The sequence below is a fragment of the Mustela nivalis genome (genome assembly GCF_964662115.1).
Source record: "Mustela nivalis genome assembly, contig: HAP1_SCAFFOLD_1520, whole genome shotgun sequence".
NCBI lineage: Eukaryota > Metazoa > Chordata > Mammalia > Carnivora > Mustelidae > Mustela > Mustela nivalis.
In genome coordinates this window covers 5851-77789 of record NW_028135144.1, presented here as the reverse complement: position 1 = coordinate 77789, position 71939 = coordinate 5851, and the positions used below count along the sequence as shown (strand labels likewise).

At 45.5% G+C, this 71939-nt stretch overlaps 1 protein-coding gene and 1 long non-coding RNA gene across 2 annotated transcripts; both read right to left on the bottom strand.

Annotated features, from left to right (window-relative positions):
- Positions 1 to 30817: 30817 nt before the first annotated feature.
- Positions 30818 to 34610, bottom strand: LOC309857897 (spermatogenesis-associated protein 31A6-like; the record flags this gene model as incomplete). The annotated part of the gene is made up of 2 exons (XM_082750620.1): positions 34554 to 34610; positions 30818 to 34313 (listed from the first exon to the last, which is right to left on the bottom strand). Exon 2 carries the CDS (start codon positions 34232 to 34234, stop codon positions 30818 to 30820), a length of 3417 nt encoding a protein of 1138 aa, XP_082606746.1. The 5' UTR covers positions 34235 to 34313; positions 34554 to 34610.
- Positions 34611 to 35313: 703 nt separating this feature from the next.
- LOC309857896 lies at positions 35314 to 43331 on the bottom strand. Its single transcript, XR_014307957.1, has 3 exons — positions 43180 to 43331; positions 36097 to 36195; positions 35314 to 35643 (listed from the first exon to the last, which is right to left on the bottom strand). It is a non-coding gene; the product is annotated as an uncharacterized lncRNA (long non-coding RNA).
- Between the last annotated feature and the right edge of the window lie 28608 nt (positions 43332 to 71939).

Sequence of the window (71939 nt, the reverse complement as noted above, 5' to 3'; positions counted from 1 at the left end):
TCAAAACTGACTTCTGACTCCAGGTAAGGACCAGTTTTGTGGGACTGCGTCCGCAGCCTGGAGGATCTGATGCCATCTCCAGGTAGATGCTGTCAGAACAGAGTTACTTGCTTGGTGTTGCGGGGGGCCACACATCAGAACTAGGGTCAGCGTCTGAGTCCGGAGCCCCTCAATGAGCCACCCTAGGGACCAGGGGTCCTGGAAGCTGCAGAAGCTGCTGTGTGCCCCTCCCCTACACTTAGGGAACACACAACAGCATGAGTCAAAAAGGCTCACCCTAATGACAACCCAGTTCAGCCTTCAGGAGTCCCAGATGGCAGTCACTTGGAGAGAAATTGAAAAGAAGCAGCTGCTGTTTTGACTGGACTGACCCAAACATCCTCCCATGATTTCACACTTTTCATAGAGCAGCAAAGAAGGTGGGGCTCCCACGCTCGCTTCTGCCCCCATCCCAGTTATTCTGAAGCCTTGCAATGAGGAAAAGCCCTGATTTGCCCTGGAGGTGGTCACACCATCCCCTGCTGGGAGTCTGATACACGTGACCTCTCGAATTTGCTCTATAAACCACCTTTCCTGAGCTGGAAACCACAACAGGAGCAGAAGGGCTCCTGGGAAGTGGAAGCAAGGTCATCCCATCTGTTGGGGGGGGGGGAGATTCAGGGGTGTGGGCAAGGACAATGGTGCTCACTGCTGTCCTCTGGGACAGATCTGAGGAGAGGACATGGAACCGGAGGAGGAAAGCAGAGATGCTCCTATGCTCAGAGTGGGGACAGAGGGGCAAGGCCAGCCCTGCGAAGACAGGTTCTCAGGAGAGAGGACTGAGAGGCAGGTGGACTTCTGCCCCATAAGCACTGCAGGCTCACTGCCCTGGAGCTGGTGTCTCCCTGCTGACACTTGCCATGCCCAAAGGGACAAGAAGTCTCACAGAAATATGCTTCTTCCGTGACTCTTCAAAGACTCCCTGTGTGTCCTGATGAAGGCGGGTGTCCCACCTCGCCTTCCAGGGAGGGCCCAACACACAGCTCCCAACATAGGACAGATGAGACTGACAGCAATTTCTCAGTCATATATGCTGACCGTGGAGGGAAGTGAGGCACACCTGGGCCTGGGATCAGCAGACCTGCTAGGCCGGGGGACCCTGCCTGGGGGACAAAGTGGGCGGAGCATGTGGCTAGGCCATCTGGGCCTCTCCCACTATACCCCAATGTCAAGGCTGCACGTAATAGAGATTCCACTGTTAAGCATCACAGCACCTTGGCTCCAGCAGGGGAAAGGCAGAGGCTGGCAACGTGGTTCAGAAGCAGAGTGTCTCTCCAGATTAGGATTGACTCCCAGGTCGAGCCCTCATCTGGGCTAGCCTTTTTCTGCCTTCCACAGGGGCCGTGCTGATTTCAGCTATAGGAGACGGCTCATGTTTAGGATCCCTGGTCTCTCTACAACTTCTGTTTGAGGAATCGATTCCCTTCACCCTCCCGGATTCACTTGGCTTCTGTCCCCGTAACTAACTAGCCCACTTTTGCCCCTATACCTTTAACCCCAGCCACCATCTCAGGGGACCCTGTCCCCTGCCCCTTCTCATTTTCCAGCTGTGGAGCTGTCTATCCACTGCTCAGAAGTCCTATTCCCTGCAAAGCAGCCCCTTGGATTGCAAAACCAACCCTTATCCCGTCCTGCCCACTCCCCATGGACATTGATTTGGACACAAGATTGCCCTTTTGGGAACCACATCTGAGGCCAGGACATCCCATCACTGATCCCCACCCCCTCCCAGCAGCTATCTTTGCCTGCCCCACAGCCCTAGTCAACCACTGCTCTGCTTTCCAGGCTGTAACTTAGATTGATCTTTTCTAGAATTTCCTGTAAATGGAATCACAGTATACACGCTTGTGTCTGGCTTCTTTGGCTCATAAAACGTGTCTGAGAAATCCCCGTGCTTCTGCACACATTGGTTCGACACTTCTGTTGCTGGGTGGCCTTGCACTGTGTGGACAGACTATGCTCTGCACCCACTCACCAGCTGATGGACAGCTGCCCTGCTTCTTGCTTTGACGAGGACGATTAAAGCTGCTATGAACATCGTGTGCAAAGCTCTGTGCAGACGCGCGTTTGCGTGTCTTAGACAAATACCTGAGTGTGAACGCTGAATTGTAAGATAGTTGTGTGTTTATTTCTAAAGGAATTGGCCAACCCTTAAGGTTTATGAAGATTGTGAAGAAAACCTTGCAGAAATGGGGAAAGTACTACAGAAATGATGTCAAGGACGTATCATCAAGTCAAGCCTGGGTGGAAGCAGGGAGGGCTTCCCAGAGGAGGTGGCATTTGTGCAGAGGCTCAAAGCATGAGCAGGAGTTTGTCAGAAGAACAGGGTTGCTGAAAAGGGCCTATTGCGATGTGCAAAGAATAGTGTCCGAGGCTGGTCTGAGTTGCTACTAGCAGTTTCCAGAATAGAACACTCTCATGGTGGTTTCATGATGGACACTGAGTCAGTACCCATTTTTTAATTAAAATGACTCAAAATGTGTTGTTTATATTAACCTAAAAGCGAGGGAGTCCCAGGAGAGCAAAATGAGATCCAATGAGAAGCATAACACACTAACAACAGATCTTTATTTGATGGAAGCTGACTCCCAGGAGGGCAGAAGGGGAGGGATCTCGGCAGAGCTCTCCTGCACCCAAGGCTTCCTCTCCTTCTCACGCTAGGGCCCCAGCAGAAATCCTGCCTGTCAAGCTTCTCAGCTACAAACCTCTGAGTTATGGCCACTGTGCTGAATTATCTCTCTCAAATAAATAAATAAAATCTTTTTTAAAAAAAAGAATGATTTCTTTAGAAGGTAATCAGCTCACTTTAGGGTACAGGTTGAAAGGGCGCCTCCTCCTACTTCCCCGCTATCTTGTCTCCCCAATGGATAAAAGACCTCAAGGTGAGACAGGAATCCATCAGAATCCTAGAGGAGAACATAGGCAGTAATCTCTTCGATATCAGCCACAGCAACTTCTTTCAAGATATGTCTCCAAAGGCAAAGGAAACAAAAGCGAAAATAAACTTTTGGGACTTCATCAAAATCAAAAGCTTCTGCACAGCAAACACACAGAATGGAGCAAAGGCCTTTCGAATTCTGTATCACAGCAAAGCAATATAAACACACCAGAACCTTCAAAAGCATTCTGACATGCAATGTTGTATTTTCTGACAGTCTACATTATCAATTTTGTAAGCAGCCAGTATCTAAACATAAAAAAAGAAATTTAAACTATGTTGCTACTTTTCTAGTTACTAAGAAAAAGAGAAATATACATAGAAAGATCAAAGGTTCTTTCATGACAAAAGAGGTCATTGCTTTCCCCCTTGTAAATACTACAGTAAGAACTATGTATTTATGTGTCTAGGTGTATGCATGTGTGCTCTTTTAGATAGTGATGCATTTTCCTTTTATATACTACACATGGAATTTGAAACTGAAAATATGTGAAAGAAAAATGAATAAACCCTCAAAAAAGAGGAAAATGCAGAATAACACTACCAGGATAATTTATCTTCACAATTTTTGTCCTGAATATTTTGATCGTATTTAGTGCTTTGAAACCTTAAATGGATGTATATTCAAAAACGTCCACTTCCACAGAACTTTTCCATTTGATTTTTTGTATTAAGCAGTAAAAGTCTCTGGGTGCCCGGCTGGCTGAATCAGATGAGTGTGCGACTCTTGATCTTAGGGTTATGAGTTCAAGCTCCACATTGTGTGCAGAGTTTACTTTAAAAAAAAAAAAACAACTTTTAAAATAATGAAAAGTCTCTGCAGAAGGGCAGTGTGCTCTGCGCTGTACATCACCTCCACCTAGTAGCCATGTGGCTTCATTACATAGCAGCCCAAAATGAACTTCACCACCTTAAAGATAAGAGGTTTTTTAAAAAAATCATTCACAACCTGCATTGCCTGGGTGGCTCAGTAGGTTAAGTGTCTGACTTGATCTCGGCTCAGGTCTTGATCCCAGGGTTACGAGTTTGAGCTCTGTGGAGCCTACTTTAAAAAATGTTATAAGTTGTAACAACCATTAAATCAAACATGTAATTCATAGGCACAGACTCAGAACCAGGATATTTACATGTGTAGCACACATCAAATACATTTTAACATTTTGTGATGTAAGAATCTTTATATTCCTGAACAGGCTAAAATGTTCCTTTTCCTGAGGTTAAATGATGACAGGTTTTTAAAAGAGTATTAACTAGATTACACAGAAAAGTATGAAATAGCTCTTAACCACTAACATATAACAAAGCAAAAAGAAGAAATGTAAGCTGATTTATCTGTGCAAAGTAATTTCACCCAGTGATTTACGATCTTCTACCATTTGGATGTCTCACCTGCCATGAAGCATGGCAGATGCTGTGCACATCTCTGGCCATGCCAAATGTGACTTTGCTGAACACACAGTGAATTCCTGCCTGCTCAGGCTGCCCTGTTTCATGTTCCTGTGGTGTGGCTGTGTCCCGCCAATTTCAAGAGAGCCGAAGCAGCCACCACCGCTATTCCTTCAAGTATGGGAAATAAAACCACAATTGTGTCACAGTCAAGAAAACATAGCTAAAAGGAGATCTTAAAAAGCTAAATTATTAGGTCCAAGATGATGTTATTAGACCTTCAATCCTCACTGCCTCCTGTGTCTTCACAGGCATGGGCTGCCAGCATTCTTCATATGGCTTAGCATTTCAAAAAGCCTGTTTGCAAGTCCTACCTGCTCCACAGGAGACCAGCTCTCAGAGGCAGTGCACCAGGTTCCCCTCAAGTCCACACTGGATGCAGAAATGATTTCTGGCTTAGGAGTCTCAGGGTCCAGCCACAGGTCCAACCAGGCAAGCACACGCTGGATAGTTCATGAAGGGTAGTCTTATCTTTCCTTTTCTTTTTTTTTTTTTTAAGATCTTATTTACTTATTTGATAGAGAGCTAGAGCAATGACCACCTGGGTGGAGGGAGGCAAAGGGAGAAGGAGAGGCTGGTTGCCTACTCGGTGGAACCCAATCCCAAGAACATAACTGGAGCCAAAGGCAGGTCTTCGTGGACTGAGCTAACCAAGGGCCCGAGAGAGTGATCTCTTGAGCATGAGCGGAGCTGGAAAGAGAGCAAGGGAGACTCTGTGCCCAGACAACACGGGAGGTCAAGCACAGAATCCTCTCCAGCACAGAGACGGAGAAGCCAATGCATCAGTAGAGCACAGGGCATGACAGCGGTCACTTCTACAGAGAAAAGAAAGCCTGGTTCAGGGAGCGCCAGTGGGAGTCAGAAAGGGCAGCAACGGGTGCTGAAAAGCCTGCAGCTAGAGCCGCTGTGGGCAATGATCCTCAGCAGGGAAGGAAGGGCGAGTTGGTTTTCTGGGGAAAGGAGTGCTACGGAGCGGTCAAGATGGAGACCAACTCTCAGAAGAGGTTTCCTGGGGCAGGAAGCTGGCCCGAGGTTGAGGGCCGGGTGGGGCCCAGAAGAGGGTAGGGTCGGGTCATGTCTGACATCCTGGATCCCGGCGAGAACGCTAACTTCGGCCCGGGTTGATTTAAACATAACCAACAAGGCAGTTCGCCCATTTCTCTCGTTCCCGCGCCCCTGCCTTGAGGCCCACACACACCCCAGCTGTTCCCTGCTCCAGAGCTGTTCTCGGCTGTGGCGGTGGTGCTGGAGGTCGGGCCAAGCTTCGCGCATGCAGAAGTGCACTCGGACAGCATCTGCGTCTGTCCCTGGCAGACTGCGGTTACTCGGCGTCATGGCGGCAGCCCCGTCCGTGCGGTCACTCCGTCTTCTTCACAGTCGGCTGATATATCAGTGTCGTGCGTGTGCATGTGTCACATCTCCTCCCACAAGCGCCCCCCAGCGCGCACCAAGCTGTCCCGTCTGGGCTGTCCTGAGCAGCGAGGACAACGGCGCCGTCCACTTGGGGTGCAGGGCAGGACCTGACGCGGCTGCTTCCTCACCTCGTGCGGACCCCCAGCGCTGCTCCCTGCCGTCCAGCCGCACTCCGACTGCATGTCCGCGAGGGTGCACAGTGGCCAGTGTTCTGTCGCGCCCGCGGGCCCGCGTGGCTCCCCGGTGTCCGCTCGCATGTCCACACGGTGTCCCGCGGGGGTTCCGGCGGTGGCCGCACCGCGGTGTCTGGCGGAGGGACAGATCAGGCCTCAGAGCCGCCCTCCCGGACCCGCAGCGGGTCTGCGCTCCCAGGACACACAGCACCAGAGCCCACCAACAGCCTGGCAGGAACAAAGCGTCTTCTCCACACCAACGCCCTCACGTGTCCGCTGCTCGACCCCGCAGGCGGCGCCCTCCGCCACGCTCTGAACCAGCGGCTCCCCGGCCGCGCCGCCCACAGACGAGCGCCACCTTGGCTGCAAACAGTTGCCCACGCCCCCCATGTTTTCCTTCGGTGTCCCCACACCCCCGCAGCACCGGCTTCGTCGCCCCGCAAGAGAAGGCGCCTTGCTCCCACCGCACCTCAACCGCCTAGCAGAGGGGACATGTGAGAGCCGCGATATGTGTCCCCGCGGGTCCCCACGAGCGTGGGGGGGGGGGCAGTGGGCCTGGCCATGCCCCGCGTGGGGTGCTGCCCCCCCCCCCAGCCTGCCTTCCAGGAGCCTCTCCTCTGGCCCATGGGGCAGATACCCGGCGGCGTCGGACCGTGAGGAGCGGTAAGCTACCGGCTGCGGGGTCGAGGTGCTGGACAGGCTACGGGGGTGGAGCACGTGCAGCCTGCCTGCTCGGTGGCCAGGACCGCGGGCCTCGTCCCCTGTGAGCGCGGAAGTCCTGGGCGGCGTTGGACAGCGCGAGTGCCGGACCTCTCGGTGTCCGCCCGCAGGACGGTGGCTGCCTGGTTCCTTCTGCGTGTTGGGCGCTCCTGCCGTCCCCTCTCCCAGGTGTCCTGGTAACCCCGACGTGTGCCTCCTAATGCTCCAGCGCCTTGAGACCCAGCCCCCCACACCCCGAGCGCCCAGCCGCGACCTCCTGGCCGCTGCCCTTGCGGGCTCTCCGGCTCTCAGACCCAGCCCCTTGCCAGCGCTCCGGACCCACCGAGCCGCAGCCTCCCCGGCTGTCAAGGCTGAAACCTGGGCTTATTCCCCCTGACCCCAATCCAGACGGTGCTTTTGTCTTTGGTCTTCTTAAAGCCCACGCCTTTCTTACCTCATGTGTGCCCCATGCTCCGCGGTCCGGCTCTGGAACCACCGCGCAGTCTCTTCACACTGTGTTGTTGGTGACAGTCCTCCGTGAGCGCGCCCCACGCTTTCTGTCCCGCACGGCGAGCTCCAGACCCTGCTGCAGGGCACGTGGGACCCTGGGCTGGTTCCTCACAAACACGGCTCACGTCTTTGCCGCCACACAAACACAGTTTGCAGAACGAGCCGTGGTGCCTCACGCACCAGTCTCAGTGTTTCACCGGCCACATGATTCACATCTTGGGCCAGATTCTTCTTTGTTGCAGGGCCCGGACTGGTGCTCTGCAGGGCGTTTGACAGCCTGCATGTGCTCAGGTTGCTTGATTCCTGGTTTAGTCCATTTTGTATCTGTCTAAGGCGTGAGGTAGGGATCCGTGCTTATGGATTTTTCCAGATGGCTGCTAGTTGCTACAGTATCATTTACTGAGCAGTGTTACGCAGGGAACAGCATTAAAATGGATGAAAAACAAACACCTGCTTGGCAATCTGAAGGATACCAGTGTTTTTCAAGTTTCAGTCATGAGGTCTTATGGGTGACTTGTCTTAATAATGGGTTGTCTTACATAGGAGGAAAGTAGTCTTTCCCCTTATTGTTTGTTCATCCAGATTAAGTTTTAAACTTCTACTTATGCCTTATTTCAGAATTTGTGTCAGAGATAATCAATCTGGGATTTCCTTTACTTTTGAGAATTTGGAGGGCTTTTTAAAAGCACTTATCCCACATGACCTTAAAAGATGAACATGTTAAGCCCTCCTTTCTAAGCCTCTAACCTTACATTCTCAAGTTATGAAGTACATTCAGATAGAGAAGGAAATAATACAAGAGGCATAAAAATTACAAATGAAGATAAATTATCAGTGTATGTTCTTGGAGAACCATAGAAAATCTCCTGGGAAATAATTTTGAAAAAAATAACTCAGCAATATACCTTCTTAGGAAAATAATTTCCAAAATTAATTAATTTCTCTTTGTACCTATAAGTAATTAGTTAAATGATGAAGGAGCCATGGACTTCATTTAGAATAGAATCACAAACAATAAAATTGATAAGAAATGCTCAAAAAGTACTTAAAACACCATTAAGGAGCATCACAGAAAAGTGGGATTAATCCTTGTCCTTGGGTATTAGGACTTGATAGTGTAATGATGTATGATGTATGCTCATCCTTAACTAACCCTGAAATGAAATAAAATAAAATGAAGACTGTCTTTTTTTCCCCCTCTCTTTCTCTCTTCATTCCTTCCTTTCGATCAATTTTATTTATTTGACAGAAAGAGAGAGACAGTGAGAGAGACAACACAGGCATGGGGAGTGGTAGAGGGAGAAGCAGGCTTCCCGCTGAGCAGGGAGGCTGATGTGGGCCTTGATCCCAGGACCCTGGGATCATGACCTGAGCTGAAAGCAGACACTGAACCACTGAGCCACCCAGGCCCCCCTAATATGAAGTCTTTCTAACTTACATTTTAAAATGTTTGCATGCAGAAGTAGCCACAGCAATTGGTAAAAAGAATATTATTAAAGGGAATTATTCCTATTAAGTTAGTAAAATGCCTTATGAAGCTTAAACGTAGCTGTTTGAAACTACTTAATATTAATATTGTTTATATTAGCATAATAATGCAAGATTAGTGCAGAAACATAATAGGGTTCGTTAAATATATTTACAGAATTAGCAAAAAATAAATGTGGCATTTCAAATTAGTGATGAAAAATGGATTATTCAATAAGTGATACTGGGACAACCTGGAAAAAAATAATGTTGGATCCCTATTTTACATCTTAAATAGATACAATTTAAAATAAGTCAGCCACAGAGAAAGGACTAGATGCAATTAGAAAATGTTTTGTGTGGCTTATTGGAAAGAGCATGCTAAGGAAAATGGGAAAACCAAATGCTACAAAAAATAAAAAAGATTGATAAATCAGAATAATTAAAAATGATGTGGGGAAAAAAATTGCTGTGAGAAAACACCAAAGATAAATTGAGGAAAATTTAAATATATATGACAAAGGAAGTTCTCTTTATTTATAAAGCATTCTTGTAAATAAATGGGTAAGATTTTAAAAATGGGTAAAGATACGGATGCCTGGGTGGCTCAGTTGGTTAAGCATCTTTCTTCAGCTCTGGTCATGACCCCAGGGTCCTGGGATCAAGTCCCACACTGGGTTCCTTTCTCAGCAGTGAGCCTGCCTCTCCCTTTGCCTGCTCTGCCTATTGTGCCTGCTGCTCTCTGTTCTTCGGCGCTTTCTCTCTCTCTGACAAATAAATAAATATTCTTGAAAAAAAATGGGTAAAGATAGAAATAGGCTGTAAATAAAATGAAAGCGAGAGTTTTATAAATATATGAAAAGTTTTTCACTCTCACAAACCCTTGGAGGACAATTTCCATAAAATTAAGTAAAGGGGTTCCCAAACACCTGCTTTTAGCTCTGAAGATGACAGGAAGGAGCAGGACCTTAAGTCCCTTCGGTACACTGTCTAAACAGAGTAGAAACTCCACTCCTAGGAATGAATCCCACAGGGACACGTGAGCTGCACAGATTACTCCTGTGAGGACAGTGCTCATGTCATCACAGTCATGGTCTGGTTCTCTGCCGCTGGCGAGTGCAGAGATAAAGCATGCTAAAGTGCAGTATTTCATAGAATGCCTTCCTTTGAAAAGAGAGAAGTGAATCTATTTATTGATAACAAGACTTAGGAAACAGTATTTCAAAGTGAGGAGAAGCAGTACACACACTGTGCTCCCATCCGAAGTCCCTGAGATGAACATGCACATATGCATGCATGTGTGCACACGCATTAATTCTGGAAAGACACACAACAAATTAGTAATAGCATTTCTCACTCTGTGGAAGGGGCTGGGGGCTAAAAATACACAATAATTGTTATTTTTTTTAACTTTTTATTTTTTATAAACATATATTTTTATCCCCAGGGGTACAGGTCTGTGAATCACCAGGTTTACACACTTCACAGCACTCACCAAAGCACATACCCTCCCCAATGTCCATAATCCCACCCCCTTCTCCCAAACCCCCTCCCCCCAGCAACCCTCAGTTTGTTTTGTGAGATTAAGAGTCACTTATGGTTTGTCTCCCTCCCAATCCCATCTTCTTTCATTTATTCTTCTCCTGCCCACTTAAGCCTCCATGTTGCATCACCACTTCCTCATATCAGGGAGATCATATGATAGTTGTCTTTCTCTGCTTGACTTATTTCGCTAAGCATGATACGCTCTAGTTCCATCCATGTTGTCGCAAATGGCAAGATTTCATTTCTTTTGATGGCTGCATAGTATTCCATTGTGTATATATACCACATCTTCTTGATCCATTCATCTGTGGATGGACATCTAGGTTCTTTCCATAGTTTGGCTATTGTGGACATTGCTGCTATAAACATTCAGATAAAGGACTAGTGTCCGGAATCTATAAAGAACTTAGCAAACTCAACACCCAAAGAACAAATAATCCAATCAAGAAATGGGCAGAGGACATGAACAGACATTTCTGCAAAGAAGACATCCAGATGGCCAACAGACACATGAAAAAGTGCTCCATATCACTCGGCATCAGGGAAATACAAATCAAAACCACAATGAGATATCACCTCACGCCAGTCAGAATGGCTAAAATCAACAAGTCAGGAAATGACAGATGCTGGCGAGGATGTGGAGAAAGGGGAACCCTCCTACACTGTTGGTGGGAATGCAAGCTGGTGCAGCCACTCTGGAAATAATTGTTATTTTTAAACTACATGTATATATTGCTGTTTGGTTAAGTACTGGTTTGAAAGGATTTAAAAAACAAAATAAAAAACGGTTCATTTTTATTGTGGTAAAAAGCACATAACGTTAAATTTACTATTTTAATGGGTTTTACGTGTTTAAGTATAATTACTGAAGATAATTATATTAAGTTAATATATTAAGTATATTCATGGTGTTGAGCAACACATCTCTAGAAGTTTCTCATCTTGTAAAATGGAAGGAGGTCTGAACACACTGAACACCAAGTTCCCCTTCCTCCTCTCCCCAGCATTTAGAAACCACATTTCAGCAACTGTGTCTAGGACTTTGACTGCTTCAGGTGCTTTGTGTAAGTGGTATCCTATAGCATAAATTTAGCTGTGGCTGGCTTGCTTCACTCAGCATAAGGTCTTTGATGGGACAGGACCTCTTTCCTTGTAATGGCTGCATAATATTCCATTGTCTTGAGACACCATCTTTTCTTTATCTGTTGTGATGATCTGAATGTTTGTGTCCCACCTGAAGTCATTGCTCTAACCCCAACCCCCAGTGGTGATGATGGTATTAGCAGGTGGAACCTTTGGGAGGTGCTTAGGTCATGGGTTCAGAATCCTCTAGAACCAGACGGTGCCTTTTCAAAGAGGCTCAGGCACATGCCTACACTCTTCTGCCCTGTGAGGACGCAGTGAACGTGTGTGGCCCAGAAAAGGATCCTCACTGGTCATGTTGGCACACCAACCCCAGATTTCCAGCCTCTAGAACTGTGAGCGGTAATTTTCTGTCGTTTAGAAGGCACCCAGTCTTCATTGTTTTGTTCTACCTGCCTGAATGGATTGAGATATCCCTTCATCCATCAAAGGCCCCTTAAGTAGATTCTACATCTTGGTTAATATGAATAATACTGCATTGAACATGGGTGTGCACCTGTCTCTTGGAGATCCTGCTTTGAAGTTTCTTGGACGTATCCCGGGAAGTGTAATTGCTGGATATGTTTATTCTATTTTAAGTTTTTGAGGAAGCTCCAAAATCTTTTCCTCAAGGGCTGCACCATTTTGCATTCCCACCAACAGTACACAGGGGTTCTAATTTCTCATCTACACAGTGTGTTTCTATGGTTCTCTTACCCATAGGCTTTGTAAGGACAGGTAATCCCCAGTGAACCTGAGTGGCCCCACATGTCCTTGCCAGGTATTCTAGGAGCGCAAGACCCTGGAGGCCATTATCAGGGTGTATCAGAATAGCAACCCTGAGAGCTGAGGGGCTGCCTCCCCAGACCCAGTCCAGGTTTGCTTCTGCTCACTCTACATGGATCTCCCCAAGCTCTGTGCTCTTGTCCTCTAAAGCAGTAGGAGCCTTTGCATCTCTGTGGTTCTCAAAAAGGCCTGATGAGTTGGCCCCATATTCATGAAGCCACATCTTCTCTGTTGGGGGAATGGCTTCCAAAACGCTGTCATTCCTGGTTTTTTTTTTTTTTCCAGGATGGTTGTGACTTCCATGATGCCAGTCTTTCCCTGATGGCAATTGGAAACTTCCAGTTCCTGACTTCTCTCTTTCATAATGCTCTGTGCTGGCCTTTCTCCCCAGATTACACCCTTGACATAAATTGTGTCGATTCTAAGATCTACAGGCTAATGGCTACAAGTCATATCATTCATGCTCTTTTTATTACACATAAAAAAATAAAAATATGCTCGCTATTTATTTGAGATAGTCAGCTGAAATGAGGATTTAGGCTTGAGTGTCCTTCATGTAAATAGAATCTTAAGTCATCTGTTACTATATTTCTAATATAGGCTTTTTGATGATACAGACAAGAATAAATACTACTCCAATTTAAGAAAAACTTCTTTAGGTGACTTTCATCTTGCACATAAAAGGGCAAGATGCCTCTAGAATTATGGTACAGAGGCCTGTGTGTATGGAGATGAGCGTGTCTCTCTGTCCCATTCCTGTCTGCCGGCTGAGCTCCACACTGGAGACACCAGATCTCCTGCCAGTCATAGTCCCTGTGATGCTGTGCTATGCTCAGAACTCTTTTTACTTTCTTATTGGCATAATCTTGTTCCTTCTGCCCTTGAGGATAAATCAGTTAAAAACTATCAAAAGAGTCCAGTTTTGAAAAAGAATCCAAGGTCAGACCCTTTTTCCAGGAGGAGAAAGGCAGGCAGCAGATGCCCCCGAACTTTGCCTCGTGTCACATCTGTGACCGAGAGAGAAGTTTAAAATCCTCCCCATTTGATGTGCATTAGGCAAAGGCACTTAATCATTCAAACCCAAGTGGCTTATCTTCCTTTCAGAGTTTTGATCACTGTACTAATTCAGTAGCCTTCTTTTTAAAAGAAGAGAAAATTTGCAGGACCACAGAAAGATACACCCCCACCCCCGCCCCCACCCCCAGGGAGCTGGGCACATTCTGCAGTAAGAGCTTTATTACTGGAAGTTCCCACTGAAGGAAGATTCAAACCCAGCACCAGTTCCTATTTCCTGGGAGGAAACTTGAGGGTTAGAAAAATGTCTCAAATGGAAGGCAAAGTTAATGTGGTAGTGCTTTTTTCTGTATGCCCCCAAATAATAAGTAAAATGCTCAGTGCATTCATCACCTTGTTGAATATTTTCTACCCTTAAATTCAATAAATTCATTAATTGATTATTAAGGAGGCACACAGTGAGCTCCTGGCTCTCTTGGAAAACCTGCCTCTCAGACACTCCTGGGCAACTTGAGGTGGGAAGGAATTAAGTCTATCCCTGTAAGATATTTCTAGGCATTGTTACTAAGTACCTTGGGCTTAAAACAACAGAAATTTATGCTTGCACGACTCTGGAGGCTAGAAATACAAACTCAAATATGTTGTCAGGGACATACTTCACCCAGAGGGTCTAGGGGAGAACCTTCCATGTCCTCCTTTTTTTAAAATTTATTTTTTATTTATTTTCAGCATAACAGTATTCATTATTTTTGCACTACACCCAGTGCTTCCATGTCCTTCTAATAGTTTGATGTTGTTGGTGATTCTTGGGGCCCCTGGCTTGTAGATGGATCACTGGGATGTCTGCCTCTGTCATCACAAGGCATCTTCCATGTGTCTTCTTGTTGTCTCCCCTCTACTCTCATCTGTCTTACAAACCATCCAGTCATACTGGATTAGGGCCCATCCCAGTGACCGTAACTTGACTGTTGCAAAGACCAGATAACAAACGAGGTCACATTCACAGGTCCCAGTACTGGGATTCCAACACATCCCAACATGACAATGGCCAGGAAGGACAAAGGCAGCTGTAGTCAAATGATAGCTATGCCCTTCCAGTCCATGAACAGGAGAAGAATTAGGCACAAACAAGTCGGCTGCAAGAGAAAGGGAGCAGAGGACAACAGTCAAAAAGACTGCTTCACCAAGCAACTCCTCAGTCTCACTTTTATTAGATAGAAACAATAACCAACAAAAGAGTTGATGAAGGTCAAACATTAGTCACATGTCTTGTGGACAAACAAGAAGGAGGGTAAAGTTTATAGTTAAACAAGCACATTCAAAGGACACATCTAACTAACAACAGGTGCTATTTTGAGGAGAAAGGAGAGACAATGGAAAAGGGAAGCAGGCAGTGGTCAGCCCTGAGCAGGCCGGGCATTCCCAGCTGCTTGCTTCCAGGAAGCTGGTGGCGTTCTGCTGCTGAGCTGCCCCAGCTGCTCAGCTTCAAGGTCTTATATCGTCCTTTCCCCCAAAGACCTGTTGCCGGTATATGTATTTCTTAAGGCCGTATCTAAATGTGCTTGGTAACTACTAAAATCATCCAGGGGTTATAGTTTAAGTAATACATTGTTCTGAGGGGCAGTTGCAGAGATAGACTTTCTCATTTTGGCTGTTGTGAGCATTTTTTATAAGGGAGGAAGAGCAATAATCTGGAATTCATAGGAAATTGAAGAAAAATGCTTTTTTTTCTTAAAGATTTATTTATTTATTTGACAGAGAGAGATTACAAGCAGGCAGAGAGGCAGGCAGAGAGAGAGGAGGAAGCAGGCTCCCTGCTGAGCAGAGAGCCCGATGCGGGACTCGATCCCAGGACCCTGAGATCATGACCTGAGCCGAAGGCAGTGGCTTAACCCACTGAGCCACCCAGGCTCCCGAAGAAAAATGCTTTTGAAGAATGTGGGAAGATGAGCAAAGAGCACCCCAAGTGCAACATGCAGTGGGACCGAGAGAAGGAAGTGGGTGTGTGAGCCAAGATGATGCCCGGGGCTTGGCATCCAACATTTAGTGAGCATTTACTATGAGCCAGACGTGGTTTCAAGCATTCCAGGTGCTTTATGTCATTTGGTCTTGTTCAGCAGGTGTCTTCAAATTGCAGAATGAGAAACTGAAGCTCCGAGTTGCACAATGGTCAGTTTCAGTGCTACCCTAGAATAGTGTTAGGTAAGATCAACATAGTTGTTTATTTTCCTTTTCGCTCTTGTTCTTGTTGCCTGATTTGAGATCCATTCCTGGCCCATGCAGAAGAGAGCCTTACAGAATAGGGGGAGGAGGCATGAGAGGATGGCCATGCCCTTGGGGAGGTAGAGGCAGATCTAGGTCCCCCAAGGTTTGGGTTCTGCAAGTGAAGGTGCACCCAAGGACAGTGGTCAGGAGATGTCTGGGCACTTGCTGCTCTTGAGATCCTCTGTGGCATTACAGAATGATGTGTTTTGGCTGCTGTCCAAGCTCCTCCTGGGCTCGGTCCATAGAGCTCTGCCATCTTATTCAGAGTTCCCCCATGGTGCCGCTGCTGATGGTTTCTCTCTGGTGGGAGTGAAATGCAGAGCAGCCAAGGCAGTTACTTCCAGGTTGGGGTGCCAGCAAAGAGAGATTCTCAGCATTGGGAAAATGCATCACCTGCCTCATCCTGGGCTGGGGACTTGCTCAGCATCTCAGGGCATCTTGGTTCAGGTAAATACAAGGCAGTGAAGATGGGCATCCTAGACTTGCGTCTGGCCTGGACACGGTGTCTCTGAGTTCACTTCCCTCTCTGCCTTTCTGGCTTTCATATCCTTTCTCTCTGAAGCAGCTGTCTTAGGAGATCTTCCTATCCAGCCCTTATACCTCTTGTTCTCTGGATCACTCCAAACCTGGAGCCTGATCCTGAGGAACCACTGTAGGTCAGGAATGAATCAGAAGGGTAGGGGACACAGGGGAGAGGCAGATGGAAGTTCCCAGCTCCAGCACCTCGTGCAGAGACTCAGACGCCTGCCACTTGACTGCCAGTCTCCCTGCAGCTCCTTGGGCAGGGGGCTGGACAGCACCCCAGAGCCAAGGCTCTCCATTCAGCCATTTCATGTCATTTTCAACTCTCATTTTAAGTTTCTCCTTCACACGTTGCAGCTGAATGTGCTTCGGTTTTGCTTTCTGCTTCTTACACCTGATTTTAGCATTGTGACTCCCAAGTTATACTTTTTTTTAAATTAGACTAGACATTTTATGTTTGCCAAAGGCAGATTTTGTTACCTCAATCCTGCTTAGCCTATTGAGCAGCCTCTGGAGATGACCCTCTCCTGCTTCGCAGTCCCCAAGAAGCCCAGTGGGGACAGGCTCACAACCTTCTGGGAGAGGGTGCTACCTGTTCTTGGGGTGGGGTGGGGGAGTTTCAGTGAGACCTGACTGCTCAGCTGTATGCCCTGCCCCTGTGCAAATCATAAGGGGGTGAGAGGGGAAGCCTCTGCCTTTATCCTAATGGAGTCATGGATTGTTAACTTCCTGTGTTTCACTGTTCTGTTTGGATTAATGAGTCAGAGTTTATTACCCTGAAGATAAAAGTTGTTGGTGGTAGCTACATCTAGGTTAAGAGACTGGGCATTCTGAGTGCCTGGGGGGCTCAGGTGGTGAAGCATCTGCCTTTAGCTCAGTAATGATCCTGGGGTCCTGGGATCGAGCCCCGCCTCGGGCTCCCTACTCAGTGGGGCGGCTGCTTCTCACTCTCTCCTGTCCCAGCTTATGTGCTCTCAGTGTATGCACATGCATTCTCTCTTTCTCAAATATATTAATAAAGCCTTAAAAAAACAAAAACAAAAAGAAACACCAGAGTGAGGCATTTGGGGGCCCTCACTGTGTGAAGTTGGTGGTGGGTATATTCCCACTGTGTTAGAACAGGTGAGAAATTGTGCCAAGCATCCTGCCACTCTGTGACTCCAAACGAGGCATGATGGCAGGTGAGTCCCATGTCACTGCCATGATGTTGGTAGTGAGCATGGTGGCTGACTAACAAGGTGACCAGGAGATCTGCACTGAGAGGTGGGGTTGGGTGGGGTTCCCCATCACCCCAGGGAGTGTAGGTGAGGAATTGGGTTTCTCACTGCATTACAAATCAGGCTGGGTTTCCTTCACGTTAATGGAAGTGCACTTCTTGTTTAAATATTTCTTATTGTGGTAAAACAGACATAACATAGAAGTTAGCTTTGTAACTATTTTTAAGTAGATGGGTCAATGGCATTAGCATTTTCACATTGTGGTCTCTCCAGAATCCTTGCCATCTTGCCGAACTGAAACTCACTGCCCTCTAGATACTAATTCCCCATCCCTCCCTTTCTCCAGACCCTGGCAACTGCCTTTCCACTTTCTGTATCCATGAATTTGACTCATCTGGGCACCTCATCTAAGTGGCGTCATACCATTTTGGTCCTTCCGTGACAGGTGGATCTAATGTAGCATAATGTCCTCTAGGTCGATCAGTGCTGGGGCGTGTGTCTAATTCTGAAGAATGTTTTACAATATATATATGCCAGTTCTGCTCATCTCCTCTCCTGGGGGATCTGTGGACTTTTCCACCTTTTGGCTGTAGTGAATAAAGTTGCTGTGAATTTGGGTGAACAAATATCTTTGACACCTTGCTTTCAGTTCTTTTGGGTGTATTCCTACAAGTGCAATTCCTGGATTCTGTGACAATTCTATTTTTAAGTTTTTGAGGAACTGTCTGCTTTGCTGTGTTACATACCAGCAGTGCACCGCAGCTGCAACTCATGCTCATCAACACATCTTATTTAAAAAAAAAATAGTGAAAGGTTGGGAAGTGGTGTCTCACTGTAGTTTTGATTTGCATTTCCCTGATGACTTCTGATGTTGAGCATCTTTTCATGTGTTCTTTGGGCATTTGTATGTTTTCTTTGGATAAATATCTATTGAAGTACTTTGTGCATTTTAAAATCAAGGTGTTTCAGTTTTTGTTTGCTGGGATGTACAACGTTCTTTATATATTATGGATATGAACCCCTAATCAGATAGAGAATTTGCAGATATTTTCTGTCATTCATGGGTTGCCATTTCACTCTGTTGATGGCATTCTTTGAAGCACAAAAGTTTTAAATGTTGATGGATTTGAATTTATCTATTTTATCTTATGTTGTCTGTGCTTTTAGTGTCCTATCCAAGAAATCATCATCAAATTTAATGTGATAAAGCTTTTGTCCGGTTTTTCTTCCTGAAGAGTTTTTATAGCCCTAGGTCTTGTGCTGAGAACTTTAATTCATTTTGAATTAATTTTTGTATGCTGTATAAGGTGAATGTCCATTTTTATTCCTTTGCATACTGTTATCCGATTCTCCTAACCTCGGTTGTTGGAAAACCGTCCTTTCCCTGTTGTGTAATCCTGGCACCCATGTTGAAAATTATTTGTAGATCCCTTTGCAAAGCATTAACATCTTAAAAATATCAAGGTTTCCAAAACATGAACATGGTATAGCCTTCCAGTTATAAATTTACAAATTTCATTTCTTTCAGCAGCATTTCATAGTTTCCAGTGTACAGCTCTACTACCTCTTGGTTAAGATTATTCCAATGTATTCTATTCTTTTTGATGCTGTTACACATGAAATTGTTTTCTTAGTCTCCTTTTTAAATTATTCATTGCTGGGGTATTGAATTGCAACAGATTTCTGTATGTTGATTTTGGTCAACTATCATTGATTAATTCTAAAAGTGTTGTTGTTTCCCTGGAATCTTCAGGGTTTTCTACATATAAGATAATGCCATCTGCAAACAGAGATAATTTTACTTATTTCTTTCCAATTTGGATTCCCTTTCATGGCTAAGGGTTCTGGCTTGTACTTTCCAGTATTATGTTTAGTAGAATTGACAAAAATCTGGCATCCCTGAATTGTTCCTGATCTTAGTGGAAAAAACTTGTAACCTTTCCCTGGGGGGGTATGATACTCACTGTGTGTTTTTCATATATGGATTTTCTTATGTTGATATAGTTTCTTCTATTAGTAGTCTGTTGAGTGCTTTTATCATGAAAATGTGCTGAATGTTGTCAAGTGCTTTTTCTGCATCAATTGAGATGATCATGTGACTTGCCCTTCTTTTCGTAATGTGACCTATGACACTGAATGTTTCTTGTGTATTGACTCATTCTTGCATTCCAGGAATTAATCGCACTTGGTAATGGTGCATAATCCTTTTCATATGCTACCAAATTCAGTTTGCTAGTATGTTGTTGACAATTCTTGCATTGGTCTGTAGTTTTTTTTTTTTTTTTCTTGTAGTATCTCTGGATTATGGAGTAATGCTGAACTCATTGAATGAGTCAGGGAGTTCTCTCTCCTCTTCATATTTCTGGAAATGTTTAAGAGGATTGGTGTTGGCTCTTCTTTAAATATTTGGTAAAATCACCAGTGAAGCCATCAAGTCAGATACTTTTCTTTGTAAGGAGACCTGATGACTGATTCAGTAGCCTTACTTGTTATGGATCTGTTCATATTTTCTATTTCTTTCTAGGTTAGTCTTGGTGAAATTTCATATTTTTAGGAACTAATCCATTTCATCTCAGTTATTCAATTTGTTACTATACAGTGTTCACTGTATTCTCTTATAACCCTTCCCTATCTATAAAATCTGTCGTAATGACCAACTTTCATTGTTGCCTTTAGCTGTTTGAGTAGTCTCTGTTTTTTAATTAGTCAGTGTTGCTAAGATTTTTATTTTGATTTTTGAAGATTCAACTCTTGATTTTGTGGATTTTCTGTTTCTATTTTCTATTTTGCTTATCTTGTTTTGTTTATCTTGTTTTTATTCTCTATTTTGCTATCTCTATTTTGCTAATTTTTATTATTTTTTTTTCCTTCTGCTAGCTTTTGATTTCATTTGTTCTTTTTTTTTCTAGTTCCTTACGGTGTAATGTTAGGTTGCTGACTTGAGATATTTCTTCTTTTTCAATGTAAGCATTGATAGTTATAAATTTCCCTGTTAGCACTTCTTTTACTACATCCCATAAGTTTTGCTAGGTTGTGGTTTCATTCCCATTTGTCTCAATAAATTTTCACATTTCCTTTGTGATTTATTCTTTGACTCATTTGTTGTTGACGGTAATGTTCAATTTCCACATATTTGTAGATTTTCCAGTTTTCCTTCTGAAACATTTCTGGTTTCATTTCATTTTGATCAGAAAATATATTATTCACAATCCCCACCTTTCTAAATTTTTTTAAGACTTGTTTTATGGGCTAACATCTGGTCTATACTAGAGAATGTTCCATGTCTTTTTGAGAAAAGATGTGTATTCTACTCTTGTTGGATGGAGTATTTTGTAAATCTCTGTTGTGACCAATTGGCTTATAGTCTTGTTGAGGTCCCCTAATTTTTACTGATCTTCTGTGTGATTATTCTGTTTGTTATTGAATATGTGGTATTGAAGTCTCCTTCTTTTATTCTAGATCAGTCTATTTCTCCCTTCAGTTTTGTCAGTTTGATATGTAGGTGCTCTGATGTTGGTTGCACATTTATTTATAATTCTTATATCCTCTTTGTGAATTGAGCTCTTATCATTGTATAATGTTCTTCTTCATTGCTTGAAACACTTCTTGCCTTAGTCTGTTTTATCTGATATTAGTATACCCAACCCTGGTCTTTTGGTTACTAATTGCATGGAATATCTTGTTCTACCTTTTTTACTTCCCAATCTATGTTTATATCCTTACATCTAAAATGAGAATGTTATAGAAAGAATAAAGTTGGATCCTGGGTTTTTTGGTCTTAGTTTTTTGGTATCATTCCACCAATACAGGCCTTTTCATTGGGGAACTTAATTCACTTACATTTAAAGTGGTTACTGGTAGGATTGCCTACTATTGGCATTTTGTTATTTGTTGTCTTTCGGTCTTAACTGTCTTGTTCTTCCTTTATTGTCTTCTTTTGAATTTAACTTTTTTACTCATTTTGATTTATTCATTTTGATTTAACTTTCATTTTCTTTTCTGTAAATTCTATAATATTTTCTTTGTGATTTCTATGGGTATTGCATATAATATCTTAAAGTTATGATAACCTGTTTTTACCTGATATTTAACTTTATTGCATACAAACCCTCCTTTTAGCTTTTTTACCCACATCTTATTCATTTGTTTATTTATTCACACACACTTTACCTTATTTACAAATTACATCTTTATATATTTTGTACTTAGTAACATAGATTTATAAGTATTATATATACTTAAATATATACTTATATGGCTGTTTGTTGCTAATCTTGTAGAAGAATAAAAAGTGGAGTTATAATGGATGTCAGTAATTTCTCAAGAGAAGTGGAAAGGAGTAACAATCCAAAATTACAATAATACTTTGCTGGTTTTTGTATTTGTCCATGTACTTTTCTCTCCTGGAGAATATGATATTTTCCTATGGTTTTGAGTTGCCATCTAGCGTCCTTAATTCCAACTTGATAGACGTTCTTTAGCATTTCTTGTATGGCAGGTCTAGTGGTTATGGACATTCTCAGTTTCTGTTGTTGATCTGGGAATGTCTTTCTTTCTCACTCATTTTTGCAGGACATTTGCCTAATGTTGAATTCTCCCTGACCTGTCTTTTTGCCCGAGGAACCCACTGATAGTTTTACAGAGGCTACCCCGTATATGATGAGCCACTCTTCTTTTGGTTTGGGTCTGTTTGTGTTTATCCTCCTTGGCATTTGTTAAGCTTGTATTGCTATATCCACGACTTTCCTCAGACTTGTGAAATGCATGGTCATTACTACTCCACCTTTTTTTCTGTCATTTCTCCCCTGCATGTCCCATAATGTCTATATGGTTCAGCTTGATGTTCTCCCATCATAAGTCTCTCAGGCTTTGGCTCACTGTCCTTTTTTTCTCGTTTTACTCTTCAGTCTCAATAGTTTCAAGGGACCTGTATTCAAGTTCGCTGAGCCTTTCTTTCTATTTGCCTCTTCTATTTAACCCCTCAAATGACTTTTTTTCAATTCAACTTTGTATTTTTCATCTCCAAAATTTCTATTTGATTGATTCTTTTTTTTAAGGATTTTATTATTTATATGACAGTCCGAGATCACAAGTAGGCAGAGAGGCAGGCAGAGATGGGGTGGGGGGAGCATAGAGCTGGATGCAGGGCTCCATCTCAGGACCCTGGGATCATGAACTGAGCCAAAGGCAGAGGCTTTAACCCACTGAGCCACCCAGGTGCCCCTCCATTTGATTGTTTCTAATAATTCCAAATTCTTTGTAAATATTATATTATAAATATTTTGCTCATATATTTTCTTGATTTCCCTTATTTCTTTTGTCCATGTTTTCCTTTAGCCTTTAGAGCATATTTAAGGCAATTGTTTTAAAGCCATTCTCTAGTAAGTCCAAAGCCAATGTTTCTTTTGGCATGGTTTCTGGAGATGTATTTTGTTCCTTTGAATGAGCCATATTTTACTTCTTCTTTATATAGCTTGTGATCTCATATTGAAAACTGGATATTTTTAAAAACAGCCCCCTCTCCCAGGCTTTGCATGCTGGCTTCATGCAGGGGAGACCCTTGCTAATCAGCCTGGCATGCACTTTTCTCATACCTGTGTTATCCCTACATCTGTGCACATGCTCTCTTCCCAGTTCTCCCATTGGTATGGCTGTTTTTAATGTCTTCCTTTTTGTAAGGCTCACACCCTTGCTCATTTTAGGGATGTTAGCTGTTCTATTGTATTCCTCAATCTATAATCACTTGCCCCAGATGTCTGTGTCTGTAATGACCTTTAGGACGTTTTTCATAAGTCATACCTGCTGCTTCCACTGTTTTCCCCTTTTCTGAGCTGTGAGCCACTTTTGGTTGTCTGAACTCTGTGTTGGGTGTCCCAAGACCAGTCCCTCAGGTATCCCCTAGACAGGTTAGAAATCAAAAGGTCTCAAAGTAGTCCACTTTGCTCTCTCTGGTTTGCAAAGGGGACTCACTTATGGTGACTACTCTGCTCAAGGTGTTCTGCCCAACACAGTCACGGAATTTCCTGCCCTGCCACATGTGGCTCCTTCTTGACCAAGCACTCACTTGGTTGCTGTGACTCTGGCCATTCCCATAGTTCCCAAAGGTTATTTTGGTCAGTCTCTAGTTGTTTTTGGTGTTTCTGTGGAGGGAACAAGCCTGGAGTTTTCTTGTGTGTCATCTTGCTGACATCACTCTCCTGAATTTTTAAGTAAGTTTTTAAAATATCCAGTCTATTTCAAAATGTGCTGGTGCATACATGTTCGTGTTCTGTTATTTTCGTCTCCCAGTTTCCATATTTTTAAAATGAAAACACAGTGTGAGTGGGTTCCAGTTACTGCTGGAATAAGAAGTCTTTACCCTGTCAGACTGATATGTGTGATGCCTAAGAGGACCTTTAAACCGATGGACCGTGTGTGAGTGGAGAGGCTCCTCCTTGCACACAGATGTGTTTCCTGCACTGAGGGCTGGTATCCATCTCTCCAGATGCTGCTGGAAACACCATGTGTCTGGACACTCATAGCATGAAAGGGCACTGCCAAGGCTCCCAGGTACCAGGGACCATCCCACTGGTGCTCAGGCCATGATAGTTACTGTAATAACACGCTGGCAACCAAAGCAGCCTTCCCTCCTCAGGGGAGGTTTGTGGGCTGACAGAGAGCTGGAACCCCACCTGGGACGCAGTACTCAGATAGGCTCCTCCCATGTCCCTGCTGACCTCCAGCCATGTCCTGTGTACCTCTATCACTGGCTCTGCAAATCCCCTCTGCCCTTCCCTGCAGCCCATTTTCAGGCACCCACACTTCCCATTTCCTATGAGATGTTTCCTGAGGGCCAGCTGGATGTGACCGTCACCCGGGGGGGAAGCAGTGCCATATTGGGGAATCACTAAATTACCACTTCTGTGGGGCACATCCTCACAACCAAGGGACCCCAACAAGTGCAGCAGGGAGGCCACTGGCAAAGAAGGGACAGGTCCACAGGCCCCCTCTCAGGGCCCTCTCCAGGGCACCCCCTCCAGAGGAAGGAGGGACAGTCCTCTCTCTGACCTCAGCCTGTGGAGGGTCAAGGACTCGGAATCCACGTGAGACTCTCAGGGCGCAGGCCCTCCCCCAGGAAGCCCTGAGTGAGCTGCATCCACATGAGAAGATGGGGACCCTGCTTCCCATGGCCCCCACCCACGTCCAGCTAGTCACTGGAACTCTAACAGATGCTGATTTCACGGCAGCTAGTTGGAAAAAAAGGGAAACCCAACAACGACAAAAGCCAGGCTGGACACCAGGAGGCAAACCACCTTGCAACTTTCCAAGAACTGGACTCACTCCATTTCACTCAGTCCTGATCACTAATTAGCTCCATTTCAGGTACAGTCTGTAAAGATAGATTCCCAGCCCAGGTTCACAGCAACCCCACTCCCCTCCCCCAACCAGGCCCTGCTGGGTCATCCCACTGGAGCAGGTGCCGGTCTGCACCCTGAAGCCTCCCTGAGTTCTCCTTGTCTGGGGTCTGCATCGCCCTTCTGGCTCGGACACTCAGTACCCCTCACAGTGCGACGTCCTGACCTGGTTTGCAGGCTCGTCCCCTGGCCAGCCCATGTCCTAAACATCCTCCCGTGTCCTGGGGGCAGCCTGCTAGCCCCCTGTGTCCTCCTTCCCCTTGGTTTCTTCCCTGCAGGTGTGCCCTGCCCACGTCATCCCTGCTCTGGTGGCCTCAGTCTAAACTCTGCTGTGGAAACCCCGCATCTACTGCCTCCTCCTCCAGGGAGCACTCCCTGACTTCAGACCAGTGCACCTACTGCATTTCGCTGTGGACCCCAGGCTCTGGGGCTCCTGATCTGGTGGTGCTGGTTCATGGCCCACAGTCCCAGCCTGCACAGCCCTGAGAGCCTGGCTCTGGCCCCTTGCACTTGGTGTCTAGTATGTTTTCTCACCCATCAGCCATTGGAATCTTGTAAGGAAAGTATTTACGGCATTTTCAGGTGAAAGCAGCTGTCTTCTCATAGAATCCCAGCTCCTAAAAATCCTTTTAAATGATTCTTTGTATATAGAGCATATTATAGTTTTATCACTGGTGGGTGGGTAGGTCTGATGTAAAATATTTTACAGGATTCCTAGTGCCCAGTCACCAGAGTGATGACGGAGGGCAAGGACAGCTATGACCGCTTCTACAGAATAATTTTGAATTCACAAAACCCATTCATTATGAGACTGAAAAGTTGTGCATGACATAAGCCTATGGTGACATCTACAAGCACGTTGTTCCGGGTCCCCTGCCCTTAGATCCTCTCTGCACAGGTTAGCCTTTCAGCTGCATTCAGGACTTCTGAATTGCTCATGCTACAATATTCCATAGCTTTATGGTTCATCTCATTTAGTAAAATGAGGCTTAAAAATCACACTTGAATAAATACGGAGCAAAGGTCAAACTAACTCTTTTCTTAATCATTAAAAGATAATATCAGGAATTCTGTCCTTTTTGTAAAGCATTCCAAAATTATATAAGTTAAATTACATTTACTTAGTACACACTGTCTTTTTAAAATCAGTCGTAGATGGTGAGTGATCTGAGGGACTGGCCCACTCAGACAGAGATGCATAGCCTCCTGTGCTAGATATCCTGACTTCTTCTGATTCAAGTTTAAAGAAGTTTCTTGGTGTTTTAAGAGACTGTGGCAGAAGTATGACTTCTTCTGTCTCAATCATTTGTCATGCAAGGTCCTCCTTCTAGTGTATTTTACACAATTGGCATTGACTAGTCATAAGCCACAACTGATGGTCATGAGAGCAGGGTCAGTCAGGGAAGCAAGGATTTGGGGCAGGGAGGAACTGAGCTGTTGTGATCCACTGAAATGGGCAGGAAATGGGCTCTCTGAGTTCATCAGGCATCTGGGATGCAGGACACCTTCTAGAAGTCTGGTTTAGTGAGTCTCTTAGCTTTCCCGGACCACATGTATTTGTAATAAAGATTCTGTTTTCTGCCAATACCACTGTATTGTGAGTGGGGGAGGTTAGTCCCCCTTGTAGGGTCTTTAAGGAACATTCCAGCATGGTCGTGGAAGTCACACACAGGAAAGCTAAGAAATGACCGGACTTGTTACGCCCTTGGGTGCTAGGGCAGGAGGCACAATCGGCACTCCTTGCTGGTGGCCACATGGCAGGCGGGCCTAGGAGGTAACTGTATCCAGCAGGTACAGTCCTGAACCACTGAGAACACCTGGTCAGCTCCATGTATTTCAAGTTGGGATGGCCACAAAGACTTGAGGGGATTTCACTGTTATGTTTGGAGTCCCTGGGTTATAGACATAGGAAGGTGAGATGGAGACCTTGTGACAGGAGCCAGCCTGACCACCCTGGTGAGCCCCAGAGGGGGCTCACAGCCTCTGCCTGGCGATGTTGAGTCATCAGGGGGAGAGGAAAAGTTAACAATTTATGATCAGTCTTTACCCTTTATTTTCATTTTCAACCTTACTTTCCTTCTCAGGTAAGAGAACCAAGACTCTGGTACTGCCCAGGACAGTTCCAAAATATATAAATAGTCTTTCATCACCTGAAACTGACAGAGAGGAGACATTTCAGTTCATTAATGGTGATGTGGGACTGAGATTTGTGCATTCAGCTGAGGCTCAGAGGTCTGTGGTGTCCACAGGGCCCTGGATCCCAGCTCCTGGCCACCTTTCACACTCTGCTCTGAAAGAAAAGGACACTGCATCTTTCTCTTTTTGTTCCTTCTTTTACTTCTTTCTACCTGGCCTGGTTCCACAAATCATTGCCCATGGGATTCCTGTGCTTTCCTCTCAGTCTATAAATCACAAGCACCCCTTCCCTACTCCATGGTAGGGGCTAGCCAAGGCATCACTGTCCCTTCAGTTTTGCATGGAAAAAGAGTGGAAGTCCATGAAGAGTCAGAAATGTAGGCACAGACACTGCAGGACAGTCACACTTTGCATTAAAGCTACTTAACAGATACTGTTTTCTTCCCTGGTTCATCACTGCCTCACTAAGATTACATTTATGTCACATGTGGGCAGAAGGCTCTTACAACCCTAGTTTGTAGCACCCACCACTGTGTCCTGGGAGTGGGTGGCCAGAAGCTGAGGTGGGGTGCTGCCCTGGCAAGGGGGTGGGGGCGGGGAGCCCAGGGAAGCAGTGCTGAGCATTCACTCAACCCTTGATCTTCCCTGTTACTACCCCGGGCCATGGTATGACTCTGTAGGCAGATCATGTGGTCTCCAGGTCTCTCCCAGTACATCCAGCTGAGAAGCCATGATCCCAGAACCTAGACCCCCAGGAGTCCAGTAAACTATTGGTGGCACAGAGCAGGGCAAGTAAGCCCAGTGATGGGACAGGCAGAGCCCCCACAGAAGCAGCAGAATATGTCAGAAGCTCCTCTGGGCTTAAGTGAGCCTTCAAGAAACAGGCATCGAATGGAAAACACCACCCTTGTATCAGGACACCCAAGCACACTTCCATCACTTTCAGTGCACAGCATTCTCAAAAACACAAACTAAAAGGCTTCGAGACATGAGAACGGAATGAGAGAATTATATCTTTTAATATTTCCAGAATATTTAAAGTGGGTTTGTAGAGTGAAAAAATATAGTGAAAGTATTTTTTTTTTCTCAATCACTGTTTAAGCATCTATAAACATTTATAAGTAAAACAACCTGGGACAGAAATATAATAGAGACTGCACACATTCATGAATCTGTCTGACCCCTAACAAGCTTAGCTTGGGAGGTATGGAGTGGTTCCTACATTAGAAGCGCAATTATAAGTCGTTAAAATGCCCACTTGATCACAGTACATAACATTTTTATTGCTTCACTTGAATGCTCACTTAAGAATTTTCGCTGAAATGTATTCAGAGAAGAGACAGTTAAACAATAAAAGTGAGGTATTGCAAGACCATAATACTGACTTAGGAATAGTTGGGATAGAAACCACTGCCCCTGGCTTAGCCTTTCTGCATGTTACGTTTGTTTGTTTGTTTGTTTGTTTTTTTGGGGGGTGGTAATTTTTGAGTGAAGGAAGAATGGTCTTTCAATGCTCACGGGAAGGAGTGCCAGAATTTTCTGCCTTTCTTTCCATGCGAAGCAGGCCTGTGAGGGACTAAGCTGTACCTTTCTCCTCCAGATGTCCCTGGCTTCTTCTGATGTGGAATCTTGGCTCTCTCTGCTGTCCTTTAAACTCCTGGGCATGAGTGAAATCTTGTCATGGGGTCTTTCTTTTAGTCAGAGTTTGTAGGGCTTCTAAGCCCATCTGTGCAAACCCTCCACATGCTGACATAGGTAGTAGGTAGTTGTGGCATAAAACAAAGGGTAGTTTGAAGGCATGAGACAGATGAAAGATTGACTTAAGACAGACAGTCACTCAGCACCCTAGTCTCAATGTTTCTTTCTTGGCATTTCCCCTGAGAATTCCTACTTAGTGTTTTCATGATTCAGCAGTCCTATTTGGTAGGAAAACCAAGGAGTATGTGTAGATAAAACCTCCTGTAAGTAAGTGCATTCCTCCCAGCAAGTGCCCTAGTGTGGGGGACATTATTCCAGAAACCTCCCACCCTCAGTCTCAGGGGCAGGCCTCTCCAGGGATGACCCCTTGGCCAAGAAACTTTTCAGACCTCAACCTCTGTTTTTCTTTCTTGCCATAAAAAACAGCCTGATTAACCTTAACACACAGGGCCATGGCATGGATTTCTTGAGAACCTGCTTATGAAAAAAAATCACATTTAGTGTCCTGGAAACAGTCAGATCTCAACACAGGTGGGACCTTTTCTTTAGTTCTCTGTCTGTGTGGTTCAAGCCAGCAGAGAGGCTGATGGGGACTTCTCTTCCAGCTCTATGCCGACCCTGGCTGTTCAACAAATATGTTTGGATGAAGAAATGAAGGAGAGAACCTGACTTAAAAGAATGCCATAAAAGGGTGGTTCCATTTCAGAAAGGGACTTCTCCAGATTGAAAAGCTTTTATGGCTCATGGTAAATCAAAAGTTTGAGGCCTCATCGGCCTCTTGGACCCTGGGGGGGAAGAATAGGAGGGATGTTTTGAAAGGCAGTGACCATTTCTATGACTTTTCATATCCCACATCATAGTTTTCCCTGTGATTGCAAAGTCGACATCAGTTACGTGTATCATCCTTCTCTGTAGCTGATCGGCTGCAGGTCTCTGCTCGTCTGCATGAGCCTCAGGTGTGAGGCTTCAATCACTAATTTGCTGTCTTGCTTTCTTAGCATTTACATGAATGAGATAAATCTTTGCTTTTATTCATTTGTAGAAAGTATTATATATTATATTGGCATTTCTGAAATGTTTGTAGGAAAGGTTTGTGATAAAACGTAAATGTGGGAAGATCCACTCTCTTAGATGAGGGAGAACTTTATTCTAAAGCTTTGTCTGTCTGTGAAATAATACAGAAGAGAGGTGGCAACAAGCAACCTTGTTTTACAAAGCAGACAACAGCAAGAAACTTTCCTGCTCTTCATCAGTCACATGGATTGGTTCCTTTGAAGGTGGGAGTGGTTAGGGGTGTGGCTAAAGTAGGGGTTAGAGAAGTCATTGGAGGAGGGGTTAGGGGAGGGGTTAGGGGAAGTGGTCCCCACCAGTCTCCTGGGAGCCATCCTTGGGCCACACATGTACATAAGGGTCACAGACCACAAGTCTGTCTGGGGCCCCCAGTCCTACAAGCTTATCAAATTATGCAGAAATTAACTTCTCTGCCTGAAGGCCTTGCTGCCTCTGGGCACCTGTCTGTCTGTGTGGGAGCTCAGGTGGCTTCTGTACAACCCCCACCCCACTCCAACCCCCCCCACCCCTGGAATTGGCAGCTGCAGTGGGGCGCAGACCCTGCAGGGACAGCCCCAAGGCACATAGGTGGCAGTGGAACACCAAGGGTCTTCAGTCCTCACATCAGGCATGGGCACACTCTGTCACTTGACCTCCTTCCTGGCATCCCACCCTAAGAACCGGGACCCCTGCCCACAGCCACACTCCCTCAATCCCCCAAGAGGGGAAGGGGGTGCTGGTGGGCAGTCCCCTTCAGTGCCCTGGGCCTGGGCATTGGGTCCCTGGGGATCTCTGTGGCACGCCCCACACACCCTCAGCTCCGGGATCGAGCTTGTCCCTTGCGGCTCTGAGTGTGAGAAGAGGAGCTGAGGGCGCTAAGATGGGATTCTCTGGGGTGAGAAGGCTCCTAGGGTGGCCCTCCACTACTCCCCGCAGGAGACTGCAGGGGGTGGGGCAGGATTTCTCACCTCTGCCCTCAAGGCCAGCCATGTGTCTCCCAACTGCGGCCCCACTCTAATCTAGGATTCCATCCTTCCTAAAGCCTGTGAGGGATTTCTGCCTCGGCAAACCCTCCCTAAAGCCACACAATCTCCAGGTGGAGGGAGAGCAGGAGAGGATGGGCAGTGCGAGGTCCCAGTCTGGGTTTTGTTCACCTTGTCAAGGAAACTGAAGAAGAGGGAGGAAGGGGGTGGGGGTGGACCCCGAGATAAACCGTCCTCCAAGCCCCATTCATTCTGGAAGCCAAAGCAGGTCCTCGGGGAGAGAAGACCCTGATCCTTCCCTCCCACAACAGCAGGGCACACACAGAAGCCATCACCACTTATGAGGGGAAAAAAAAAATTTATTTTGGGGAAGCTAAGTAACTGTGGCATGAAGACGCCATTAGCCCATAGATGATGTACTAATGTGAGAAAAAAAAGTTTTTCTCTGCACCGTTTGTGTTTTTTCTTGGAGGAAAGTTGTCCTGCCAGGAAAGGCATTAGAAGCACACAGTCGCTGACCAGGTGAACTGTCTTTTTTAAGGAGGGAGTGCCTGGGGTAGTCGGCCTGCAGGGTGCGGCCTGAAGGGCCCGGCACCAGGGACCCATTCTGGCAGGGTCTGCTTGGGCACTCTGGCACCCTGGTGGGGAAGGGCCACTCGATGCACTTGGTCTTGTTGGCATAGTTCTGAGCCCTGGTGGTGCCCTGTGGACTCACTGTGTCCCTCATCACTCTCCTCTGCTCTTGGTAGGAGAGAAGTCTTTGGTAGCAGACATCGGGGTCTGCCAAAGCCTGGAGATCCTTTTTGCACCAGCCGACCTCTGGGATCCTGAGTCCCTGGTATGGCAAAACTTTCTCCTGTAAGATCTGCCTAACAGCCCTCACGACCATCTGAGCCTCCGCAGAAGCGCTGTCCATGGCTGACCTGCCCATGACTTGTCCCCGGCCCTGGGATGATGAAGCCTTGCCCTTTTGAATGGAATCTTCCAGTCCTCTACGTCTACTGGGAAAGAACCACTGGAGCAAGTGCATCATCCTTCTCCTGAAATAGTTTTCCGGAGGCGCCTCCTCCTTCTTCAGCAAGATCTCACAGGCCTTGCTTCCCGAGGCCTCTCTTGACTCCTTGCTCTGGGCTGGACGTCTCACTTCACTGATCTGGAGCAACTTCATTTCTGACAACCCTTTGGCAGGCTCTCTCAAGGGGGACCTCCTGGAGCTCTCTCTCTCCTCACAGGGGACACATGACTTCCTCAGGCTCTTACACTGGTGCTGCAGTCCCAGGGGTCCTAGCTGCCTGTGGGGGCTCTGCTCATGGGATCTTTGGCCATGCAGCACCTCAGAAGTAGATGTGTCTTCACTGGACCTGCTCTGGAAGCCAGACAGTGATCCCTGAGCAGCCAAGATGTTGGCAGCGAGGAACATGTTGGACTGACAGTCTTGAAAGAGACTCTCCGTCGCACAGTCTTGAAGGAGGACCCCAGTTTCACAGTCTTGAAGGAGCATGGTGGGGGTGGCATCACGAGGCCGGTTCTCTGACTCCATCAACTTCCGGGGCTCCGATCCCCTGCATTGTGCCTCAAGGCATAGCTCTTTGGGGTCTCGGATGACCAACTTTGTATGTTGTAGGGGGATGTCACTTTTCCCTGCAGACCCTGATCTCAGCTTGCCACGGAGGCCTTGGTTGTTGGCCAGCACACGGGGTTCTAAGGTGACTCCCCAGGCAGGGTCCTCCTTGAACTCCCCCACCTCCCCGGGCTCTTTGGCACTCAAATTCTGGGGCTCTAAGTTGACCTCTAGCATGGTCACGTCCCGTGAGGCCGAACCCCCATTAACCCTCCTTGGCTCCTTTGTGGCCGATCCTGGACTTGGACTTGACTCTAAGTTGCTGTTTATAAGAGTCCTAGAGGCAGTCTCACTGTGCCAGATTCTGCCCACAAAGCTGTATGTGAAGGTCCGAGAAGGTGGCCTGGGCCCCTGTAGAGCCAAAGGACCACCCCCAGGTGAGGTCCCTTCCAGAGCCTGCTGGATTTCCTTACACGTAGGCTGGGGAGCACTGAGGGGACCTCCCCATGCGGCGTAAGACTCTTTCATCACCTCTCCTTGATAGGGCTGAGGAGGATTTCCCCCGAACTTGGTGCCCAAGCCAGCCTTGGATATGCAGGTGGCTGAGCGGGAAGGGAAGGACTGGGAAAGGATGAAGCCCTTCAACTTGAAGAGGTTTATAATCTTGAGAACCTTGAGGGGGAGGCCCCACCGGTGCTTCACCCTGAGCCTCATGATATGTGCTTCTAGCATCCGCTGAGCATATGGACTGAGGATGGAAAAATCATGGGAGGGTTCCCAGCACTTGGAAAGCACTGGCTTTCCCGGTTTCCCATGAGGGCGTGGCTTTCCAGGATGGTCCAAGGCATGGTGGGCAGCAAGCCTGGAAGGATGAACATCCAAAGGCATCTGACCCTCTCTGAACTGCCCCAACTTCCTGAAATGGTCTCTCAGGTCCTTCTCTGGGTGCTTCTCGACTGTGCTGCTCCTGGTGGGCTGATCCAGAGGGAGGGGCTGGGGCTGAGTCTGAGGTAGGGGTTGGGGCAGAGGCTGAGTCACAGGGAGGGGCTGGGGCTGAGTCAGAGAGAGGGGCAGAGGCTGAGTCACAGGGAGGGGCTGGGGCTGAGTCAGAGGGAGGGGCAGGGGCAGGGGCTGATCCAGAAGGAGGGGCTGGGACTGAGTTAGAGGGAGGGGTTGGGGCCGAGCCGAAGGGTGATTTAAGTCATGGGTCAGGGAGAGGCTTGGAGTCACGTTGCCTTGAATCTGGAGTGGCAAGGCATGAGAGAGCTCATTGAATATGACAGACGGGAACTCCAGTGGGGGATCAGTCACTCTGAGAGTGGCCACCAGGGACTCGCTGTGCAGAAAGGGGAGACCCCAGAAGAGCTGGAGGCATTTCTGCTCCAAATTGTCCCTTGGAATCTTGGGATGTGGGGGCTTCTCAGGGCCAAGCAGCTGTTTTGCTTTGCCCCTCATGCTCCAGAAGGATGGGCGGCCCATGGTGTCCTGCCTGTCACCTGGGGACTTGAACATTCTCCCGAAAGAGGTCAGCTGGTATTTTGACCTTTCTTTCTTGTCCTCCCTCCAAGACTTCAGTTCTTTTGTCTTGGCAGTTAGTATCTCCAGAATCTTCTGGACGTCCGGTTTGATGGAAGGGGGGATCTTAGTCTCTTCCTGTTTGTGTGTGGGGTCTCCCCAGAACAAGGCTTCTGGTGGGCCATGGGACACAGGCGCTTGATGGGACTCCAGGCGTGTTGAGGTGGACAGGTTCCAGGCATTGGCAGCCGCTTGCCACCAGGACAGGGCCGAAATGGGGCAGTGTGAGCGGGCCAGGCCCGAGATGGCTGGGACAGGAGAAGCTGACCTGTCAGCTGACCAGGGCGTGTGTGGAGCCGAGCTCTGTGGGATGGGGAACGGCAGGGATGCCCTTGAGTCACACTGAGGGAGAGTCAAAGGAGAGTCCGGCCACTCTGGGGCCAAGGAGGCTGTCAGAGGCCCAGGGGAGGCCTCTGAAGAAGGGAGACATGGTGGGGAAGGAGGAAGAGCAAGTGGCTGGTGTGGAAAGCCATCCCGGGGGAGGAAAGGCTCTGCTAGCCAGGAAGTAGTCAGGGAGGAGTGTGAAGCAACAGCAATTGAAGAGGACATTGGTCCTGCTGGCAGGGTGGAGGCCAGAGGCTGAGGGGACCCCGTCAGTGGAGTTAGGGCAGGTGATGGGGCCACAGCGGGAGCAGCATCTTTCAGAGGCTCCCTGCATGGCTGACGGGCTCTAGCTGGCATCCCTCGGCGCACCTGTCCAGGGGCTGCTTGACGTAAGAACTGGTGAAAGCCCCCCTGGCCAGAGAGCCTCTCCAGGTGGCTGTGGGAGACAGGAGGCATGAGCTGCTGCTGTAGCAGTTGGGGCTGGGAGCAGTCCCCATGGCCCTCCACGCCCCATGCCCACATCACAATGCTCCTGCTGTCCCTCAGCCCCGGGCTTTGGTCACAGTCTGTCCCCACAGCTCCTCCCAGCCCCTGCAAACAGACCCAGAGGCAGCCTAGGGGTCACACCATAGACTCGGGAAGGCCCACCCAGGGGAGAAGGGGGCAGATTCTTTACCTTTCCAGAAGGGAGAATAGGTCCTGAACCTCTTCTAGATTCTTCAGAAATTCTCTGAAACCTGGAAGCAGGAGACTGGGTCACAGCAGAAGACAGGGTCCAGGGATCTTACAGGAGGTTGGGTACAATGTCCCTTTAGGGGAGACCTTAGGGGGATTGGACTTGGGAGCCCCAAACAGCACTGTCCAAGGCCACATGCTTGCATGGAGATTACAGGATTCATGATGGGGATCGCTTTGTCTTTTCCAAAGTGCTTCCTCATTCATGAGCTTGCTGGGGGAAGAAGGACTACTGTAGCCTCCAGAGGAATCTAAGCAGAGTTGAACAGCTTGTCCACAGTGGGAGTGGGAGGTCCCGCACCCAGTCCAGGCCCTGGGGTGCCTGGTGAAGGATATCAGTTTCCAGCCCCTCGGGGCTTCGTTCTGGTGCAGAATCTGGGAAGCCTGCGGGTTCATTCTCCCTCCTCAGAGCCCCCAACCCCCACCCAGGGCTCTGTTTCCTGAGGGATGGGCTTAGGCTCTGGTGTCCTGGAGATGGTGGTACTGGGCTTTCAGAGCGGGGGGCACAGTGTAACTGGGGCACGCAGGGGTGAGTGACGGACACTCACCTTTCATGGTCTGATATTTGATTCCATTGCTCCTTCTCCGTGGCTCCACTTGGTACTGAGATAAAAAAACACGGGGAGGCTGGGACCCCCACCCCAGCAGCAGATGACCCAATGCTCAGGGGCCTGACCTCTGCTAGAGAGGCAGCTCTTAACCTCCGGTCCTTAGTCACCGGTCACTGTGTTTGGGACGTTGCCCTGGACCCCTCCACCACACCTGGACTCCGACCCGAGATCTTCAGGGAGAAATCCTCATGTCCCTCTAACCATTGGCTGGTCTGGCTTGTCCTGGATGGATGGTGCTCTACTCTCTCCTGAGAATACCCATTCTATTCTTTCCAATTTCAGGAGTCTCTCCAGTGACTTGGAAAAGTGGAAAGAATAATAGAAAAGATGATAGAGTTACACTCTGCTGGCTCTGGGCCAAGGGTTCCTTACCTTCCTGCTCTTCCTATGTTTCTTGCCTCGTGGTGAGGACGGATCAGGCTGGAAATACGAAAGTATGAAGACGAAGAGCCCCAGTCCGCACACAAAGGCAAAGATGGCATTAACTGCCCAGAGAGTGGGACTGGAGCTCAGCCAACCATCCGTAAGGAATTCCTGAGGGAAGAGATAATTCTCCATCTCTGGAGAATTATCTCTTCCCTCTGGAAAGAATTATTTTCCAATCGCACTGCTGCCCTCAGGTAACTGAGCCCTGAGAGTTAGTGACTGATCGCACTGCTGCCCTCAGACAACTGAGCCCTGGGTGTGTCCATACAGACACAAGCCCCATGCCCACATCACAGAGCTGTGGTCTGGTCACAAAGGGCCATTGAGGGCAGGTAAGGGACACAAGTAGCCAAGCCACATCCCCTCTCCACTGCAAGCCCTGTAGCTCTGTCATCCCTCCACCCTCCCAGGCCTGACACTCCTACCCGCTCACTGTGCTAGACAGACCTTTGTCAATTTGCCTTTCATCCTGCATGAAGCTCAGAGAATACCTGTTCCCCTTGAGATCTCCAGTTGTGCTCCATCAGTTTCATAGCTTTTAAAAATCTGTGGAGATATCACATTACACCAGTTAGAATGGCCAAAATTAGCAAGACAGGAAACGTGTGTTGTAGAGGATATGGAGAAAGGGGAACCCTCTTCCACTGTTGGTAGGAATGCAAGTTGGTGCAGCCACTTTGGAGAACAGTGTGGAAATTCCTCAAGAAATTAAAAATAGAGCTACCCTCTGACCCTGCAATTGCACCACTCGGTATTTACCCCAAAGATACAGATGTAGTGAAAAGAAGGGCCATCTGACCCCAATGATTATAGCAGCAATGGTTACGGTCGCCAAACTGTGGAAAGAACCAAGATGCCCTTCAGCGGGCAAATGGATAAGGAAGATGTGATCCATATACACTATGGAGTTTGATGCCTCCATCAGAAAGGATGAATACCCAACTTTTGTATCAACATGGGTGGGACTGGAAGAGATTATGCTGAGTGAAATAAGTTAAGCAAAGAGAGTCAATTATTTGTGGAGCGTAACAAGTAACATGGAAGACATGGAGAGACAGAGAGGAGAAGGGAGTTGAGGGACATTGGAAGGGGAGGTGAACCATGAGAGACTATGGACACTGAAAAACAACCTGAGGGTTTTGAAGGGGCAGGGGGTGGGAGGATGGGGGAACCAGGCGGTGGGTATTGGGGAGGGCACGTATTGCATGGAGCCCTGGGTGTTGTGAAAAAACAATGAATACTGTTACACTGAAAAAAAAAAAAGGAAAAAAAATCTGGAGTTGTCCTTGGAATTTTGGTTAATTCCAGGAACTTTTATCCTCTGTCTGTAGCTCCAGTCTCCCTACATAATATGTTCTTTCCTTGCATCACCCTAGTACAAAAGAAACTCAAATTTCTTCTGTGCTTCTTTAGCCATGTACATTTTGAAAACACCTTAAGATGTTTTATTTCAATTAATCTTCACTAACTTCAGATAGAGGGACTTAGAAAATTAATGACTATTCAAAATTTACAAAGCTGAGGAAGTAGGTAAGGACTTCCAAATGACTTTACATTTCTCCCAGGCTTGCAGTGAACTGCTACTGACAGACCAAGTTTCTCAACATTCACGTTGGTGTCTAGAAAGTAGCCTCAGTTCTGAGAATGTCTTGGGTATGGAGTGTTTTGCTGACACCACGGAAAGCGGCCTGTGTGGTGATGTCATGCCTCTGCCCATGGGTTCTGACTGGGGTAGGGCTGTGAGTTAGAGCCATCGCTTTTGAAAATGCTTCACCATGATCTGGGCCAGGCTGAAGAGAGCACGCCTGTTGAAAGAGTGATTCTGCTGCCAGAGCTAGAGAAAACCTGCCATTTTGTAGTAATAAAAAATGGGGACCAACCCAGTCCTGTAGAGTGGAAGGTGTGTGCTCTGCAGTATCATGCTCAAGTTACAGTGCTACTGAGGAAGAGATAAAAGCGACTTGCAGAAAAATTGTGAAGGATGGTTGCATTTGTTCTATTTTTGAAACTATACAAAATAAAATACGATTTAGCAATGCATTTAATTTGGTAAAAACATAAAGTAACACAGAGAATAGCGAACAGGACTGATAGACAGGGGGAGGGATGTACAGAGGACTCCAAAGCTGTGGGTGATACTGCATTTCTTAGAACGGTTGGGATGTGTATGGGTTTCTTTTCCTTATTCCTTACATCTTCTATATAATTCATAAATGTCAGCTTGCAACTTTTAAACACTAAGATACACTAAAATGTAAACAACCCCTTTGGAAATAAAATTAGACATAGCAAAAATGAAATGGCCAACAGGAAGGGAGGAGAAAAACCGATTGTAAGACGTTTTGTCCCCTGCAGGGGTCTTTGTTGCCAAGACCTTAAAGAGCCCAGTGTGACTTTCAGTTTTGAAACCTCCCCACTGCCCTGTTTATGACAAGCTGAATCCAACTAAGGTCACTTTCTGATGGTTCCCAGACCTAAAAGAACAAGATGCAGGCTTTTGATTCTTAGTGGATGGTACTTGCTTCCTCCTAGGCTGGAGATTTTTAGCAGCAAATGAAGGTATTGGGCTGTGGCTGTTAGCAGGCTGCATTCTGACTGTGCCAGGCAGCAGGGCCTGGGTCCGGCTGGCCCACCACCAGGGCTTGTGGAACAAGCGGTTTCTGTGGTTCTGTGGAACAAGTGCTTTCTGTGACTTTACAGAAAACAGATCAGACCAGGCCTCACACTTGGGGATGGATTTTATTAAATCAAAGAACAGGAGGTGAAAATGTATTTGAATTTAAGCCAGGGACTTTCAGGCTAACAAGCCCTGAGCCTGACAAGTGATGGAGAAAAAGGAGCTTTTCATAAATAAAGCATGGTGGAAAGTAAGCATTTGAGAGATATAGCAGCTTTTGGAGAAAATTAGATGGGGCTTTCATGTTTGGAGTATTTTGCTTGTTCAGTTATAAACACTGGTCTACATATTTAGGTATAATGTGTATCTTTTTGTAAGAAAAGCACAATATTTCCATGTATTTACACTGGGCAGACATCTGAAGTGCACTATTACATGCTTGGTTTTGACACTGATGTTCACAGAGATGGACTCCATTCCTGTTTTCCTCTTCCGTGTGCTTCACCTGATACATAATAAAATCTCCAATGATAGAACACAGGGTGTACCACCCTGCCTTTTCTGTGATGAATGCCAAGGTTTGAGAAATGTTTTACCTGGGAGTGCTCACTCAACAACTCAGGTTGAAGCACTGAGCACATCTGTGCCTGTGTCTTTTATTCAAATCCGGGAAGGTCAGTTGAGGTCCTGCCCAAACTCTGGGCCGGAAAGACGCAAACCCCAGAGTCTAAGACATTCCCTGAAATAGACAAGAACTCCCAAATGGTTCTGCATTTCTCCCAGGCTTCAATGAAACCTTCTTAATATTCATGTTAGTATCTAGAGAAGGAGTTTAGCTTCCAATATAAATATTTTTTGTAAATCCAGTTCGGTGAGACCTGGAGGATTTTTGTGGTCCCTTTCACTACTCAGAGGATGCTTCTGCTTCATATCCTCTCTAGCCTGTTATCTTTCTAGGATTAGTGAAGTTGCAACTACTCTGCCTCCTATCTGAGTCTTCCATTGACAGAGCGAACTGCACACAGTGGAGGATATGATAAGGTGTTTCAATCATCAGACTGGCTAAGCTAAAAAATGCTGGGGAAGGAGCAGGATCACAGGTGCTCTCATATGTCCTGGTGAGGTGTGAGTGGTGGTCATCAACTCCAGAATATTCCAGGAGGAGCTGTTGAATTTTAAAAATGGGCTTACGTTCATGTTCTCAGAGCACTGGAAAGTATGGTGCACAGAAAAGGAAACCAGCAACATGATGAAGACAACCTACCAAATTATCCCAGGATCAGAGTGGGATATGCACAAAAGTTTCAACAATTTGGGTTATTGTCATCTTTAATTGACAAGGAAGTTACAGTCCCTCCCTAGATATGATGTTGGGAGATTTTCTTTTTTAAGATTTTATTTATTCAATTGAGAAACAGAGAGACAGAGACAGAGAGTACAAACAGGGGGGACAGGCAGAGGGGGAGGGAAAAGCAGACTTCCCACTGAGCTGGGATGCCTTCACAGGGCTGGGTCCCAGGATCTAAAGATGAGACAGAGGCAGACACTTAACCATCTGGCCCTGAACTCCCATTAGGAAATTTTTAGGAAATGGCACTGATTAGCTCCTTGGATCCTCAGAAGTCCAAGCAAGTTGAAGTGAACCTGAAGCAGGCTGTATTAGGACATTGGATCGTGCTGAATGTCAAGTTGATAAGACCTGTTCTATTACATCAAGGCATTTGTAGATTCTGATTCTTCCACTTTAAAGAAAACAAATGATGCATGTCTCCTCCTTGACAGTGAGATAGTCAGTGGTATTTGTAGGGGGCAGGAGCAGGAAGTCGCCAGGACTCCTTTCTCTGCCAATGTTTACACCCCATTACAGCAAGTTTCCTTTAAAATGCACTTCTGTGGGCCAACTTGACTCCGACCAACTCCCTGGCCCCAGCGACCCCAGCTACAATCACTTGCCCGACTGGCTGGTCACGTGTGTTTCCACCTGCGCCATAGGTTACATGAAAGTATGGGTATGCTGTCTGGTCACGCTTTTTGGATCACAGTGGTGCTCTTCCTTCTCTGAAGAACACAGAATGCAGAGCGTGAGTTTCCCCAGGTCTGGTGTGAAAATGGATAAATCTGTGCTGTGGCTACATTCCCTCTACCCCTTTTTAAAAATGGCCAATGTGAGCCAGAAAGGGACTGAAACTAGTTCCTAATACAGTTTCACTTAAAAAATTATTTTGAGCAAATGTGTGCTTTTCTGAAGCTCCTACAGGTTCTTGCAGCTTTATTCAACAGCATAAACCCATGGGTCACCCCCAGTTTTTCCATGATGCTAAGTGCTGACTGTCCCTTCAGGTGGTACATAATATATGAAATGGAAAACAGTACTTAAACTCTTCAAAGATTATTGCTTTAATAAAAATGTGCAATTTACCTAATACTGAGCTCTGGCCTTCTCTCTAAACACACCTGGGAAGATAAGCCGTAGTCCACGGCTTGGCCCCTGAGCCATGTCCTTAAGTAGACAACACCCCACAGATACCATCACAGTCACAGCCAAATTGACAAGAAATCCTGAAGCACCAGAAATTGCCTTAGCAATGCATTATCTGATGCCGGTTCATGGCTTCTGCCTGTTTTCATGTTCATGCTCTATGTAACAGCATTCATTCCATACCTGTGCCATAAATATTCATAAGAAGCCCAATGAGCAAGTAACAGAAAGTGTCCTTGGAAATATTTTCCAAGGGCACATTTTTTAAAAAGGCAACAGATCCCCCCCCCCACGGAGTTTGGCCTGTTTTGGAGGTTGGGTTGTTTTCCACTTTCTTCATTATCATTTTGAAATCTGAGATGTAATGATGACTCACTGGCCTTTCACTTTGTTTAGCCCTGCAGCCTTTCTTATCATTCTTTTTTTAAAAAAGATTTATATATTTATTTGGGGAGAGTGATAGAAAGTACAATGGAGGGGGGAGGAGCAGAGAGAGAGAGAGAATCTTCAGCTGACTCCCTGCTAAGTGCTGGTTAGCCCAGCTGACCCTGAGATCCTGACCTGAGCTGAAATCAAGAGTCAGGCACTTAACCCACTGAGCCATCTAGGTTGAGTATCAGCCAGCCACGGGTGTCCACATTTATTTCTTTGTTACGCATCTCCACCCTGCTCAATCTGACCCACTTCTTATGCTGATCAGATCTCCCAACCGTCCTGGGAACAGCTGATCCCAGAGCCATGCGCCCTGGCCCAATGTGAGTCGCCTGGCTTCCGAGCTTCCTAACCAGGCTCTTCTCCGTGAGAGGATACTGCACTAGGATGGGGCTGAGAGTCATTCTTAAGAATCACAATTGTGGCTGACACTGCTATTCTTTATGCTCAGGCTCAGGCTGAGTGTGTGACAGATGGTCTGTCAGCAATTCTCTGAAGGAAAGAGAACCACCCCTGAGTTCTTCAGTGGGTAGCTCTCTGCCAGAGGATCAAATCCAGACTGGCCTGCTCAGAGTTTGGAGAAACCCAGCATCCTGGCTCCATTGCCTCCAGGAGAAGCAAATCCCATGCTCATGTTTTGTTGATGTCTGGCTATATGTCCCTTCTTAGTTGCAGTTGTGTATGATTCTTATTTGTTTAATTTTATTCTTATGATCACTTTGCCTACTACTTCATGCAGTTACTGGATTTTCATTTTGTTTATTTTTTTCTGGGTTTTGGTATATAGCCTAGTCCTTTTCTATACTTTCTTTTAAGGTGCTTGTTGAGAATTTACTAGAAACTTCCGTTAGAATTTTTATAATTAATAGCCAAGACACATGCCAATAATTTCTGAGTAAATAGGATGCCCATCTTCCATTCCTTATTCATCATTTTCTTAATTACAAATGGGAAGTACTTTCTGTAGTAGGGTTTCAGAATGTGTATGTGTGTTTACTAGAGAGAGAAAAAGAGAAAGAGACAGAGAAAGAGATTTATTTTAAAGAATTTGCTGACTTTGAAAGCTGGAATGTTTGAACTCTGGGGATTGGACGCAGACCAATTTGAGTCTGATCCCTGCCTGGAGGCAGAACTCCTTCACACTTGGGGACCTCAATCTTTTCTTTTAAGACCTTCACCTGATTAGATGAGGCCCACACACGTTACAGAGCATAATCTGCTTTTCTCAAAATTTAAGTAAAAATCACATATAAAAAAAATACCTCTGCAGTTACATCCAGACCTGTATTTGATCAATTATCTGGATCCTCTGACCTACATAAGTTGTCACATAGAATTAACCATCACAAACGTGCATCGTATGTTCTCTGATAAGGGACCAAGAGAAGGAAGAAAACAGATGGATCAACACAAAAATACTCATAACAAAATAGGGAAGAAATACTCATAAGAATTAGAGTCCTATAATGCCCGGGTGACTGAGTTGGTTAAGCTTCCGACTCTTGGTTTTGGCCCAGGTCATGATGTCAGTGTCCTGACACTGAGCACCACATGGGGCTCTGTGCTCAGCATGGAATCGCTGAAGATTCTTTCTCCCTCTGCCTCTGTCCCGCCCAACACTTGCACTCTGAACAAAGAAACAAATGAACAAAATCTTATGAAAAGAAGAATTAGAGTCCTTATTTCTGTAACTGGTCACATGGTCATAGCTGGTATTTTACCTGCTACTTTGGCTGCTCATTCTACATTACATTCACTGTGAACAAGCACCTCAGCTGGTCATAATTCTTTATCTGGTGGAGTGACCCAACCCTTCATTCCTGAGTTTTATGGACTACCAGTAGTTCTGCCTGGATTGGACAGCTGTCTTTTTTCACTGACTTTCATACCAGGTCTTGCTGCCTCAAAGGAATCTCTTATACTACAGACATGCCCTCCATTTCCTCCACGGTGGATTAGCAGTCTCATTTTTCTGCGTAGTCAGGATCATTAAACACCTTACCTCTCATGATGCCATCTGTGAAGAGATAAGGATTTGGGCAGAAAGCTCCTGTGAATTGGCCGAGAAACACCCAGCAAACACGCTTCATGTGCTACAAGTCTGCAGTGCCACCTTCTGGGCCTGGCCTGGGATCCCGAGTTCCACCAGCTTGAACCCTGTGAGAAAGCCCTCAGTGAGTCAGGAGCTGGTAAGGCCACCACCTCCTGCTACTCAGCCTCCTGGGGGTACCCTCCCTCGCTCAGGCAGATGGGACCTGGGCCTTCACACTCACTTAGATTTTCAGCCTTCCTTTTCCAGGGTCCTGTCCATCGAGCCCTCCAGTTGAGGAACCCTGAGTCACACCCCATGGGTCCACATGTCAACCAGGAGGAAATGGTTCCTTTCAGAGCTGTGGAATACTGTCAGAAACTTTCATGTCCACACTGAGGCCATCCCCAACCATTGGTGCCACACTGGGCCGAAGAGTCAGAGGCTGATGCCCGGCCACACTCCCTACCTCAACTGTGCGCCTGGAAAGCTCCCCTGCACAGGGGCCCTCGGTTGGGCAGCATGGAGACAGTGCGGTTTGAATAGTCACCCAACACTGGCTAATTTTCATGAGCTCTCTGCCTAAATCGATATAGTTATCGATTTGGGCAGAAAGCTCATGAGAATTGGCTGGAAAACCTGTGGCGAATTCACTTCATGCACCACATGTCTGCAGGGCCACCCCCTGGGCCTTTCACAGGATCTTGAGTTGTCCCTGCTCGAACCCTGCCAGTAAGCCCACAGTTTGTCAGGCACAGGTGAGGCCACCACCTCCTGTTACTCAGCCTCCTGAGGTACCCTTGGTGGCACTGGTAGATGGGGCCTGCCATGCCCCTAGGCCAGGGCCCTGACCCTCGCCTGGTTTTTCAGTCTTCCGTCTTCAGGGTCCTGTTCCTTGAGACCTCCAATGGGGAAACTCCGAGTCACACCCAATGAATCCACCTGCCACCAAGAGGAAACACTGCCTTTCAGAGCTGCGCAAAAAGCCTCAGAGCAAGAGAAAACTTCATGCCCCCACTGAGGCCATCCCCAACTGTCAACACCAAACCGGGAGGAAAAGTTGGAGGCTGATGCCTGGCTCGAAACCCTCCCTTAACTCTGCTCCTAGAAAGCTCCCCTGGGCAGGGGCCCTTGGGTGGGCAGGGTCATCTCGGCGCATTTTCCGGATGACTGAGACATGCACCGAGCAAGAAATCGCTCTAGGCCACAGGGGACAGTGCAGTCCCAATTGCTGCCCAATGCCGGCCAATTCTCATGAGCTTTCTACCCAAATCAATGGGGGACCGCCCTGTCCCCCGTGGCCTAGAGTGCTTTCTCACTCGGTGCATGTCTCGGCCATTGGGAAAATGCACTGAGACAATGCGGCCCACCTGGGAGCCCTGGCACAGTGGAGCTTTCCCAGAGCAGAGTTGTTGGAGAGGTTTTGGCAGGGTGTCAGTCTCCAACTTTTCAGCCTGCTGTGGCACCATAGTTTGGGGATGGCCTCAGTGGGGGAACGAAGGTTTCTCTCACTCTGAGGGTTTTCTGCAGCTCTGAAAGGCACCATTTCTGGCTCGGTGGCTGGTGGACTCGTGGAGTGGGACTCAGGGTTCCCCAACTGGAGGGCTCAAGGGACAGGACCCTGGAAAAGGAAGACAGAAAAACCAGGTGAGGGTTCAGGCCCGGGCCTAGGGCCATGGCAGGCCCCATCTGCCAGCGACAGGGAGGGGACCCCTGGAGGCTGAGGAGCAGGAGGCATTGGCCTCGCCTGCACCTGACTCACAAGAGGGCCTTCTGGCAGGGTTCGAGCCAGGACAACTCGGGATCCCGAGCCAGGCAGACATGCGTCACACGAAGCGAGTTCGCTGGGGATTTTCTGGCCAATTCTCATGAGCTTTATGCCCAAATTGATAAAGGTTTGGACAGAAAGCTCGTGAGAATTGGTCGGTGTTGGGCAGCCCTTCGGACTGCCCTGTCTCCTGTGGCCTAGAGCGCTTTTTTGCCTAGGGCATGTCTCGGCCATCTGGAAAATGTGTGGAGACGATGGGGCCCACCCAGGGGCCCCAGCGCAGGGGAGCTTTCCTGGAGCAGAGTTGAGGAAGGGGTTGTGGCCAGGCATCAGTCTCTGACTTTTGTCCCGCCGTGGCGCCAGAGTTTGGATATGGCCCTGTTGGGTCACAAAGGTTTCTCTCACTCTGAGGCTTTTCCACAGCTCTGAAAGGCATCGTTTCTGCCTGGGTGGCAGGTGGGCTTGCGGGGTGTGACTCAGTGTTTCCCAATTGGAGAGCTCAAGGGACAGGACCCTGGAAAATGATTTCCCTTTCTCCATCTCTTCTCCAACACTTGCTGTTTCCTGTGCTGTTAATTTTGGCCGTTCTAATTGGTGTAAGGTGGCATCTCAAAGTGGTTTTGATTTGAGTCTCCCTGATGATAATGATAATGAACATTTTTTCATGTGTCTGGTAGCCATTTGTATGTTTTCTTTGGAGAAGTGTCTGTTCCTGTCTACTCATTTTTTGACAAGATTATATGCTTTTTTGAGTGTTGAATTTGAGGAGTTCTTTATAGATCTTGGATAACAGCCCTTTGTCTGTACTATCATTTTCGAATATCTTCTCCCAATCCGTGGGTTACCTCTTTGTTTTATTGACTGTTTCCTTTGCTGTGCAGAAGTTTTTGATCTTGATGAAGTCCCAAAAGTTCATTTTTGCATTTGTTTCCTTTGCATTTGGAGACATGTCTTGAAAGAAGTTGCTGTGGATGATGTCGAAGAGCTTACTGCTTATGTTCTCCTCTAGGATTTTGATAGATTCCTGCCTCACATTGAGGTCTTTTATTCATTTTGAGTTTATCTTTGTACATGGTGTAGGAGGATGGTCAAGCTTCATTCTTGTATATATAGCTGTCCAATTTTCCCAGTAACATTTATTGAAGAGACTGTCTTTTTTCCACTGGATACTGTTTCCTGTTCTGTCGAAGATTATTTGACAATAGAGTTTTGCATCCATATGCAAATCAGGCAACATAATGTCCCTGGCTTTGTTTTTCTTTTTGAACATTTCTTTAGAAATTTGGGATCTTTTCTGGTTCCATACAAATTTTGGGATTGCTTGTTCCAGCACCTTAAACAATGCTGGTGGAATTTTGACCAGGATGGAATTGAAAGTTCCATGGAACCAGGATGGAATTGAAAGCTCTGTGAAGTACAGACATTTTAACAATGTTTATTCTTCTGTTCCATGAGCATGGAATACTTTTCCAACTTTTTGTGTCTTTTTCAGTTTCTTTCATGAATATTCTTTAGTTCCTCAAGTACAGATGCTTTATGTCTTTGGTTAGGTTTATTCCAAGGTATTTTGTGGTTCTTGGTGCTATAGTAAATTCTCTAATTTCCCTTTCTGTATTTTCATGGTTAGTGAATAAGAAAGCAAGTTATATCTGTGCATTGATTTTGTATCTTGCCACATTACTGAATTGTTATATGAGTTCTGGTAGTTTGGGGGTGGAGTATTTGGGGTATAAAGTATCACATCATCTGCAGAGAGAGAGAGTTTGACTTCTTTCCCAAATTGAGTACGTTTTATTTCTTTTTGCTGTCTCTTGTTTCTAGGACTTCTAGTACTATGTTGAACAGGAGTGGTGAGAGTGAACATCCTTGTCGTGTTCCTGATCTCAAAGGGAAGGCTGTCAGGTTTTTCCCATTGAGGATGATATTTGCTGTGGGTTTTGCATAGATAGATTTGATGAAGTTGAGGAATGTTCCCTCTGTCCCTATTCTTTGAAGCATTTTAATCAGGAACGGATGATGTATTTTGTCAAATTCTTTTTCTGCATCAATTGAGAGGACCATGTGGTTCTCTTCTCTTATTGATTTGTTCTGTCACATTGACTGATTTGCAGATATTGAACCACCTTCGCATCCCAGAGATCAAACTCACCTGGTCATGGCAGATAATCCTTTTAAAGTTCTGTTGGAAGTGGCCGGTTAGCTCAGTTGGTTAGAGCATGGTGCTAATAAAGTTCTGTTGGATCCTATTAGCTATAATCTTGTCGAGAATCTTGGTGTCCATATTCATTGGGATATTGGTCTGAAATTCTTCTTTTTCATGGGATCTTTGCCTAGTTTGAGGACCAGGTTAATGCTAGCTTCATAGACAGAGATGAGAAGTTTTCATTCTCTTTCTATTTATCTCTTTTTCTATTTATTTTCCTTCTCTTTTCTGTTTATCTAAAGAACCACTTAAGCATTGGCATGGGGTCATCATGTGAAAGTTCCTACAAATGCTAGTATGGCAAATTTTTAACTCATGTTGACTGTACTTCCCCAATGGCCAGTCTTACAGGTAATGCCCAGAAGTCAAGACAAGGATTGTGAGCAATGAGCATCCACTTGGACCCTGTGCCTTCTCTTGAGGGAAGCCTGGTGATGCTTGGGCCTCAGTTTATTGTACACCAAGTAGCACCTCAATAAACCTGGGGATAAATGTCATCACCACTGAAAAACATGTTCACAGGGTGATAAATGAACAAAAAACACACTTCAGATTCTCTGTTAATGAGTCAGTAATAACTTCATCTAACAATAACCCTCACCTCTGAGGAGGTTTTAGATTTCCCTCATGGCATTTGATCAAGCATGAGAAAAGAAAAGGCACCATCATGGTCTTTGTGTGCTGTGTGAGGGAACAGAGACTTGAGGACTACTATATGAGAAACTGGACACTGAACTTTTTGTGCCTTGGTTCCAAAGCCCAAACACTTTCTCTCACATCTCCACTGCCTGGAAGGGACTGTAAATTTCTACTGAGTTTGGCATCAACTATGGCTTTAGTCCTTGCTTGAGAGAGCCTTCTGTGGGGACACATGCCAGGTGCAAGACATCAGGCCCAGTCCTTGCTCAGCATTCAAGTACTTTTGTTATCCAGTGGGTATTTCCCACACTGATGCTTCACTGTTTCTCCTTCCTTCACTCACACTCTTTTTTGATTACAGGCAGTTTCAGAGTTAATCCTCTCATAGTCTTCATAGTCTGGAGTTCTGGAGCAGTGTTCCTTGCTGTAGCAGTCAGGCCCTGGGGCAGTCACGTCCCACATTCACCTCTGGAAGGAGCTGAGGAAAATTCACTCCAAATTTCCGCAATTGGGATCTAAAATTTCAACTCAGATAATGTTGCCAAAAGTGGAAATGCAGTTCCCTTGTGGGTACTGGCCCCAACTGGGCCAGCCATTGTTTCTGTGTGATTATCCAAAGACCCTATTCTTCAGGGATTGAGCATTAAGGTGGGCACCTGGCTTCCTTCCAAAGAAGAAAAAAGAATAGGCTATGTGTTGCAAGTTGGAGGAAGAAAAGGTCAGTGATGGGAGAGGAAAACACCACCTAGATTTCTGTCAAAATGACCAATTATAATAGGCTCTTGCTTTCTTATGTGGGCCTTTTGAAGGAAACAAACTTAGGTCATCATTTTGAATAAATATAAAATGAGACAAATTATGGTTTGAATTTTCCTTTTTGATCATGTATATGTATGAAATATCTTACATTTGAATGGACTTTGTTTGCCTTGTCAGTGTCAGTGTTTCCCTCCACAAAACAAAATCTGAGACAGCTAGACTGATATATATCACTTATTCACTCCAGAAACTCCTAGAAATCCATAAACTCCAGATTATTGTTCCCAAGCTATCAGCAGGGAGACTCTAAGGATCATGAAGTTTACCTGGTGGACTCCATTCGTTAATGCAGCACTCAGAGCCAAGGACTGGACCTTATGAAGAAAAAGATTCCTGAGAGCAGAAGGAAGACACCAAGCACATCAGACCATGAGATAGATGAAGGGTCTAAGGTTTCAAGATCAGAAGACTCAGTAGCGTGTCCTCACTTCCAGATACTGCTGAGGTAGGAAGGAAATAGCTGCATTAGTAGCAGAAGACTTAAAGCCAGAAACATTTTGGTGACCATGTGCATCTGACTTGGCTGCTTGAGGGATGAGTGTGGAAGGAATTTGTACAGAACACCTTATGGCTCATTGGATACAGTGACACAGCAAAGGCCGGGATGTGCTCCCTGATCAGCAAGTATACAGGTTGGGAAGCTGTGCTTATGAGAGCATTCTGCTAAGTAGTTCGTAAGTTCCTATGACCCAGGCATGTTTATAGGGGACCGCTCAGGACATAGCTTTGGGGCAGTGCTGACTCAACAACTCCTGGGTCAGTCAAACCACAAACCTATGTCAAGTTCCCAGGGGATGGTGGGCTGGGTCTTGAAAGACTGGGGAGGCAGAGTTGTGGGTACAAGGGGAATAGACTGAGAGCTAACTTGTCAGAATCTGAGTAGAGCTCTGGAGGGAAGTTTACCTGAGCCTTGGTGGCCAGGGCCCTTCACAGTCTACTTCAAAGGAACAGAGACTCTCAGTGCTGGAATGAAACAGCGGGGCACATAAAACTATATGCCTTCATTTTATTTTATTTTTTAAAATATTTTATTTATTTATTTGACAGAGAGACAAAGCGAGAGAGAGAGAGAGAGAGAGAGAGAGAGAGAGAGAGCACAAGCAGGGAGAGTGGGAGAGGGAGAAGCAGACTCTCCACTGAGCATGGAGCCCAATGTTGGACTCGATCCCAGGACCTTAAGATTATGACTTGAGCTGAGTGCAGACACTTAACGACTGAGCCAACCAGGCACCCATATACACCTTCATTTTAGAAGAGAGAAGACTTGGATTCATTTTAATATGTAAGGAAATTGCTGGATGATATGGTTGTTCTATATCCATTTTTAAAGTACTCTCTACCCCCAATGTGGGGCTCAACCTCATGACCCTGACATCAAGAGTCTCTCACTCTTCTGACTGTGTCAGCCAGGTGCCCCTATTTTGAATTTTTTTTTAAGAAAAATTGATACTGTTTTCCATAGTGGCTGCACCCACTTACAGTCCTACCAACAGAGCCTGTTTACAGTCCCACCAAAGGAGCACAGTCACCTTTCCTCTACATCTTGGCAAACCTTCTAGTTTGGTCTACTGGATACTAGTCATGGTGACAGGTGACATCATTTTGGGCTTTGATTTGCATTTCCCTGATGGTATGAGTTCTTAAATATTTTGGATATGAGACAGTTAACAATTAGGTAGTTTGCAAATATTTTCTTCTCTTCAGTATGTTGTCTTTTCAGTGTGCTGATGACTGAAGATTTCCTTTGCTGTACAGAAGGCTTTTAGTTTGATTCAGTCCCATTTTATTTTTCATTGTAGCTTTTGCTCTTGATGTCAAATCCAAAAGTCAGTGTCAAGAAGGAACTCAAGAAACATTCTTCTAAAAAATGTGTTAAAGGGGATAAATGAATAGATCTCTGCTGGTGTCTCTGTGCCCCATTGTTTTAATAGATTCTTGGCTGGCTTAGTTAGCACAGCATCTGACTCTTGATCTCAGAATCTGGAGTTCAAATTTTGTTTATGGAATTTATTATAAAAAATCAGGGGTGTTAATAACATTCTGTCCAATTTTCAGCTATGAATTTTATGGCTGTAGCTGTTTTGTTGAAGTCCTTGACACATTGTGATTTTGTTGTTGTGGATGGGGTTGGATAGACATTCAGTTGCATTGCTTTACTTGAGGTTGCCCAGTATTTCCAAAGCCACTTTTCATGGAGATTGTTGCTTCCCAATTTTATATTCTTGGAGCTTTTGTTCTAAATTAATCGACTACATATGTGTGGGTTTTTTGCTGGATATTCTGCTCTGAAAGCATGATGTCTCCAGTTTTGTTCTTTCCCCAGATGGCTTTGTCTATTCAGGGCCTTCTGTGGTATCATTCACTTTGTAGGATTATTGGTTTTATTTCTGAAAATGTCATCAGATCTTGATGGGGTTTTCACCGAATATTTAGATTCCTTTACACAGTGTGGACCTTTGGATTACATATATTCTAGGGATCCATTAGCATGGGGTGTCTTCAGACTTAATTCTGGCTTTTTCAAATTCTTTCATTAATGATTTAAGTTTTTAGTATGCAGGTCTTCCACCTCTGGGTGAAAGTAATTCCTATGTATCTTATTCTTTTTGAGTGATTATCAATTACAAACTATTTTCTTAATTTCTGTTCTTGACAGCACATTATTCATGTATAGAGATGAAACTCATTTTTGTATATTAAATCTGTGTCAATAAGTTTAGGACTTAATCCATCTGTTAGTTCTGCAAGGATTTTTGTAAAGTCATTAATGGTTCAATATATGACATCATCTTCTCCTAATAAGTAAAAAATAAGCTGGGAATATAAGTTGATGTCATCTAACTGGGAAAAGAGGATACAGATATGCTGAGTGATAGTTTTCAATTTTTCTAAAATGTTTTATGGTTAATGTAAGCACAGTAATCCATAAATATGGCTTGTTTCTTTCAACTGGATATACAGAGCTTTGGTGTAGGCCAGTTATCTTCCACACTATACCCCACTGTACTCCTTGTGACTCTTGGGAAGCATCCACCACTCTCCCTACTTTCTATCTTGGAACTCAGGGCCTGACTAGGATTCTCAGAAAATATTTCTCTAAATAGTGCACTTTATCACAGATTTCCTAGAAGACACCCTCCAAAACATTAAATTTTACAGAAATGTTAGGATCTCTCTATGAATCCTTGAAGATGCCCAACATTGACTGTGGATTGCTTTGCAGACACATCAGGGAACTGCAATGTCTCCTGTGGCCACCAGAGGGGGGAGTGTGCTCTTAACAAGGACACTGCTCCACCTCCACTCAAGATACAAGTTAACCTCCTTTTCACAATCTCAGTGAATTTCTTCAAGGATAGAATAAATATTATTCTACAAATTCTTGCGGATCTATTGACCAGACCCTTCTTACACATACAAATATATAAAGTTATAAATGACTGAAGGAAGGTCCATGGACCCTGCCCTCAGAGGAGTCACAAAATGAACCCCATATGGGTCACAATCTTAATTTAAGAGCTAAAGCTATAAACCTCAGAGAAGAACGCCTAAGAAGAAATATTCATCACCTTAGCTTTGGCATCTGTTTTTTAAGGACGACACCAGAATCAACAAGTGGAAGAACAGGTGCATGGGTAAATTGGTCACTGACAAAAATGCCTTCCCTCTGGGCTCCACACGTGCTCCCAGGCACCAAGCAGGAACCGTAGGATTCATTTCTTTCTACATCCCACTTAGCAGTACCCATTACATTCTCCAATTTAGGGAAGAGGTATGTAACTTCAGAGCCCTGCTTGGGGTCACCCAGCAACAAAGAGGTTGAGCAGGGGCTAGAACTGCTGTCTCTCTGCCACTGGACCCTGTGTTCCATCCACAACTCACTCCTGGAACTCAGAGTGCAGAAAGCTCCACAGGCCTGGAGACCTCACTGAATCCAAGGGGCAGTGGTGCCACCTCTGACTGGGGCTTGTCCCGCATCTGTTGTCTGATGATGCTGTGCCTTGGCACTAAGGACTCTCCCAGTACCAGCCAGCTTTTGTCTGGGTAGGAGGAGGTTTCTCCCTGGGTACAAAGGCTCATTTAACATCAGAGTTGAGAAGTCTCTTCTGAAGCATCTGCGTGCAACTTTATTGTGAGGTCAGGCCCATAATGCTGGAAGCCCTGGGTTCAAATCCTGCCTGGGACTCAATGCGGAGCATGGAAAGGGGCAGTTTCTTAAAACCTTGGTTTCCTTCCTCATCAAATAGAGATAGTATTTCTACCTTCCTCATGGAATTGTTAGGGGGATTGACTGACATGATTCATTCTCTCAAAAAATACTCAGTAATCCTTAGCTTTGCCTGTTAAAGTTAGCTCATTGGGAGCACATTGCTGTCATGGGCTCTGGGCTTCTGCCTTACTGTGTCCCTTCAGCCTGCCAATCCAGGCTCCCCTGACTCAGTTGTCCTTCTAGAAATCCTTCATCCCCTCCACTATGGAATCCCACAACACTGGGGCTCATCCATCAGACCAAGGAAAGCCCTGGGACCATATGTCACCCAGAGCTTGTGTCCGGACATGGACAATTCTCATTGTGGAGACTGGGAGGCAGGAGCCCCCTCAGCTGTTACGCGTTTTTGGAACAAATATTGGGGTGCCTTGTGATGGGGCTCTTTCTCCCCAAAGCAGGGAAATGAGCTGCCTCAGTTCCATCACGACTGTCCCGCTTTTCCCCCACCATGAAATCATTGGTACATAGCATCTTGGGCCTCCTTGGATGCTGGGTCCTAGAGCCTTTCTGTAGTTGGAGTTGGAAGTATTTTATGGGCATCATTTTGGTTTGGGTTGGACCTATTAGTAGGATGAAGCCTGGCCACTACCTACAAGCCAACAGAAATCCTGTGCCATGGACCAATATGGCAGTTCCCAGCCCATGGCAGCCCTTCCCTTAGTGCTCAGAGCTCTCCTTTCTTACTGAGACCCACTCACAGGTGTTTCTCTCTCTTCCTGCAGAGAGAGCCCCAAATGTCCTTTCTCTGAAGATGTACCTTCTGTGCCTGGTTAGCTCCATGTTATGGCAGAGAAGACAGGAATTACTGACGATGGCCTCTATTACAGCATCAGATCAAGTGGACTCCTCTTTACCTGACTTTGTGGGAGTAAAAGGGTCTCAGCAGGAAGCACAGCCCCCTCTCTCAGACAGGTTCAACTTGAGGGATGCCAAGTTTGGGGTTGGAAGTGTCAGGGGGTCACAGCTAGAGGATCCTGAGGGGTGTGGTTGAGCTGTGTCAAGTGTGAAAGCCCCTGGTTGAGGCTCTGTCTATCCTGCAGCTTACATGAGCAGCCAGTGGGTTTGTAAAGGCCTCTCTTGCTCACACAAGTTCAAGTGGTTCTTGATGTTGCCACTAAAACTACAACTTGTCTGTAACCCGCTAACATGCACTGTCCTTAGAGGTTCCTCCCTGAGATGATGGGGTCCAGCCAGTAAGGACAGGGATCAAGCTGAGAAGAGTGGCCTCGCCTGAACGCCTCTGCTGGCCTGGAGCAGGGTCTGGTTGCTCTAGTTAGAATCTGTGTTACAAAGCATGAGGGGCTGGAGTGGCTGGAGTGTGTCACCAGACAGGGCATGGGTGAGGTGTGTTCCAGGACACAAGGCAAGGAAGCTTGTGGGAGAGGACATATGAGGGGCATTGTGTGCAGGCTCTTCCATGCTCTATGGTCACTACCAATACCCCGATGGCATCACTGGTGGCTTGTCCTCCTCATGATCTCAGTTCTCATCTATAGAACCTGGGATCCTTCCTTTCCAAAGCAATGTTTCTCCTTGATAAAGAGGGCATAGAGGAGCCAGCAGCCAGTTCCCCCAAAATGTGGGTCAGTATTGGTGTTTATAGAAATCATTCCTAAAGAAACAGAGATTTATAGCACAGACATGCTTATCACTTACATTATGAGAGTCAAATAATTGGAAATGGCTTAGTTATTCAATTATGGGGTCTGCTGAGTGCTGTCACTGAGAATTCCCAAGGAGACAGCAGCAACAGTGCCTGTCCACTGTGGGGACATACGATAGAACAAGGGCTCAGTCCTGGAAGCTTCCCTGACCCACTCTCTCTCACACACACACACACACACACACACACACACACACACACACACTACAATTACAGGGAAAGGCAGGGAAGAAGGTTACTGTGTCTTATGGGCAATTATTTCTTGGTAGAAGGAACGTGCCTTTTTTCATATTTAAATCATTATTTACTAAATAAACATAGTCTGGATAAAACCTGAAGAATTATTTATCTTATTATCTAACTTATTAGCAATAAATGAGAATATTTAAGCTATAATTTTAATATTTTATAATATGCCCATTAGAATACTTTAAATGTAGACTATCCAGGAAAATGAAAGAATTGAAAGGTGTCTCATGGACCCAGACATTTCTCTTGTGCTTTCTGCTTTTCAAGGGATCCTTGTCAAAGGGAACCCTATCACAGATAATGAAAATAGTTCATTTGGGGGCTTCCTGTGATCTTTGTTCTTTCAGGAACATTCCTATGTAATAAAATGTTATTTGTATAAAAAATTAGAAAATGTGAATCACTCTTATGATCTGCAGACAGACACAGATGCCCATATTTTTTTTAAAGATTTTATTTATTTATTTGACAGAGAGAAATCACAAGTAGGCAGAGAGGCAGGCAGAGAGAGAGAGAGGAGGAAGCAGGCTCCCTGCTGAGCAGAGAGCCCGATGTGGGACTCGATCCCAGGACCCTGAGATCATGACCTGAGCCGAAGGCAGCGGCTTAACCACTGAGCCACCCAGGCGCCCCACACAGATGCCCATATTGTAGGATTCCAGGCACATGAAAAACCAAGACGAGGTAAAGTACCAGAGAGAAGAGTACCAGAGAGAAGATCAGTGGTTTCCGGGACTGGGGTGAGGGAATGAGCTGTGAGTGATTAGTAGCACAGGTGTCTCTGATAGAAATGTTGTAGAAGTAAGTGGTTGTGCCAAACTCTGAATGTACCTAATGAGACATCAATATACCATTGAAAAATATGTGAGTAAAACTTTATGTAAACTCAAATTCTACTTATTTAATGAACAAAATCTATTAAGGCATTACACAATTGTATACAAAACACAAATATTATAAAGAAGGCAATGCCAGGGGAGGGGAAGGCATTGTTTGGGGCTGCAGCCTGCACCAGCTAATGCTCAGGGTCTAAGGCTGGTTGCTCCACTGAGGCAGGTGGTGGTTTATGCTCTTCAGGAACCCCAGGAGCAGGGGCAGGACCCTTCTGGACATCCAGGTCAGGCAAAGGGATTGATGGCTCTTCCATCTCAGGAGAGTGCATTAGAGCCCTGACTACCACCTGCACTGGCCCCAACAGGGCAAGTGCTGTCACTGCTTTTCCTGACGGGTGAGCCACAGCAGCAGCGATGGGGTGGGCCAGCTCAGGATCCAAAGATGCAGCAGGTGCCAGAGCAGGTTTTAGGATGAGCTCCCGAGGTGGATCAGGACCTTGCTCTGGGGCTGGTAGTGTAGCTCCAAGAAGAGAAAGTATCATCAGCATGACCGAATTTCCTTTTGCCTTATAATAAAATAAACTTTTCCCACCACTCAGTGTGGTCTGCATTCAAGACCCAATTCCTGGAAGGTCTCCCCAACTGAAGCCCATAGGGACAGGGATCTGAGACTACTCACTCCCCTCGGCCCAACCTGTAGCCCACACTGTCTCCTTCTCAGGATCCCATGAGCCACCCCCAGTCCTCCTCATCCCCAGGCTCTGGCTCTGTGGGCTCAAGCTGTTGCAGCTGTGAGAGCAGAAGCTGGACACGGCATTCCAGGTCTGAGCCTGGCATATTAAGCCCCAGGTATGCCATCAGCATATTCAGGCTGGGTAATTCTGGGGGCTGGAAAAAATCCCCAAGATACTGCTCTAGCCATGTGCTCAAGATGGAATAGAGTGCCCTAGGGACAGACAGGTAGGCAGAGAAGTCAGAGGACAGGGCACCGATCCTAACCAATATCCCAGGGAACCCCTGTGGGAAACTGGGCCCCTGGGTTTCCAGTTCCTGTCAGAGTCCAGTCCTAGTCCTGGTCCACCTGTGATCTGGCAGTCCTGCCTGAGACAGGCCTGGTCACAGACAGCAGGCTGGCAAAAAGGCACTGTGAGTGGGAGTCCTTGATTAATGGTGTGACCATTTCTGTCCTTAGACCGAGGAGTGTGTCCAGCTCCCCTGATGTCTCCTTGCCTACTTGCCCCTTGAATTCAATTCCTTGGCATGTGCCAAGGAGGGGTGGTGTCTGGCCTCCTGATTACCCTCACTGCACATGTCACTGCTCTGTGAAGATCCAACCAAGGAGGGAACTAAGGGACTTTGTCTTTAGCCAGGCCTTCCCAGGACCCTCCCAATGCCTCAAACGTTACCTCCTGTATGCAAGTGCTGCCTTATTCACTAGGTGCCATGAGTGGGTCTCCTTCCACTGACACTAATATCCCACAGAGTGTGGGATGTCTGCTCCCTTAACTCTTACTGGGTCTCCTGAGAATCATCTGAGAACCCAGTGTCCAGGTTCCAACAGAATGCTGTGTGATGGTTCCTAAATCCTCAGTTCAGGGTCCCGGAATAGGGTAGAGATAGAGCCAGGAGAAGGAAGGGATGGAGAATGACCCTCTTAGGGGTTCAAGAGGTCCTCCATCCCCCTATGCTCTCCCACAGTGCTCACACACCAACCACATCTCCCCAGGACAACTTCCCATTTTCCAGAAGAAGCGCTCAGACCTTTATCCTAAAGCGCGAATAACAGATGTGTGATTGAAGGTCCAGCAGCCCCTCTAATTTACAGTACCTCGCTTGACCGGTGGAGAGGGAAGGCCCTCCTTTATCAGCTAAAGCTCACTCAAATGTTCCGCTTCTTCTGGGCTCTGCCAACATCTGACCCCCTACTACTCTGTAGCCCTGGGGTACTGCCTGTTCTCTGTAGGGATCCTATTCAGCTCCTAGATAAATGCCTCTACTGACTGGAGCTTCCTGAATGCTTGATGAATGAAGGTGCCCCAACCAGCCATCACAGATATGTGAGTGGGCCTGCCCCTTACTCACACCCACGATCCCCAGATGGAGTCTCAGATCTCCCTTTAAATGGCAAAACAGCCCAGCGCAAGACCATAGTGATAGTGAAGGATTAGGCAGAGGATTCATCATGAGTAGCAGGAGAATGCTAAAATTTCCTGACCACGGCCCTCTAGCACACTTTTCCACAGGAGCAGACACCCAGGTGTCCTTTCCCTAAAAGACTCCACTGAGTCTTTATAATAACTCTGCCCCAGGTAGGAGCAAATTGAGGCTTTGTGAAGTTTGGGAACATGCCAAAGTCTCACAACTACGCATTGGCCAAATCACACTTAGTATTTAGGGGCAGGGTGCTCATCTTGCAAATAAGAGGTCCGACACATCTTGGGTGGTGTCAAAGGCTTGGTGTGTACCCAGGAACATGTAGACATACTTAAGATCTCTTCTTAGGAAGGCAGGCACCAGGTGTTTTATTTCTGTCTCCAGCATGTTGGGCCAGTTGGTCCCTAGCATGGAGGTGTCATTTCTCTTCCTGTTTGATCCATTATTATCATGAGGTGAATCAGAGGAGACATGAGTCAGTGCTATAGCCACCAGGAGAGGTGGGGATTGGAGGGCAGACTGAACCCCCAGATCTCAGTGACTTGTGGCAACAGGTGGGACAAGAGGGCCCACAGTCCTAAAAAGAATAAGGTGACTCAGTGTTTCATTGGGTTAAACATAAGGCTCTTGGTTTTGGTCCAGGTAATGGTCCCAATGTCCTGAGACTGAGCTCCTCATAGGGCTGTGTACATGGGGCAGTGTCTGCTTGAGGATTCTATCTCTCCCTCTGCTTCTCCCCAGCCTCCCCCTGACTCTCTCTCAAATCCATCAATTGACCAATCAATTAGTAAACCTTTAAGGAAAAAGAAAAAAAGATGTTCTTGGCATCTATTAAAGGAATTGAAGGAAATGATGTCTGAACTTGATAGTATCTCAGGTCACAATGTGAGCTGAGTATTGAAGCACGTCTTTGCATGAATGGCATGGATCCTGTGATTACTGATAACATATCCCATTCTTGAGACAAGAACACAGAGATGTTTTAGGTGAAAGAGCTTAGAATATTAGGGCATGGAGAATGTTGGATGCAGTACTGTGTGTTGGTGACAGAAGGGGATCACATCAAAGTCCTGAATCAGTAAAGGGCTCAATGTCTGTGATAAATGACTGGCATTCAGGAAGGGGTGCAGTGCAGTGACATCCCTCTTCCTGACCCTGGAGGGCCCCAAAGATGTGCTCCATCAAAACAGAAGGGCAGAACAAGAGACATAGTACCATGAGCCAGAGGTCCCTTTAGATAAAAGTCTCCCAACTCACCATGATCATTTGCAAGACTTGTCGAATTTGGGGAAGGATTGTGGGGCCAATGGGGACACCTGGAGCACCATTTAGGAAAATCCATAGCACAGTGCAAAAGGATTCTAGATAAATGGGATGGGACATAGTTTAAAGTCTCTTTAGTAAGTCTCTATTCCTATAAATATGTGGACAGTGACTCTGCTTCTATCCAAGGCATGGGCAGGACCATGAGGGCAAGTTTGGGGAAGAGATGGGATGCATATTCATGGGAGTACAGGACTCTAGGAGCTCAGGCTGGCTTCTAGGAAGTGGGGCCTTTTGTGCTGAATCAGTGCCCTGGGAGTCAGTTCCCCCTAGCACCTGCACTCAGGTGCACTCACCCTGAGCCAGCACTGGATTCTGTTGGCAGTGTGGGGCACCTTCTTGTCCTTCACGGAGGTAGAGCAGGGTATCTCATCATTCAGCTTCTGCCTCATCTGCTTTGTAGAGTTCTACAGAGGCAGTGCCCGGCAGCCAGGCAGGCGCCCTCAGAGCCCTGTCTGAATGGCTTTGTTGGTCTTCAGATCTAGGGAACTCTGTTCCAGACACACCATACCCCAGTATGCACACACCTCCACCAAGGAGAGAGAAACGTGGCACAGCTTCAGGGCCTTGGATGTGCTCTGGTACAGGTAACAGTCACCTCAGGAATCCTGTTTCCACCCTGCCCACCATGACATTGGTGTGAACAAGAAGAGATGACCAGGGCATCCACTGTGCTCAACCTCCCCCAGGCCATGGGCGGGAAACCACACATAGCCCTCTTTCCCTAAAACTTAAGAGGAAGGAATGGGGCTGCCCTTGGATGGTTCAGAGAGGTGGGCACCGCCTAGTCTGCTCAGTATTAAGTACCTTATAGCACCTCCTGCCAAATGCCCTGAGGAATTGGGGTTGGGGTTTGAGCCAACATCCCCAGCATGTAAGACGCCATTCCCCTGGGGTTTCTGGGAGCCAGAGCCCCAGGAAGTAGGCAAGAAGCAAGAGAACATCTTTCCATATCAGATGTCTCCAGCCAAGTAACTCTGATACTGGACTACACTAGAATGTGGTTGCCTGGTTGCAGGGGTACCAAGTTCTGTTGGGGTCTCTGGTCGAGGAAGTGACATCACTGCCTGGAATCCCCTACCAGAGTCCACTCTTTATTTGGCACCTACACAAACAGTGCTCTGGTCTGCCCTCTCCTCAGACCCTTTCTGCATGCAAGGCCACATGTGAAAACAGTGACAACAACACATCCCTCTCCACAGGCCCCCAGGGAAGATCTGGGTGCAGCCACGGCCTCAGCTTGGAAACGCACCTGGTTTCAGGCACAGCTCTCTATTATTACCTGTTTTTGACTCTAAATAAGCCATTTTGCCTAACTGGAATGGTCTTCTCTGTAAAATACAGATGATTCTAGCAAGCCCTTCTACCAGATATTCACAGGTATAGGTTGGATAATATCTATGATATTAGAGGAGTAGTGTCACATGTAGGAAATATCACCAACCAAACTTCCTTCCTCTTATCAACTTCTTTGAATCTGCTTCTAGTCAGATCCCACCCCACAGTCCCGACTGGTTTGTGTGTTTTTGTGTGCACATGCACACTCACTCCTGTGTGCATGCAAGTGTTCATCAGTGCTCACATTCTGGAGTCCCAGAAGATGACAGCCCCACCTAGAGAGGGGTGGGCAATAGCTTCCCAAGACCTTAGGCTTCTAATTTTCCATGCAAACCCTAAAGAAGGGACTGGAGCCTTGGCCCTTGATGGTCAGAATCCACCCTTACCCCTAGAGACTGCCTGTCCTGTGAGGCAAGCCATGACCTCCTTTCCAAATGGTGTGATGTTGATAGGGGTCCATTCACTGAGTTGCCATGACCTGGGGTCCTCCTCATACAAGAACATGGAGAGATGTCTCCTATGTAGGACATCAATGATCACCCTCAGCCCAATACCATTTCCATGTCTACAGCCACTTCCTTCTAGACAACCTTTTCCAGAGCCCCCAGTGAATGACTAGGTACATCCAGGACCCAACCTTTGAGGAAACTCAAAGATCTGGGTTCATACATAATAATACTTCCTACTAGCCTGATTCTGGGCAAGGCAACGATTCTTCAGGGATTATCACCTTCTCCCTGCAGGGGCTGTACTGGTTCCCCAACTCCTCTGTATACATCCTTTTGCAACCCTTTCCCCTGAGTGTGGTCTGAATTTAGTGATTCACTTCCATTCCACAGAACATGGCAACATGACCCAAAGGCCCTGCTGAGATTTATTTTTAAAAGCCCATTGCCTAGCCCCATGTTGACTTTGACACATGTTCTCTCTCAGATCCTCACACTGGAGTACAAGCACAGACATATGCACATGTCCTAGCACTGTGGGTCAACAACAGAGAGAACTCAGGTCTTTGAGATGGGCTCTATCTGGCTAGCGCCCCTAAGTGAGTCAGGTTCTCAGTGAAGCAGGTCCTCTCTTGGTGTTTTCAAAAGCCCCAACCAGCTGAGCACTGCTGGTTACTGACCCCCTGAGACCAAGAGACAGTGTTTGTGGGTTCAGGCACTGAATGTGGGGACATGTGGACACACAGCACTGGGAGAAGTACACTGATACTGTCAAGCTGCCCTGGGCTGTGGCCCTCCTACCCTCCATCTCTGCTCTCTTCCTCAGCTTCCCCTGGCCTCCTTTCTAACCTCCCCTCTGGGAACATCAAATTCTTCCTCCAATCCTCTGCTGCATGGTGCCCTCTGCAAGGCTAAACATACTCTGAATTGTGCAAGGCTGTCTCCTTCCTTTCCTGCCACAGGACTTCTCAATGTCATCTCAGCATAGCCTTGTCATACCCCTCACCTGGTGGAGCTCAGGACTTAGTTGTAGTCCTTTGCTCTTTTCCTATGGAGCAATTGCTATTTTCTTTTCTTTTTTCTTTTTTTTTTTAGAGAAAAGTTGAATGCTTTATTTATAAATAAATATTTTTTACATTTCTATAAGTCATGGACATCTAAAGAAAAAAGTTTCCTTATTCTGGAAGAGCAAACATTAGAGAACCAGCAATGGTTATCAGGACAGCTACAACATGCAATTGCTCTTTTCATTCACATTTTTGTTTCTTGTTTCTCCATATTCTCCTCTAGACCCTGAGGTCATAGAAGGAGAACCTGGTTGGCTGATAAGCACGGGCACCATCTGAGTGGGCAGTGCCCAGTGGCTGAATGAATGGGAGACAGGATCCATCCCAACACTGACCAGCTCCATTGCTTGAGCCTCATTCATTTTGGCCATGTGTAAGTCCTTTTGTTTTATTTTCTTTTGTTTTTTAAGTTAACTATGCCTGATGTGGGGCTCAAACTCCTAACCCTGAGATCAAGTATCCTACTGACTGAGGAAGCCAGGTGCCTCTCTGGTCATTTTTAAAGGTTTTAGGCTGATAAATGCTGAAGTTTACGTGGTGATTTCAACATGTTGTAGGTATATCACATTATGCTAAATTATCAAGTAATTCCCCAAATTTGGTAGCATGCCACAGATTTCCCCCCATGACAGTGCTGAGGGGCTTTTCAGATTAGGAGACTGAAATCCTTTATGTGGTCTTTCAGGAATGCAGAGTCCCTCTACCATGGGCATTCTCACTCCCTGGGTTGTCATGCACCTCTGATGCCATCAGCACAAGAGGAAAGATGACAAAGAAAAACACACAGGAGGGTGTTTCCAGCCAGGCCTTGAAGGCCTCAATATACACTTTTACACTCAATCATGTATTTTTTTTAGGACTTTATTTATTTATTAGGGGGAAAAGAGTACAAGCAGGAGGGGGAGGAGCAGAAGGAGGGGAACCAGAGAGATGCTGAGGTGAGGAGAACAGGGTGTTTCTGATGTAGACCTTTGGAGGGAAAAGCTTAGGCCCCACAGAGCAAGCCTCTATTGACTGGTATTCCGGGAGTACTCTCAGATCCCTGTGCCCATGTCCTGCCATCAGAGGAGACCTTGCAGGGATTGCTTCGTGGACTCAGGGAACACTGAATGGTGGGAAATTTTTCCTTTATTTAGGAGGGACATGAAAAGTCAATCATGGTGATGATACTTTTCTCTTCTTGGACCTACAGCACCAGCCCCAGAAGAAGATCCTGAACCACTCAGAGCTACCTCTGGCTCCCAGTGTGGTACCTGTGGCAGCTTCAGAGCTCGAGCGGCGTGGGTGGGAATAAGTTGTGCAGATGATACAGCTGTGGATACAGCAGAGCTACCTCTGGCTCCCAGTGTGGTACCTGTAGCAGCTTCAGAGCTCGAGTGGCGTGGGTGGGAATAAGTTGTGCAGATGATACGGCTGTGGATACAGCAGAAGGGAGGCACCTATCTGGAGGTGTATACTGCAACAAATTGTGTGATTGAAACACTTAGGAGTCTACTACTGTGAGGGACACTCCTGGCTTAAAAGTGTTCAAGTGGTGAAGCTGGGTGGAATCTCAGGTGTGACAGTATGATCTCAGGATCCTGGGGGGTCACAAGAAGAACAGGTGGGGTCTGAATGTTTCAGAGTTTCCAGACATCAGTTAGGGAAAAATGGCTGAAAACCATGAAGCTAGATCCTGGCTTTCTGCTGTGGTAGGGCATTCACTTTCCTGGGAGGGGTCTGGAAAAAAACAGAACCATGGCAAGATCTCCAACACCCCGCAGGTATGGTGTGGGTCTGTGCCACAGGAATCAATAGAAATAGGAGTTGGGTCTGACTGAGTGGTTCAGATTTTTTTTTCCTTTTGTGAGGGCTCACTGAAGAACTGGGGTGAAAATTTTCATTTCCTGGGTAGAAAACCAGGTGCAGTGATACTTATCTCACCCATTGGCACTGCAAGCCTTCAGGGAGTAAAACAGCGTCATATACTGGAATCCAGAGCTGCTTACATGGAGGCCTGTTTCTGCTGCTTAGGAGAGCTGCTTCTGCGCTAGTTGAAGTACACTTGAGGATCAGGGCAAGGGATCAGTTCCCTAGAAGACCATCAGAAAAAACTCACTCCTCTCAAGTTCACTGATAATAGAGGGCTTCAAAGCTTCAGAGCTTAGGAAAAACATTAAGTGGCACTCTTCATATTTTTATTTTGTAGCTTTTATTTTTTTCAGGTTTTTCTTATTTTTCATTTCTTTTTAAATAATTTTTATTAGAGAGAGTGGGGGGGGGGGATGTTGGAAAGAGGCAGAGAATCTTCAAACGGATGCCCTGCTGAGCACAGAGTCCAACTCTGGGCAGGATCCCAGGACCCAAAAGTAAAAGACCTGAAACTGAGCCACCCAGGCTACCCTCCAAGAATAGCTTTAAATGAGAAGAAATTAAAATTAGATCAATCGTATGTATGAAAGAATTAAAAGTAAGAATAGGAGAAGGAAGAGAAACAAGAACAACAAGAGCAGAGGAAGAGTAGTCAAGAAGTATTATGAATTTTACTAAAGTGTGGCATGAGGCAAAACTAGAAAGAAAGAAATTACTTTGTTAGTAGTATCTTTGTGGTATGGCCAAATGTGTTTTGTTTTTATTCTAAACACTTGAAAAAATATCTTCCTATTTTTAAAGCATGCATGGGTTATTTCAATTTTATCTTTAATATTGAAAGAAAAGATGTTATATAATTTACTTTCTCAAATGTCTTAGGACTTAGGCAGGAATTCTCCTCAACCACACTGTATCACCAAGGGTCTTGGAGGTGATCCTTGACTGTGTTCTCGAACATGAACCAATAAGAGTAAGCATTCCTGCATCGTGTTTCTTTTACTGTCCTTACCACAATGATAAGTACTTACTAATTTAGTTATATACATAATAAATGCCTTTTTTCTCTCTCACTTGTCAACTCCAAAAGGGCAGTCACCTTTTCTGTTTTATTCACCAATGTATAATCAATTGCCTAGCACAATGACACATTAGGTAGGAACTCAGTAAATACTTTGGAATGAATAAATAAACCAAGAAAATGAAGTTGTATCAGAGTTTGGAAGTAGAATTGAAAATCTATAAATACAAAATAAAATTTGATTTATTGGAGCAAATAGTTGCAAATTTGTCATCACAAAATGGGCCATTAGTGTCCAGGTTTTTTTCTTTTTACTACTCTTTCATTACTGTTTTTCACTAAGATTTGCTGTTCCCCAAACTGAAAAATAGCCATATCATCTGAGAAAAGAATAATTGTTTTTGATGTAGTGTGAACACCAGAACCAATACTAAGGTGAGGCAATTGATGCATCCAGAGCACGCGATGTCAGGAGGCATTCCCACCTAGGTTTGCACAAGCCTCATCCATGAACTTTCATGACCCTGCAAGTGAGTGGCCCCTTCAATTTTGTACCCTGGGGGCCTCACTTGTCTCATTCTGGTATCTCTGTTAATTTATATATTATTTATTCTTTCTATAAACTTATCCTTGAAAGAGAAATTAGTGCACCTCCAGGCTATTTCAGCTAGCCAACAATAGGGTCATGAATGTCCTTTTTGTTTTTTAATTTATTTTTTATTTTCAGCATAACAGTATTATTTTTGCACCTCACCCAGTGCTCCATGCAATCCGTGACCTCTATCATACCCACCACCTGGTACCCTGACCTCCCACCCCCCCGCCCCTTCAAAACCCTCAGATTGTTTTTCAGAGTCCATAGTCTGTCATGGTTCACCTCCTCTTCCAATTTCCCCCAACTCCCTTCTCCTCTCTAACTCCCCATGTCCTCCATGCTATTTGTTATGCTCCACAAATAAGTAAAACAATATGATAATTGACTCTCTCTGCTTGACTTCTTTCACTCAGCATAATCTCCTCCAGTCCCGTCCATGTTGCTACAAAAGTTGGGTATTCATCCTTTCTGATGGAGGCCTAATACTCCATAGTGTATATGGACCACGTCTTCCTTAACCATTAGTCCATTGAAGGGCATCTTGGTTTTTTCCACAGTTTGGCGATTGTGGCCATTGCTGCTATAAACGTTGGGGTACATATGGCCCTTCTTTTCACTACATCTGTATCTTTGGGGTAAATACCAAGGAGTGCAATTGCAGGGTCATAGGGAAGTTCTATTTTTAATTTCTTGAGGAATCTCCACACTGTTCCCCAAAGAGGCTGCACCAACTTGCATTCCCACCAATAGTGAAAGAGGATTACCCTTTCTCCACATCCCCTCCAACACATGTTGTTTCCTGTCTTGCTAATTTTGGCCATTCTAACTGGTGTAAGGTGATATCTCAATGTAGTTTTAATTTGAATCTCCCTGAAGGCTAGTGATGATGAACATTTTTTCATGTATCTGATAGCCATTTGTATGTCTTTATTGGAGAGTTATCTGTCCATATCTTCATATTTTTTGATATGATTTTCTGTTTTGTTTGTGTTGAGTTTGAGGAGTTCATTATAGATCCTGGAAAATCAAAAGCTTCTGCACAGCCAAGGAAACAGTCAAGAAAACAAAGAGGCAACCCACGGAATGGAAGAAGATATTTGCAAATGACAGTACAGACAAAATGTCCTTCTTTTCATACACAGATTTCTTTCCATCTCTTGACTGCCTGCCAAATCCACATAACAAAACTTCCCGGTTGGTGAACACTATCTATTTCCTTTCCTCGAATCCCTTACTGCTAATTGTAACCAAGCTTACTGGCTACACTAAACATTTTGTTATCCAGCCTTAGCTGGTGTGTAATGAGACTTGCTACTCTTTCCTTCTTCATCACTTTGTGCAGGCCAGAGATTACAAATGAGGTGTTGGGTCTCAGTGCATAGACAGCTTTCTTTGCCTTCAACATACTTAATGTTAACTACTTCCCAACATTTAAAATTATCAAATTTTTTTGGATGCAAAATGGTGGTTTATTAAAGCAAGGGGACAGGACCCGTGGGCAGGAAGAGCTGCTGCCCCAGGTTGTGAGGGATGGCAGGTTATGTACCCTGTGGTTGGGGAAAGGGGAGGGGAAGGAAGGTTTCAATGGAGTTTACATATGCTAAAGAGGGCCTACTATGTGCCAGGATGTCCCAGGCCTACCTGAGGCCTTGCCCTTGCCCTTGTGGCTGGATCAATGTTGTCTTTAGACCAGCCATTAATATTAAGATGGTTGGGAGACTTTTTGGTGGAATGTAACAATCCTGCTATCAATCATCTTTGTTAGTGAGATTGAGGACATTTGTAAGCCAAGGCAGACTCCTGTCTAGCAGGATTGTGAGCTCTGCAAGTTAACTATTTGCTATTGTTCATGGCAGTCAGGGCTGCCTGAGGGATGCTACAAGTAGGACTGAGGGGGAGTGGATGGAGGTGGGGGTACAAGGCGCCAGCTTTTGCTTTGTCTTCAGCCAGCCTTGTGCTCCCTCATAATTCCCCCCTGAACAATTCTGACCCTTACATCTTTAAGGTGGTTGAAGGTGGAAGGTCTCACCTTCTGTAACCTCTTCCTGCTGAATAGGGGCGTAGAGCTGTCCCTACCTAATCGGGTCAACAATTTTATAGGAAAATCCAGATGTACAAAATCTCAAAAATGAAAAAAACACATTTTAAAAGATTTTCCTTTATTTTAGAGGAGGGAGAGGATGTTCATGTACATGAGTTGGATGAGGGGCAGTAACAGAGGGAGAGGAACAGAAATCGAAACAGACCCCATGCTGAGCAGGCAGCCCCACATAAGTCTTGATCTCACAACCCTGAGATCATGACCTGAGCCAAAACCAAGAGTTGAATGCTTAATCAACTGAGCCACCCAGGTGCCCCATAAAACACATTTTTTTTTCTTAAAGAAAATCTGACAAGTGTCTTTTAACACATTGCTCCAGTCAGCTGGAGCTTTCTTAACATTCAACTGAAATAAATGCCTTTCTTAGAAGCTGCCAATGGGCTTACCAAAGATAAAATGTTTCTTCTCAGTTTTCAGTTATTTCAGATATCTGAATTTTCCAATGATACCTAGCCCTCATATATGAAAACTCTATTGACAGTGGGATGGGGAGATTCCCCCCTTTCTAGCAAATGTAAGTTACTGCTCAACTCACTCCAGAAAACACAAGATCCCAAACATTTCCACATTATGTTTATAGACACAAACTCGTTAGGCTAAGAAATGTCCCTTTGATATTCCAATCACCCATAGCACTGGTATTGCTCTTTTTATTTTATTTTTAATTTTTTTAGAAAAAAATACTGTAGTATCAATAACATACTATGTTATATTAGTTTCAGGTGTACAATAGAGTGACTTGATAATTCTGTACATTACTTGATGCTTACCATGATAAACATAGTTACCATCTGTCACCACACTGCATTGTTACAGTATTATTGAACATATTCCCAATGCTGTACTTTACATTTTCTGTAACTTATTTATTTTGTAACTGAAAAGATTTTACCTCTTTATCCCCTTTATCTGTTTTTCCCATTCTCCTACCCATTTTCTCTTTGGCAATCATCAGTTTGTTCACCGTATTTAAGAGTTTGGTTTTTGTTTGTTTTTCGGATTCCACATATAACTGAAATCGTATGGTACTATGATTTTTATAGTACTGTCACTCCTCTTAAACTTCACGTCTTGTCTTTTAAAATCTGTACCACAAGGGGATGGAGAAAGTACCAAACTTTTATCCCATGTAATGTGTGTGTGTGTGCGTGTGTGTGTGTGTGTGTGTGTGTGTATAGTGTACAGGATAGAGAGGTAGATTCTGTGAATATGAGAGTGTGAAAGTTGGGAGCTTTGGAGTTAAAAGCTGAAATTCCAGAAGTGGATCCCTGGTTCAAATTTCAACATTGCACATTCCTATCTTGCTGGCCAGGAGTCACACCTATAATGTCTTTACCGAAGTATTCTTCTGTCCAACAATTCTTGTTCTCTCCAGATCATGCTTTTATTGTGTTTTTCAGTGTGGATGGGCTGACAGTTTTCTGAGTATTCAAAGTCTGATTCCTTTTTTCTTAACAACTATTTAACAATTCCTTGTTGAAATTATCTCTAAGCTCTTGCAATCTACTATGAACACTAACAAAAATCCAGATTGCACCCCTGACATTTTTTTTCTTAGAAATCTCCTCAGGTAATCATTCAAGTTCATCACAAATATGTTCTGTTTTCCAGAAAACACTAAGAACCATTCAGCCAAGTGCTTCACCTCTTTATAACAAAGATCTCCTTTCCTCCAGTTTCTGATAACATTCTTCATTCCCATCAGAGACCACATGAGCATCACCTTTAAAGGTTCATACTTCTACTGACAGTCTCTTCCAGTCAGTGTAGACTTTTCTAACATACACCTTGTAACTCTTCCAGCCTTTCCCCATCCCACTTCCACAAAGTCACTTCCATATTTGCAGGTATTTGTTACAGCAGCTCCCTACTTTTCAATGCCAAAATGTCCATTAGGTTGCTAGGATTGTGTTAATAGAATGCCAGCCACCAGACTGGGTGGCAGAATTCTGGAAGATGGGAGTTCCAAAATTAAGGTATCAGAAGGTTTGGTTTCTCCTGAAGCTTCTCCTTCTGGCTTGGAGACTGGACCTTCTTCCTGTGTCCTCACATGGTCTTTCCCTATGCAGGTCCATCCTTGGTGTCTCTTCCCATTCTTATGAGGGCACCTGACTTATTGATTAAAATTGGATTAGGATTTAATTATAATTTAAGCTACTTAATTATAATTTAATTTAACCTAAATGTTTCTTTGAAGGATTTATTTTTTTTTAAGATTTTATTTATATATTTGACAAAGAAAGATCACATTTAGGAAGAGAAACAGGAAGCGAGAGAGAAGAAACAGGCTACTTGCTGAGCAGAGAGTCAGATGCAGGACTCAATCCCAGGACCTCTGTGTGTGTGTGTGTGTGTGTGTCTGTGTGTGTGTGTGTGTGTGCAGATATAGATATAGTATAGATATAGATATAGATATAGATATAGATATAGATATAGAGAGATACTGATATAATTATCACATCTTTTTTATCAGTTCATCTGTTGGTGGACATCTAGGTTCTTCCCATAGTTTGGCTATTGTGGACTTTGCTGCTATAAGCATTCGGGTGCACATGCCCCTCCAGATCACTACATTTCTATCATTACGGTAAATATCCAGTAGTGGGATTGCTGGGTCATAGGGTAGCTCTACTTTCAACTTTTTGAGGAAACTCCATACTGTTTTCCAGAGTGGCTGCACTAGCTTGAATTCCCACCAATAGTTTAGAAGGATTCTCCTTTCTCTACATCCTCACCAAAACCTCTTGTTTCCCGACTGGTTGGTTTTAGCCATTCTGACTGCTGTGAGGAGGTATCTCATTGTGGTATTGATTTGGATTTCCCTGGTCCTGAGTGATGTTGAGAACTTTTTCATGTGTCTGTTGGCCATTTGGAGGTCTTCTTTGCAGAAATGTCTGTTAATGTTCTCTGCCCATTTCTTGAACGGAACATCTGTTCTTTGGGTGTTGAGTTTAATAAGTTCTTTATAGATTTTGGAAACTAGCCCTTTATCTAATATGTAATTTGCAAATGTCTTTTCCCATTTTGTTGGTTGTCTTTTGGTTTTGTTGACTGCTTCCTTTGCTGTGCAAAAGCTTTGGATCTTGATGAACTCCCAATAGTTCATTTTTGCTCTTGCTTCCCTTGCCTTTGGCAATGTTTCTAGGAAGAAGTTGTTGTGGTTGAGGACAAACAGGTTGTTGCCTGTGTTATCCTCAAGGATATTGAGGGATTTTTGTCTCACATTGAGGTCTTTCATAAATTTTGAGTCTATTTTTGTGTGTGGTGTAAGGGAAATGGTCCAGTTTCATTCTTCTGCATGTGGATGTCCAGTTTTCCCAGCACCATTTATTGAAGAGACTGTATTTTTTCTATTGGACATTCATTCCTGCTTTGTCAAAGATTAGTTGACCATAGTCCATTACTGGGCTTTCTACTCTCTTGCATTGATCTGTGTGTGTGCTTTTGTGCCCATACCATACTATCTTGACGATTACAGCTTTGTAATAAAGCTTGAGGTCTGAAATTGTGATGCCAACATCTTTGGTTTTCTTTTTCAACATTTCTCTGGCTATTTGGGGTCTTTTCTTAGTCCATATAAATTTTAAGATTATTTGTTCCATTTCTTTGAAAAAAGTTGATGGTATTATCATAGGGATTCCATTAAATTCCAAAAATTCCGTAGGTTGCACTAGGTACCATAGACATTTTCACAATATTCGTTCTTCCAAGCCATGAACATGGAACATTTTTCCATTTCTTTGTGTCTTCCCCAATTTCTTTCACGAGTACTGTATAAATACAGAGTACTCAGTATTTCTGGGTACAGATACTTTGTCCCTTTGGTTCAACTTATTCCTAGGTATCTTACGGTTTTGGGTGCAATTGTATGTGGGACGGACTCCTTAATTTCTCTTTCTTCCATCTTGTTGGTGTATAGAAATGGAACTGCTTTCTGTGCATTGCTTTTATATCCTGACATTTTACTGAATTCCTGTATGAGTTCTAGCAGTTTTAGAGTGAAGTCTTTTGGGTTTCCCACATAAATTATCATGTCATCTGCAAAGAGTGAGAATTAGACTTCTTCTTTGTTGATTAAGATGCCTTCTATTTCATTTTGTTGTTGGATTGGTGAGCTACAACTTCCATGACATGATAAAGTAGAGAAAATGGACATGTGGAATATGTGTGCAGAGGAAGCAGAGAAGGCAAGTTAAGTTTCACATATACTTTGCTGCTTTCCTATATTTGTAATGCCACTGCATAAGAATTTTTGATCTTTTAATTGAAAAGCACAGGCAAGGTTTAGTGGTTGTGCTAGAAATAAAAATCTTTATTAGAGCAAAAAGGAAGCCCTCCAGGAAGCTGCCCACTTTTGAGGTGAAGATCTCATGACAGGACTGACTTGAGTGGAGGA